The sequence below is a fragment of the Pinus tabuliformis genome, chromosome X (assembly GCF_031772625.1).
Source record: "Pinus tabuliformis cultivar Carrire ecotype Pingquan chromosome X, CPIR1, whole genome shotgun sequence".
Taxonomy (NCBI): Eukaryota; Viridiplantae; Streptophyta; class Pinopsida; order Pinales; family Pinaceae; genus Pinus; species Pinus tabuliformis.
In genome coordinates, this window is record NC_142308.1 from 15,750,585 (window position 1) to 15,822,673 (window position 72,089).

The window sequence follows — 72,089 nt, forward strand, 5'->3', positions numbered from 1 at the left end:
CAACATGTGAATGGAGATTGTTGAAAGAAAGGGTGGATGATAATGAGTTAGAGTTGAAAGTATTAGTTATGTGTATTTTGAATATGGATATTTTGTAAATAATAGTAGTGTGTGGAAAAATAGCAACATGTGAATGGACATTGTTGAAAGCTAGGGTGGATGATAATGAGTTATACTTGAAATGATTAGTTATGTGATACGACATTGTGAACAACATCATGGTCGTCGTTCCATATTTGAAAATGCATGAAAAATTGTTTGAGGCATCATGATAATACTAAAAATTCCAGCATGATTTTGAAAAAATTAGCTAAATTTTTTGAAAATGTGGATTATAGTTGTCACGTTTTAGAATTTTTAGTGCCTTAATTTTGCACAGAAAATGATAGAAATTACAGCATGATTTTGAAAAAATCCAGCTCATTTTTTTGAAAGTGTCAATTATAGCAGTCAAGCTTCAGTGTTTTGGGTACCCAGGCATTCATGACAGATGCTAAATCCATTTCCGCCATCCAAAAACAATTTAAACACTCCCACAGTCAAATTTCAGAATTTGTCGTCCAGACAAAACGAATGCGTACACGCATAGAGGATTATTATGGAAGATTCCTTCTTCAGGGAATCGTAATATAAGCCATGAGGATATTAAATGTCCTTAAAAACTAAAGCACAGAACTTGGGAGCTTCAAGACCCAGGAATGGAATTTGGTATTTGGTAACATTTTACAAGGGAAACATGATTGAACATCAAAGTTTCAAACGAATGCGTACACGCATAGAGGATTATTATGGAAGTTTCCTTCTTCAGGGAATAGTAACATAAGCCATGCAGATATTAAATGTCCTTAAAAACTACAGCACAAAACTTGGGAGCTTCAAGACCCAGGAATGGAATTTGGTAACATTTTTAAATGGAGTTTCCAATACAAACTGACGGGAATCACCCACAAGCTTTCAAGTTCATGGCCCCTAAATTTTTGCATTCTTGATAATGTTTTCTCACTGTTTCAATGTCAATTTCATGATGCTTCCAAAAAAAATTACAAGACAATTTTATAAGTTTTAATTTCTATCTATAAAATAGCTACTCCATCGTGAAGAACAAAGATTATTGCTACTCCATCATGAAGAATAGAGAACTTGCGAGCTTCGAGACCCAGGAATGGAATTTGGTAACATTTTAAATCGAGTTTCCAATACAAGCTTTCTCAATTTGACAGAATCACCTAAAAATATTAAGCAAACGTATGACAAATTTAGATGAATATATTACTGTAAGTGCTAGTATGTGGTTGGGCGCATCATCGTTTAGAAAGAAGAAACAAACGACACAACAAAAAGAGTCATCATCCGTCTTAGTTCCCAAGGTTGAAGTTCAACAAATTAGATGGGAGTACTCTACCCAGGCGAAGGAATTGCCCAGTTTCCGTCGCCGCCCGGAAAAACCTCTGGCTCCGGCCGCTGGCAATTCCTCCGCCCTCCGCCACCCTCCGCGGCCTCCACCCAGCTCCACCACCCTCCGCATTAATGTCGACGACTGACAGGTTCCTGACAGACATTCCGATTTCCATCATGTCTTGTCGTCGGTAAGTTAATTCACCATGGAATTTGAATTCGGAAATAACCCGCAGGCTGCTCCCTCACCAATTCCTCCGCCTGGGTAGACTACTCCCTGCCATTCAACTTCACACAGAAGCCAATCCCATGAATCCAGTGAAAGCTCCTGCCATGGTCGACCAGGCATACTCTTTTACTTATGTCTCTCTCTTGCAGGCCTGCATTCAGAAAAACGATTTGTGGAGAGTAGCCATGCTGGTGTTTACCTCTGGTCTGAACCCCTCTGAGGGCAATGGTAAGGTAATTTGTGTCATGGATGCGTCCAGTTATGTAGGCTTGCAGATTATTCAGGGCCTTCTGCAACGAGGCTATTCAGTGCACGCCACTGTGCAGAGAGACGCTGGTATGTTTATTTATTGAAAAAAGAACAAGATTTTGTAGTTTCTTGATAAATTTCACGTTAAGATGAATCTATGAATTTAATATTTTAACCCAAGTTTGATGCATTACCTTTTTTTTCAAACGCCTAAGAATAAATATAGGAAAATTGCGCCATCCCATCCCTATTTTGAATTCCCAGTCACCTTGAAATTGAGATGAAGGTTTTCACATTTCTTTTTTATTGAACTTATAGTATGTTGGCATTCTTCATTGATGATTTTAAATAGTGGCAGGCGAAGTTGAGTCTCTCAGAAAATTGCATGGGGATCGATTGTAGATCTTCTATGCAGACGTCTTGGATTATCACAACATTACTGATGCGCTCAAGGGCTGTTCTGGTCTATTCTATAGCTTTGAACACCCTCAAAGTGCTGCAGGTTATGATGTAAGTTAGTGAACCTTTGAATTAAATATGTGGGCATTTTGGTATATGTATTGGAAGGGTTGGATATTGATAGATGTGGACTTGTGTAATACAGGAAGTGATGGCAGAACTTGAAGTACAAGCAGCCCACAATGCACTGGAAGCGTGTGCTCAGACCTAGACCATTGAGAAAGTTGTGTTCACTTCTTTTGTGGCTGCAACAATTTGGAGAGAATATGGAGACTGCAAGGTTAATGCCCTTGATGAGAGGCATTGGAGTGATGCAAATCTTTGTAGGAAATTGAAGGTCTGTATATATAATTTTTAAATGACAAAATGTTAAGTTTAGTATACAATCTAATTAAAGTGGACTGATTTATCACTTTTTCCTTTTAACTTGTTAACGATATCTAACTGAATGGTATGTTTGATAGCATTGGTCTGATTAGTTGCTTAATCTAGTAAGTAACTCAGAAGTTTGCATCTAAAGCTTCTTTGATCAGATTAGTTAATCTAATAAATAACTTCAACGTTTGCATCTACAGTTTTTCAAGGCCAGCTACAATAGTAGTTTTCCAAGGTGATGGAATCCATGACAGTAGTATATTTAATATGAGCTAAACATGACATTTGTAACAATTGTATCTGGGTGGGGAAAAGCATAATTTCTCCTTCCAATCTAAAGAAATAAATCCAATTGACTCTTTCATATTTTAGTTCGTCCACCATCATTTTACTGAGCTATACAATGCATCTTGCTTTAGCGTTCTCTCTATCCATGAATCCATATCCAATTAGATTTTGGCTTTTTGAAATTGCTCAAATGATAATACATGCTACATATTCATCTTCCTTCTTTCAGTCCATGAATCCATATCCAATTAGCTTTTGGCTTTTTAAAATTGCTCAAATGATAATACATGCTACATATTGCGGATAACCCTGAAATAATCCATATCCAATTGATCTTTTGCCTCTTAAGATTAATGAAGTGATACCACATCATAGACAACATAGTGCATATATCTTCTCTATATGCAACAATCCATATCCAATTCATTTTTGTCTTTGAAGTTGCCCAGGTTATAAATTCATCAAATAATGAGAAAGTCTAGATATGTAACCTTTGTCTAAATCTTTGGTGCATACTAAATCAGGGCTAAAATGGCTTTGTGCTAAGTATATATATTTTTACAGAGAGAACCTAAATACATTGTGGTGCGGTATTCATCATTTTTTTGAAGAGGTATATGTACAAAATTTGGGTGTTTCTCAAAGATTGTGGAGTTCAAAGCTGTACAGTTTAATAATAGTATTCTGAACCTTGCAGTGATCTGTGGTATTATGTTCTAATTACACAATATTTCCTATTCACAGTTGTGGTACACATTAGCCAAGACACTATCAGAGAAGGCTGCATGGGTGATGGCCATGGACAGGGGGCTGAATATGGTGACAATCAACTCATCTCTAATTGTGGGACTTGGTATCACATACAAAAGCTCAGGATCTACCATTGCATATCTTAAAGGTGAGGGTGAGAGATCTGCATATCAAATAGACTCTACTCTAGAACGTACAAATATGGTATGGTAATCCCTTGGAGAGGATCCAATCTATGGAAGTGCAAAATATTAGCTAGTTTATTTACAGTGGCTAGTCTTTGTGATTGCAGGGGCTGCACAAATGTACGAGAAGGGCACTTTAGCTACTGTATACATAAGGTTTCTAGTGGATGCACATATATGTGCTTATGAAGATCCATCTGCCTATGGGAGATATATATGTTTCAATCAAATAGTCAGTAATGCAGAAGATGCTGTCAATTTAGCACAGAGTTTGCAACACCTGATACCGTTCCCTGATATGTACAGAGCAATTAATTATTCTTCAGATATTAAAATCACTGAAGATTCTGTATCTTCAAGATTTAAATTGGGTTGCTTACCTAATGATATTTTATCTTAGCTATTATGTCACAATGAAATTAATCATACATAGATACTGTGCAAAGATAGTCATGAATTCATTATTTATTTGATTTTTTTCATAATTTGGTAACAGATTTGAAGACTCGACGGTTTGCCAAGAGTGTCTGAGTAATAAGAAGCTGACTAGATTAATGGTTGGATATGGAAACCGTGCAACCCTAAGTAGCGAACTGTAAGGGAAGGGGGGAGCTTTTCCCCATGTTATAGCTTAACAGCAGCCATCAATGAGGGGCACAAGAAAACTTGGGGAGTTTACATGTTCAAACTATATCCATTTTTGTACATAATGTAATGTAATTTTCACTTCAAGGTTTGTTGGATAGTTGGCAATAAGTCGATTTCCTTCACTACGAGCACCAGCCTTCATTTGATAGTTGGCAATAGCCCTAAGTCGATTTCCATAACAACCAGCATTGAAGTTTAAGGATGTGACTAAGGCTCTCTACCATATGCATTTTTTTTTTGGTTAATTTCTGAAGTAAAATCAAATTCATGATTCCTTGCAAGGAAAAGTGAAAGCAAGCTTTGTTGATGGGTTGTTTTGTGTGTGAATAAAAAGTGGATACCTCACACTCTGGAATTGTTTTATCATTATGAAAGTTCCTCCTGTTTGTTTTACCATTATGGGAAGTTACACTTTTTAAGCATCAGTTGTGTTATGAATGGAATGGGAAGTTACACTTTTTCTGTTTTATGGAGTGTGTAATGTTCTCTTATATGTGGCAATTTTGTTACAGAAGGGCTATTTTTTTTGTCTGTCTCTATATTTTCTTATAAATTGATAGCATCTTTATATATTGGGATGGTAAATTCTTCAATTAAAAGATAAAAAATAGAATATTGCTCTACCTTGGAAGATCGAACTTTTATTTTTAATTTTTTATTATTTAAAGTATGGAATGGATTATTTTTAATTTTTTATTATTTAAAGTATGGAATGGATTCAGTTTTTGGAGCTAATGAAAGGTAAATTTCCATTTCTTTTTCTAATATATTTGGGTTTTGGTTCATTAATATATTTTATAACATGAAAGAAAAGCTTCTTAATTAAATAAAAAATAAACTATTTATATATCTTATGAATAATTTTTGTTGGGATTAAAAAAACTCTACAAACATTCTCACTTTTTTTTTATAATTTTAAAGTTATTAATTTTTATTTTATATTTTTCAATATTTTAAATAATTTATTATTATTAAAAATATATTTTTAAATATATAAATAAATTCACTTTTTTAAAAACTAATTGAATCTACTTGCTTTCTGTAAGTAGTTTTTACTTTCAAATATTTCTCCATAAATTTGAACTTTTAAATTTCAAGAATATTAAATTTACATAAAGTAACTAATTCACATTTCACATCTCAACTATATAAGAAAATATCACTTTGTTAAATTTTTTTTATAGGATTGATTAATTTTTTCACATATATCTTGAAAATAAACTAAGGGAAAGATAAGCACTAGTTTTTATTTTTTAGAAGGGTCCCCATTTATTTAGTTTTATTTCTAAAACTAAATAAAAAGGGGGGGCCATAACTCTTACTTCCTTTTACTTGCATCAATTTCCATTCAAAGATAGAGATACCATTGATACAATTTCAACATTTTCCATTTATTAATAGAAATTTAATTTCACTATATCTCTGTGTTTTGGTTATAAATATGTATCGTTCCCTTCATAAATTCGAATCATTACAATCAAGTGAAATCTCTTAATACTCGATGACTAATTTAATCACTCATTCCTAACTTGACCATCATGTGGACATCGTTAACCTTAATTACATGTGAAAACCCTTAAGACAAGATGTATTTCTTAGGATTCTAAATAGGGTGCAAGTGATGATGGTGAATGTGGTACAAGGGAAATGATGTTTCAAGAGCTAGAGATTATTTTTCTTTTTCTCTTTTTATATGCTTAGTTCTTTCTTTCCTTCTTTTTAATCTGAGAATGGGGCTGGGAGAACCTGGGTTTTATAGCAAGGCAGCATGTCTCATGTGCATAATGTGACTTTAGTTGCTTCTACCTCGAGCATTTTTTTTAGCTCTTTGATTTTTATTTAGACATTCTCATACCTAATAATTTTCCTTTTTATTTTGAACCTTGCTACAATACATATGATAACTCAAGCATGGAAGGAGAAGTGATGATAATGCATGAAAATGTTGATGAAGTGATGGGGTGTGCAAAATGAGTAGGGAAAATGATGTAAAACACCTACCTTGGTTTCTAGTAGTTCAACTTGATTCATAAGGTGATACATTATCTAGAGATAACTTATGAACAAACCATGGTACAACATGGTAAAAGACAAGAATTTAAAGTGTTACGAGCCAGTATAGAATATACCAATGATTACCATATATCACAACCCACATCCAAAAAGCAACATCATCATGTGTGAGAGGACGAACATAGAGTGCATCACAGTTTGGTATAATCTCTCTCTCCCAAACACCTGACATCACAAGGGTCAGCTAAGTATGTTAAAAACATCTCTAGAAAATGTCCATGGAAATTCCATAGATCTCATTTATGGAACTGCTGGTTCTGATACAAAACACAAGTGAATTGATTCTCTAGCTACCCCGGCAAGTCAAAGGATAACAGGAACAAAGCAATAAAGAAAAAAAAGATGACTTGGAGAACTTGGGAGTCAGACATGGACAACAATATTAGCAGGACGATACTTGGGAGTCAGACATGGACAACAATATTAGCAGGACGATACTTGGGAGTCAGACATGGACAACAATATTAGCAGGACGATACTTGGGAGTCAAACATGGACAACAATATTAGCAGGATGATAAACATCATTGATGATATTTCAAGATTTGCCAATTATATTCAACAATGCAACCAATCATTGAATCTGGTTATTGCTGAAATGGCAATTTCTTTGAAAGTTACATTTCATTCCTCACTCATCCAAATAGGGAGACTTCTAAGTCCACCAAACAGCATGTTAGCAAGACAAGACTATTGCCAAGATGTAATATCAAGGTCACTCCTTTTCTTGTCATTCTAATCTCATCAAAGACACTAACTTTTGAGGGCTCTCCAAACTATTCAGAATAAACAATTTATTCTAGTATAATCAACAATGTATTTGGTTTAGCTCGTAATGCTAAATGTATCATTGAGCTGGATCTGAAACTCCCCAGCTTGCATGCTGGCCAGTAAATGTATTCATGTAACTTTGCCACTTCCATGATTACCATGGACAATCTTTCAAAGACCAAGGGGAGAAAACGAGTGCTAGGAAACTTCTCCAAGGTTTAATCAACAATGTATTTGGTTTAGCTCGTAATGCTAAATGTATCATTGAGCTGGATCTAAAACTCCCCAGCTTGCATGTTGGGCCAGTAAATGTATTCATGTAACTTTGCCACTTCCATGATTACCATGGACAATATTTTAAAGACCAAGGGGAGAGAACGAGTGCTAGGAAACTTCTCCAAGGTTTAACATATGTTGATTGCAGTATTGATGAATTTCTTGTTGTAGTTACCCTAGAGGAGATTCAAAGCACACTCGTAGCAAGCACCATGTGATTAGATATTTTTGGATCTATATTTATTCCTTTGCCACGACAAGGAATAGACATTTTGTCCCTCATAAGTCGGCCACCTCAGAAGTTGCATGATACAGTTAGGGCATGTAATCTCAGTGATAAGTCTGAGGCGAATTAAATAAAAGAATGGTATTTGAGCCTGGTAGCAATTTAACAAGGTATCCATGACTCGACGTCTTGCAGAGTGAATGAGAAGGTTGTTGACTAGAGTTGAATTATTTGACAGTTATGATAACAATTTCATTGGTTTGATTAAAACACGTTGAGTGAAAATGCTTGCTCCTTGTCTTAAGAATGAAGCTTATCTTTATGTTTTGAACAATGCAAGGTGGGTAGAGGGAATTCATATCTCTAGTTTTGCAGACCACTTGGGCTTTTGATTGAGGGAAGTATGGAAGTCGTTTGCTATATAAATTAAAGTCTGCTCCTCATTTTTGCATACAGCCTTGAAAACTAGATCAGAACATACCCTGTTCACTTCATCTCTGAAAACAATCTCTATAACCTCTTTGGTCATGTATGTCACCTCTCACCCAGAAGGAAGGCATGCACCTGTTTGTTGACCTCAATCCAACTGCATCCAGGAGTTTTTTTGACTCCTCTGACTTTCATTATTTTTCTAACCTTTTCAAAGTCACGCCATCTACCAGCCATAGCATATATGTTTGAGAGAAGCACATAAGGTGAAGCATCTCTCACATCCAACTCAAAAAGGTGTTTTGCCACGGATTCTCCTAACTCTATATTGTTATGTATTCTGCAGGCTCTAAGCAAACACATCCAAACAGATGCATCGGGTTTGATTGGCATTTTATTGATAAAGCCTTCTGCTTCATCTAGCTGCCCAACACGGCTAATCAGGTCAACCATGCAGCAGTAGTGCTCCATCGCAGGTATGATGTGATAATAGTCCCTCATGCAATTGAAGTATTGAAGGCCCTCATAGACTAGGCCTGCATGACAGCAGGCAGACAAAACACAAACCATTGTGATATGGTTTGGTTTTACATCACAGGGTTTCATTTTTTCAAAGAGTGTGATGGCTTCACTTACATAGCCATGCATGGCATATCCTGCAATCATGGCCGTCCAACAGACAACATCTCGATGTCGCATCATGTCAAACAGGTCGCGTGCATTGTCTAAGCTACCACATTTTTCATACATGTCTAATAGGGCAGTGACCACAATGACATCCAGCTGAAATCCATTTCTAATTATTTGTTCATGGATTTCTACACCACATAATGTTTAAGGGAGTACAAATTCTTATGAAATTCCACCAAATACGTAGGGAGAAATTGAATTTTATATGAATACAATAAGGAGTTGTCTAACAAGGTAGAGGAATTGCTTAGACGGCCAAAAGTGATTGGAATTTGGGCAAAAAAATTCAAAAAATCTTGTAAAAGCAGTGTTTGAATTATGTTTTTGATGGTCGAAATGGATTCAGCGCATCAAAAACGTATAGGACACCTAAAATTTTGAAGTTTAACAACCATAACTTGGATTTACAAAAATATTGGCCAGATTTTCTCTAAATATGACCAGAATTTCCAAAAGGTTCCGAACAACTCCTCCGCCTCGTTAAACTATAGGATAATGCTAAACACTGAAATTATACTGGAAAGATATCAACCAATACTGTGTGAGAGCAGTTGAATTTTATATAAATATAATAATAATAAACACAAATAAAATTCTTAAAACTGTAAATCTGGACAAATAGAAAACACTGCTGCCCCCACATTGCAAGTGCCAAAACCAAAACCAGTCTAATCCAATTTCTCCAGGTTCTCCCAAATAAATCAATAACTGCAAATCTGGACAAAGAAAACACTGCTGGCCAACAGCAGATCATGGTTATGCGGATTCTGAGAAACCTCAGAGCAAGAGATGAGTTTCAAGGATGTTTTGAGACAGAACCTAAGTCATCGTACTCCCGGAATATACTCATTGGCAATATTTATCAAATTAGAAGATATAATCAATTAAATGCAAACATCGTTAAAAGATATAATCAATTAAATGCAAATATCATTCGCAGTGCAAAATGGAGTTTGACCATTTTGGAATCTTGGAGAGGAAAACCAATGTTTCTTTCACAGCAATACATAAATTTATTATCAGAATCATGACAGCGATGACTATAAATTATAAATGAATGAATTATCTTACAAGAAAGTACAGTGAAATCTGAACATTCTCTTTATCACACATGTATGTATGCGTTTCTGATAAAATCCCCTATTCTCCTTGGTGCAATCGACAATGGCACCCAACAAAATTACCATAGTCCGTCAAGTAAATGCTTACCTCTGAGGGAGACATCATATTTGCAAGGCTTACGGCGTTGCTCAATCCCTTCTTCTTTGCCCTTAGATTCAATGTCTACGTTACAGGAATAATCTGAGAGAATGGCCGCTGTATTGGGAGAAAATGGTCGCCCAACCGTGATTCCACTACCGGATACCACAACCGAGAAACCCATTCTGGAGCAAGTACCAACACTATGCACCGTATACGCCCTCCAACTCAATCTTTTAACATCTTCACTTTACAGCAGGATCTCAGGAATTTCTCCTCAAAAGCCCTTCGACGCCGGCCATCCATATTCAACAGTGAATTTGGAAGGCCGGGTTCTCTCGTTTTCTGTGGAACGAGGGATCTATGTTGCCGCCTCAGCATGGATGCAGATGATCTAATTTAAAAAACCAAGGAAACCGCCTCAGCATGGATTCAAAGGATTTAATTAAAAAACCAAGAAACATGGATTCAGAGGATTTAATTTTAAAAACCAAGAAACCGCCTCACCATTGATGCAGAGGATCAGATACTCTGGCACAGCGAGGCGCTCTGGCTTGCTGTTCCCGATACTGTCCACGTCCTGGAAGATCTTCTCAATTGCACTAAAGGAGAAGTCCATATTATTGCAGGATCGAACGAACAGTCGCAGTTAGTGCAGGATCGAACGAACAGTCGCAGTTAGTGCAGGATCGAACGAACAGTCAATTCAAATCAACGGATAAGGATTACCTAATCGTCTAACACTAAAATCCAATGGCACATATTTTGACATGAAAGCAATTTGGGGAGTTAATCTCAGAGGGAAACGCCTTACGGCGTAATTAAACTCACACCATACATTTGGAAAAGTTCCACACATACGACCCTAAATGTCAAACCATATAACAATACATACCTCTTTATGTTAGCAGGCTATGTTGTTCGTTTATGCAATGTGTTGGGCTTTACTAACCTTTGAAGCTATGGTTTCGGTATCAATGTGGTATATGTATTTCAACCACCCTTAGAGAAACTTCTTAAACTTGTCATAATCTCCTTATTCCATGTGTTTCGCTAAAATGGATCCCTGGAGATATCTGCAAACCTTAACATAAACGATAGGGATTTGATCATATCTGATCAACAGTTCTCATGTAATTAGGGTTCCTGTGTTCACCAATGACTACTTTCCCATCCATAATTTTCATTGGTTTTTCGTTTATTTCGTTTGGTCGCCGCTAGAGTTTCGTGGCTCTGCAACTTAGTTTCATATCAAAGTTTTTTTTGTTGATTTTGGTATTCGATAGTGCATAAACACTATTATTAAGCTATTTCCTTTTGGTATTTTTAAACCAGTGGTCCACATGTTATAACGATGTACCTATTTCAATTTTCATGTTATAACGATGTAAATTTTCATTCCTTATTACGATTTCATAATTTACAATGATAAATTTGTTTTCTTCATTGTTCTTGCTAATTTAATCGAAACATATTTCATTATATACTCCTGTAACTAAGTTAATTCATGATATTTGGGGTTTTTGCAAGGAAATCCTTCCTATATACTAATGGATATGGAGAATTTGTTTAGTCCTTTCAATTATTAGATGTTGGTTACACGTGGGCAAAGTGAATTCAAGCGATGAGTTGAACTACGCACTGGTAATTACTAATAAACCCTTTGCATCATAACTTATTCTCTCCAATTTAAAAGGTTACAAAGCCCTTCATTATTTTCAAGGGTTGCTCTTTTAATTAGTTTGAATTTCCTATTTTATATGTGTGTGTCTCTGAATCTTTTGTCTCCTAAATCCTTTTGTACGGTGATAAACATATTTTCCCTCTTGGGGTACCTTTCGATAGCAAAAGCCCTACCCTGTGATAAATATTAATGGAAAACTTTTGAGGGTTTTAATTTTAAATTCTATTTAGGTATTATTTGTCAATTTTTTATTCTTATGACCATATACATGTTTCAGTTATTTTTATTGCAATGGGGTGTAATTCTTTTGACATATATGTATATATTGGGTTTGCACGTGTGAAACAAACCCAACCCTTCAAGAAAATAATGATGGGGTGAAAGGATTTCCAATACAAACCCTTTTTTTGTCATTATTTGTTAGGGTTTTATCTTACATTTATTCACATGCCTCGGTCTTGTTCTTTTATAATATATGTATTGTGTTTCAAGTTGTAAAATGAACTCGGTTTGATTTAATGGTCGACCAGACTATTCATATACTCTATCGTGCTTTGGAATACATATCTTTGCATGTAACATATCTTTGTTTGGTTGTATTTGGGGTTTCTCTTCACAGCATGGTCTATATTCAGACTTTTATCACCAATATTATGTGCCTTTACGACTTAGTTGAACTGTTATTCCACTTGTTTTTAAATTGAATAGATAATTTAGCATTCTTTTCCTATAAGGTATTTATTCTCTGCTCCTTTGTTTTATTTTAACAAAGCACCTTCTCTTTCTTTGTTCTTCATTATTCTCCAATGCTTCTTATTTATTTATTTTTCATATCTTTATGATATAAAATTTCTTCCTGAATGGAAGTGATTTATCATGCCTATCAGTGCTTCTTGTAATTATAATGTTCTCTTTGAGGCCATATGTGCCTCTCATCGAGTTTTTTTTCTTTTTAATTTACAATGTTATGAAGATATGAGTAATGTATTATAGACAATGATCTATGTTGTAATTTGAAAAAGAATATATATTTATATAATACTATTTTTATTCTCCATTTATGCTCTTATCATCTTTTGTATCAATTTTAGCTGAACATATGAAGTTGTTTTAATATTTTTCCAATCATGTTTAAAGAAAAAGTACATGTATATGTAGTTGCTTTCCATGCATGCTTTTATGTTATAAATCTAGCAAGCAAGGCAAAATTTGACTTGTGCCTCAGTCAAGTTTAGTAATTCAATTTTCCACATCAACGGGATGACTTGGATTACAGTTAACTTGTGTGACATGGCCCTTGTCTACTAGTTTACTCAGTAAATTCGAGTTATAGGCTAGAAGTAGAGTTGTGCATGTAGTGATTGCTAAAATTTAGCAATCTAGTTCAGTTATTTTCAGTTTGACTCAGTTAACTGAGCTCAAGTAACTAGTTGAGTTAATTGAAGGTTAGTTGAGTAGTAGAACTATTGTTAACTCAGTGATCTCTCAGTTAAACTAGTCAATCAACTAAAAATAGCCCAGACATGCATGGAATTTGAATTTCCTAGTTAGAGTGGAGGAAAAGGAACATTGTAATTATCAATTGTATACCAATTGAGTGTATTGGCTTGGTAATTAAGTAGGTGAATCATTCCTTGGGAATTGTGCAAGAAAATAGGATAAAAATCCTATCTTTTAGGAGCTAATTTCCTCAAGGATTGCGTAAGGAAATAGGAGAAAGTTGGGGCCTTGAATTGGCTAAGTGTTGGTCAGAGCAAGACAGTCAACAGGAGAACATGTTTACAGTGCAGGGTGTGCTTCAGGATCGAAGCAAGACATTGTAATAGTTTCACATTCTCATATGATTAATGAAAAGTAGCAGAGAGGTTTTTCCCAATTGGGTTCCCCAGTAAATTATTGTGTTCTTATGGTGTTTTAATGGTTGCATGTCATTGCATGAATTTCTAAATTGTGATTTCCATTCTATAGAATAGTAGAGGAAAATTTTGATCTCCTGATTTCAGTTTGATTTCATCAATAGTAGAAAATTTCTATTAATTTCTACATGGTTTCAAAGCATAAATCATACTAAAAACTAGTCTATAGAGCCTCTTCTTCAGATATTTCAATTTGTAGATTCAGTGAAGCGGTTTTCTTCTATTCGGGAAAATGTCTTTCAATGGATTGAGATTGGAGTATTCCCTTGAGGGAACCTCAAATTTCATAGCCTAGAAGGATAGGATGGAAACAATGCTTGATGATAATGGTGTGTTGGAGTACACCAAAATTGACATTCCAAAGCCAGCAGTATCAGATGCACAACAATTAGCCCAGTGGAAGAAGGATATCACAAAATCCAGGAGGATCATCCTGGAGGGTGTGAGAGACCACATATTCTCTGATTTATAATGCAAGGAGACTCCATTTGTTATGTGGAATACCTCACTAAGTTATTCAGAAATAGTAGTGATGCCAGGAAATTTGCATTGAGGGACAAGCTCAAAAACATCTACATGCAGAAAGGAGAAACCATTCCACATTACCTCTCCAGGTTCACTCAGTGTCGAGATGAGCTTGGAGGAGTTGGAGAAAATATTCCCTATTTAGAACTAGTGAACCTAGCTCTCCTAGGCCTTCCAAATCCTGGCACAGCTACCAAGACTTTGTAAATGGAAGGGACAAATTACCAAACTAGGAGAGATTATGGTCCAATCTGGTGCAAGAAGAAATTCGACGGAACACTAGATATGGAGTAACATCCAAATCTGAGGAGGAAGATAATTTTTCCTTGGTGGGGAAGGGAAATAAAGGCAAGGGCAAGAAGGCCCAAAGTAAACCAAAGACCACCCAAAACAATGGCAAGAAGAAGGAATTAAGAAGGATAAAATGTTTTCACTGCCATGAGTCTGGGAACTATGCAAAAAAGTGTCTACGCAAGAAGTCTAACAAGAATCCTTCAAAAGGAGCAAGAGGTGAAGCACTTTCCTCACAATTCGAATTAGACTTCACCTTGATTGCATGCATGGTGAGCACTGTAATGGGGAGTGTGTGGTATCTAGATTCAGGTGCCTCATTCCATATGACAGGATGCAAATAATTCTTCAATAGCATAGAAGAGAAGGATCTCCAAATGCACATAGAATGTGGGGATGATGGGTGGTACAATAACAAAGGAATTGCTATCGTAACTTTTAAGAGGGAGTCGAGCTCCCATCTTCATCTATAAGATGTCATGTATGTACCTAGGATGAAAAAGAACCTAATCTGTGTAGTTGTATTGGAGGATTATGGCTATGTTGTTTTTTTCAGTAAGGAGAAAGCCTTTCCAATACATGTAGCTACTGAGTAGCTGAAACAGATTGGAGATTGAGTGACAATATCTACAAACTTGAGGTGGAAGTCTGTACTGCACTGAGTAGCAAGGAAGGAGAAGTGCAGAGTCAAGATGTTGGAGAACTTTGGCATAGGTGAATGGGACACTTATACCATGGGGCCTTAAAAATAATGCAGCAGATTACCATCGGTCTCCCAAAATGTACCCTTGCCATCGTGATGTCTACAAGGGATGAAAAGTGGGGAAATATGTCAAATCCACCTTCCAGCGTTGAGATAGCGGAGCTGGAGAAATCTTGGAGTGAGCCCACTGTGATGTATGTGGAGCATTTTCTACATCCTCTACAACAAAACACAGGTATTATGTTATTTTTGTTGATGATTTTTCAAGAAAATGATGGATTTTCTTCATGTGGAAGAAGGATGAATTTTTCTCAAAATTTGTTGAATTCAAAACATTGGTTGAAAAGGAGACTGGTTAGAAATTGAAAGCCCTTAGAAGTGATAATGGAGGAGAATATGTTTCTAGCACCTTCAAGGAATTTTGTGCCAAAGAGGGTATTAGAAGAGAATTGATAGCACCCCATAACCCACGGTAGAATGGGGTAGCTGAAAGGAAGAACAGATGCATAGTGGGAGCAACAAGAGCTATGTTACATTATTAGGGGATTCCATTACATCTATGGGTAGAATCATGCAACACTGTAGTTTATTTGCAGAATAAGAGCCTTTATATAATACTTGGCATGATCACACCTGAAGAAGCTTTCTCTGGGAGGAAGCCAAATTTATCTCATTTAAAATTTTTGGAGCTATTGTGTATTGTCATGTCTCCAAGGATAGAAGGAAGAAACTTGAGCCTACAACTAAGATGGGAGTCTTTGTAGGGCACACATAGACACCACATAACTATAGGGTGTATTTTCCCTCACTAAGGGTGACAGTAGTGAGGAGATATGTAAAATTTGATGAGGAGAAGACTATGAGATGTTCTTTAGAGCCAGAGCTAAGTATCCCACTGGAGGAGAAGATTTTAGTTCCTAAGGAGGAGCCTCAGACAAAGCTTCAAGAGTTTTTGGAGTAGCCACATGTAGAGGAGCAGATAGGAGGTCGAGTGGAGGCACCCACTCAACCAAAATATTCCAAAGAAGGAAGGAAGAGAACCAGAGAAGTTGATAGATTGGTATAGGATGCACAAGATCATGTAGGAGCTCTGAAATCTCAGCACAGGAAAAGGAGGTCACCATATAGGTACACTAGATATATGGCTCTCATGACAGAACTCATTGAGATAGAGCCTTCTTCATTTGAGGAAGTAGTTTCTCAACCAGTGTGGGTTGATGCCATGGTGAAGGAGTATGACTCCATCATGAAGAATAGTGTATGGGAGGTGGTGTCAACACCAAATAACAAGTCAGTGGTCAATTCCAGATAGATCTACAAAGTGAAGCATGCAGGTGATAGGAGCATCGAGAAGTACAAGGCTAGATTTGTGGCCAAAGGCTTCTCTCAGGTAGAGGGAGTGGACCATAAGGAAACATTTGCACCAGTGGCAATATATTCCTCAATCAAAACCATTTTATCATTAGTTGCATAGATGGGGTGGAAGATCCACCAGATGGATGTGAATATCTCCTTTCTCAAGGGTGTTGTTGAGGAAGAAATTTACATAGAGTGGCTAGAAGGATTTGAGGCTTATGATAGGGAGACACATGTGTGTAGACTCGGGAGAGCCTTGTATGCTCTCAAAAAGGCACCCTGATGGTACACCTTGATCGACACGTATCTTAGTTGATTGGGCTTCACCAAAAGTGAAGCAAATTCCAACCTTTATCACATTGTGGTAGATGGCAAGTTACTTATCTTAGTTTTGTAAGTTGATGCCTTGATACTTACTGGGGATGAGAAGTTGATCTGCTCTTGCAAGGAGGACCTTGTGAGAGAATTTAAGTTAAGATGAAAGACATGGGCTTGATGCATTACTTCCTTGGGATAGAAGTATGGCATGGTGATGGTGATTTGTTTGTGAGTTAGGGGAAGTATGCCTCTAAAATACTTCATAGATTTCACATGGAGAACTGCAAGCCTATGGACACACCTCTAGCTACAAAATGGAGGAATGAGAGTGCTTCTTCAAGAGAGGCAATAGATGCTACCATTTATAGAGAACTTGTGGGAACCTTGTTGTATCTGGTGAACTAAAGTCCGAACATATGCTATGTAGTTAATCAATTGAGTCAAGCCATGTTGAAGCCTACCAAGTTGTATTCGAAGGAAACAAAGCATGTGTTGAGGTACCTCAGAGGCACAACCGAGTATGGATTATGGTACGGGAGGACAGATGGAGTGAAGATCCAAGGCTTCATTAATTCATATTGGGCAAGGAGTCCATCAGACAGGACAAGTACTTCAGGTGTTATCTTCAGTGTTGGGTATACACCTATTTCCTGGTATAGCAAGAAACAGAGGTATGTGGCACTCATCTCAGCAGAGGTTGAATACATGGTTGCAATTCAAGCAGGATGTGAGGCCATTTGGATGAGGAAAATACTTGTGGGTATTTTCAGTCAGGAGATGGATCCGACAATGATTTATTGTGATAATCAGAGTTGTGTCAAAATCTATGAGAATCCAGTATTTCATGACAGGTTCAAGCACATTGATATAAGGTACCATCACTTATGGGATTATGTGTCAATGAGAATTATAATGCTATAGTACATTCCAACTGAGGAGAGGGATGTAAATACCTTGACAAAGGCATTATCAAGAGGAAAATTTGAATTCCACAGGTGTAGGATAAGGGTGGTACAAAATCCATTTCTTGCTAAGAGGGAGAGTTAGAAATGTAGCAAGAAAGGCTAAAATTGACTTGTGCCTTGGTCAAATTTAGTAATTTGATTTTCCACATCAGGAGGATGACTTAGATTGAAGTTAACTTGTGTGACATGGCCCTTGTCTACTAGTTTACTTAGTAAATTTGAGTTATAGGCTAGAAGTAGAGTTGTGCATGTAGTGATTACTAAAATTTAGCAATCTAGTTCAATTATTTTCAGTTTGACTCAGTGAATTGAACTCAAGTAACTAGTTGAGTCAGTTGAAGGTCAATTGAGTAGTAGAATTGTTTTTAACTCTGTGATCTCTTAGTTAAATTAGTCAATCGGCTAAAAATAGCCCAAACATGAATGGAATTTGAATTGCCTAGCTGGAGTGGAGGAAAAGGAACATTGTAATTATTAATTGTATAATAGTTGAGTGCATAGGCTTGGTAATTCAGTAGGTGAATCATTCCTTGGGAATTGTGCAAGCAAATAGAGAAAATTCCTATCTCTTAGGAGCTAATTTCCTCTAGGATTGTGCAAGGAAATGGGAGCAAGTTGGGGCCTTGAATTGGCTAAGGGTTTGCCAAAGCAAGAAAGTCAACAAGAGAACATGTTTACAATGCAGTGTGTGCTTTAGGATCGAAGCAAGTTCTTGTAATAGTTTCTCATTCTCATCTCATTAATGAAAAGCAACAGACGAGTTTTTGTTGTGAAAAATACTGGGGGGGGTGAATCATTATTTTAAAAACTCACTTAAACTTTTCTTTTCTTATTCAGATTTATGTACGTGACTATAATAAAGGAAACTTGTGTATGTACTCGACTGTTATGCAGAAAGCTAGTTTATATCCAGTTAACTAATTTTTCAGTTAAGTCGGCATCTATTTAACTTGAACCAATGTACCAATTTTTCATTAGGAATTAATTAAACAGTAACCATGTGCAGTAAAAATAAAATAAACCATCACACATAAGCAACACATCAACACACATGAACACAAGGATTTTTAGGTGGAAACCCAATGTGGGAGAAAACCATAATTGTTTTCATCTTTGTCTTCATCTTTTATTATAATGAAAAACTTCTTTCAATATTGTACTGGCGCAGACTCATACCAACACGTAGGCACCCACCTGCAGAAGGCTACAACCTTCTCTCATTCTCTAGCACCCACTGGAAGGGAACTCCAACCCCCTTATCTCATTTACCGCCACCCACCGGAAGGGAGCTCCTACCCCTTAATCTAATTTACAAGCTACCACTGTAAGGAAGCTTCAACTCCCTTACTGAAGGATCCAACCCTTAGCACTTTTGTGGACCACGTTTCATAATTTTTATACTGGAACCACCTAACTTAAAACATCACAACCTGTAGGCCACCTTTCATCAAATTTTCAGACTAGACCCACTACCATCATTTAAGCCCAATATCAAATAACAAACTGAAACCAATCACTGTATCAAATCACTGAACCAACTTAATCATCAAATCATTAAATAAACCAATTATCAAATCTCAAACAACCAAAGCAGCTAGATCATCTCAAATCATTGTATACTCTTCATCAAAATGTCAGACTACTTATTGTTCATCACAAGAACCGGATCATATTAGTGCAAACCCTATCTAAACATGTGTCATAATATATACGCTACTATTGTAAGGCATACTTGTGTATATATGTGACTTCTCTGCAGATAACCCGCGTATAGATCTCAAAATACTGAACCCTGAAACTGAATCACTACACTACTGAAATCAATCACTAAAACACATATTGACCTTGTCACAGATCTATAAACCAAATACAGATCATCTTATAGTGGAATATTATTATTCAACATTTCATAACATAATTAGTTCAACTTCAACCAATACTATCAAACACAAATCATCATGAAAGACTTCATCAATAGACATTAACAAACACAACAAGACTGATCATACATCATATACAAAAAAACCTTAGCATATGTACACAACCCTTATAAGACACTTATGTGTATGTATTGGCCTTTCAATAAGCATACTCGCATACAGATCTGTCCATACTGCAAAATTGATATGCGACTACCCATAAGCAGAATCACATATGTACACAATCTTTCTGAAGAAAACATGTGTACATGTATGTAACTATTGAATCATACCTTCGCTACACAACATAACATCAATTAAACCCAAGTCTCGACATACACTGCAGAAGACACACATAATGACATCATCACCACAGATATATCAACCCATAAGTAGATTATTCAATGTGTAGTAATTTCAGATCTATAATATTTGATCCATCATCACACTCCCTGGTACACACTTATTTCAGATCAAACAATTCATCAATAACCCATACCATACATAGCAAAAAACACTTTCATCTCCATCTTCTTATGTAGCTTAGGCCTTAGCCAATACCATGGGTCAAACCCTTAGTTATGTTGATGGTATTCTTTGACAGATCAAATATTCATTGTCGCACTCATTACTATGGTCCAATACCATGGTAAATACCCCTGGTATTTAGAATACCATGGTGCGGAAACTGTACGCAACTTTTCTTCACTATAGCTGCATATGTACATGGGTTTGCTTCACAAAACCTGTGTATACTTCCTCAAACTTCATCTTTATCATTCCTCTATCTCTGAAATGTTATTCCTTTGTCCAATGTTTTTTTCACATCTGTACTGGCATGAATAATCATCCTTCTACCATTATTTTTATATCTTTATTAAGTAGGTTGCCATCAAGGACAACACATTTGTCATAATGCCAACAATCTCCCCCTTTGGACTTGATGGAAACCACTTTGGTGTTTGGTCACCACCACTTGTAGATACATGTAAACACATATGTAGATATACCAAGTTTCTCTCCCAAGTCACCAAGCATTCTCCAAACACCAAGCTTCTCTCCCCCTTTGACATTAAGGGAAAAGGGCTGACCAATGTTGAATGAAGATTTCTCTCCCTTTGTTGACATAAGTGATGTAGATCTGATTTGTTGAGTATGAACACTGAATACTGACCATGCTCCCCCTGAGCACATATTGAATTTTCTGAATATATGCAAAGAAGTACATGAGTTTATGACTCAACTAGACATGACCTTTCCTATCACCAATGACTCATGCTTACATTGATCACCCAATACAATGGGGTTACATCTTTGACTCAACATTATATCACATGCCCAAAATGATGGGATTACATGACTCGACCATAATAGTCCATACATGACTGAATTTTACAATGATTTATAACATATGTCCTTACATGACCTTTACATCAAGAGACAAATATGGCATTTATAACCAAGTCCAAAGACATCAATAAGGCCATGATAGCCATCAACAATCATCATACACCATATAGGATCTGTGAACAAGTATGCAACATCAACAACATAAGATTTTTTATAGAGATCTGTTGTAAACTCATCCTCTTGACCTCATCAAGGTCAACTTGTTATTTCCCTTAGTAGGAAGAGCCTCAATACATGTCCATCAAAGACATATGGATCATTTGTAGCATAGCAACATATCCTTTCATGCATCAATCAACATAACTGAGAACCAAGCATATCACAATAGGGAAAAGTATCATCATTCCTCACCATCATCAATATGTGACTAAATATGCCATGTCTCCAAGTATCATTTAGTAAATGTAGCACTAATATATTAATAACCATGTCTTCATGAAAACTTGAAGTAACATCACTTTATTGGCCCATTTTCTTCATGCAAGAAGAACTATCACACCAATACCACTTCATCAACATGCAACTTAAGTAATCATCCATAAGATCCTTATATGTAATTCACCCATCAATGATATCCCATGACATAGAGATAGTAGTATGTATCTAGCTTCTCATCAATGAGAAGTCATTAATAGCAAACCATGAGCTCACCATCATTTATCAAACTTTGTTAGTAACCCATCTCATTGATACCATCAAGAGAAACAATCCTCAAACAATATACCATGTGCAACATATCATGTGAGAACCAAGCACTATAGAAATCATCATCCATAATTGTACCATATGCAACTTATGCATCTTTGAAGGCATAATGACAACAACATAAAAGTAATGAGTAACACTCATCATCATCAAATAATGAGGTTGTATAATCAAACTCTATTTGTCTCTTTGAACTTATGAATATCAACATGTAAGCAACATAGCATATGTACCATATGCATTATCAAAAGAATCTTCTATCAACATAAATCTAATCAATACCATCATAACAACTATGTGGCTCAAGTCATGATCATAGGAAACCCATGAAGAGTATCTTTAGAGGCATCATTAATATAAGCATCATTATGTAACAAGAAATTATCAAGCAATCATAATGCCAACAATGCACTATTAGAAGCAAATGCTCCCCCTGAACTTGTGCTAACTATTCACTATCAAGTCTGATCATATCAACTCATCCATCAATTATGTCATCAAAGAAACTTCGTCAATCAGTAAATCTATGTCATATTTCCGCAACTTGTAAACCATTATAAGCGATACCATTTCTAAGTAGCATCCACTGACTGTAACCAACCAAAGTTAGATCTAGAAAGCCAAATAATAACTAACTAAAGCATATCAGAACTTCTCCCTGGGACAGTCCTACAGTTTCTTCATCATAGAAAAACATACGTGACTGTCCTTCATAGGATACGCGTACAAAAAGTAATCATGAATATTAAAAAAACCATGGAATCATCATCAAAATATGTATTTCTCCCCCTAAGATCATACATCACTGATCTTGAGGACCCGATAATCATCTTTTGCTCGTCATGAAGTCATGTACCTCACATCACTTCTGCAGCCACTATGAGAATTATTCTCTTAAGAATAATGTATTGCATTAGAGATCATATTCTTTTACTCTGAGTCTGAATCCTCCTCATTTTTGTGATAATTCAATTCTTTAAACATGTATAACTTTTCTATATTTTTGTATCCTCTTTCTATGACCTTCCCAGTTTCTTCATCCATAACCTTGCACTTGGTTGATGTAAACACAATTATATTTCCTTTATCCGCCATCTGGCCTACACTTAGAATATTTTGATTTAGCCCTTGAACTAATAAAGTATCAGTTGCCCCTATATGTTTATTAATTCAGGCTCTACCTTTTCCCAAAACTTTTGTTGGAGCATTATTTCCAAGAATAAACTTACCATATTGATTTTTCTTGAGAGACTCCATCTTACTCTTATCTTCAGACATGTGATGAGAGAATTTCTTACCTATGTACCATTCATCTTCTTATTCAAACGAGCAGAGAGTAAGGCCACACCTTATATGTTCTTCTTCTTTTTGCTTATTATGAGAAATGTTGGTGGATCTATCCTTTTCGGGTCTTCTAACATCAATATTCTTATATGATTGCTTGCCATGTTGTCTAAGGTGATCCATAGATTTGTTCCTGAATTCTTTTGCTACATGCCCAAAATTGTTACAAGCATGACATATTATATGAGCAGAGGAATCATAATATTTTTGTTTCATATCCCTTCTATTGCAATCAATAGCTTTGTGACCAAATATATTGTAAGCAAAACAATATCCCTTAAAGAAGCCTGAGTACCTAGAAGTTGATGATATTTTTGCCAAGTGATTATTTACTTGTGATTGAAATAGTCTACTTTTGCAATTGGTTGCAACGTGTCCATAATTATGACATATAAAGCATTCAACATTATTTTTTAGAGGAGAGAATCAATTAACATTTCTATAGTTAGTAATAAATGATTTTCTTTGAAGATTCACTTTCCTTGGTTGTTGATTAGGTTGACTTCTTATCTCTTTGTTGAGCATTTCAGGTTTTGCATTGTTACCTTTTAAATTCCTTGCATCAACTTGTGAAATAGATTCTCCTTCAACAATTTCATGAAAACCAAGACCAGATTTGATGGTGGGAGACCTTTGACTACTAAGAATATTATCCAAAATCTTAGTACTATCTTGAAATCTCAAATGTTTTATCTTTTTCTTCTAATTTACCTTTTAGAATGTTTACCTCAACCTCCATTCTTTGATATTGATTATCCTTTTCTAGATACTGCTTCTTCATATCTTCTTCAACCCTTCTTCCTTCTTCCACTTACTCATTTAATTTGAGAATCTCTTCTTTTAGCGCATTTTCTTGTTCTTCAAATGCTTGAAGAAATTCTTCATTTCGCTTATCTGATTTTTCAAGATCTTCTCTTAGAGAGATGATCTCAGCTTCAAGACCTTCACAATATTGTTTAGATTCCACAGCAACATTTACCAATTTCATATTATTCTTGTTATCATATGTCTGCAACTTATCTTTAAGATTAACAATCCTTTTCAAAGAAAGATCAAGCTTTGTTCTAAGATCAAAATTTTCTTATAACATGTCTTCTTCTGAATCAGCAACTCAATCTTACAGATTTTTATTGTAGATTCAAACTGCAGATTGTGATATGCTAAAACAATTGACTTGAATCTACTCTACTCATCAGTGGAAACAAAATTGATCAATGAAATCACAAAGCAGAAAAAGGAAGATTTCAATCACACATAACACAATAATTTTATGGGGAAAGCCTCAGCTAAAAACCCCTGATATTTGTAGATTTCATTAAACAGAAGATATAAGAAAAAAATACAATGTTTTTTCAATCCAAACAATCTTTGCACAAGTACAAACTATCTCATTGCTTCACAAACCGGCTCAAGCCAACACTTAGCCAAATTTGTTGCATGCCAAGCCCCTACTTCCTTGCGTTGTTCCCTTGGGAATTAACCCATATTTAATTGGGAAATTCATCTCATAACTGCGCAATCCATCCATAGGCCTTCTTCTGATTACATGCACCATCCATTTAATTTAGATGATTTTACAACTGATAGTACACTGTCCCTGAACTCTAATCTCAACTAGGTTTTCCTCTGAACTAATATGCATGAGTTATTTTTTAGTGAATTATCAATTATCTGATTGATCATTGCATGTGAATTAAATCCAATTTAATTCACCTAACCACTCACTACTTCCTCCAACAGTTAGAACTCGTATAAATGAATTAAATAATTACAACTCAATAAGAACTCAACCTGGGCAACTAAAATTTAGGGATCACTCTACATGACACTAGATAGACTCCTAACTTGAATTTACTAAGCCAACTAAGTCAAGTTAACTTAGTTAATTGTTACAAGTTGCTATGAGAATATAATTACAATTTAATTTCTAATTTAATTCAAGGACAAATTAAATTGGGATTTTTCTTGATGTTATTTTTAACATTTCTTGTTGTTATTTTCAACACTCCCTCTCACATGAAATTAATTCAACTTCGAGCCCAATTTGATACCTTTGGAATGTTCTGCATGCAACACTTGTCACTGTTGATGTTGTTTCTGCAACCAAAAAGCATCGAAACAAAATAAATTGAATCAATTGTGTCTGCAACTGTCTATTAGGAAAATTGTGTTGTTGATGGCTCTGCTACTGAGCCTCTTGCTCTACTATCAACACTGCTCTGCAATCCTCAGTATTTGACTGACACTAATCCTCCTGCTACAGAATATTGTGGGCCCTTGTAACAAGGTAATGATCCATGAGACAAAAACACCTTAATGGATCCTGCCCAATTTCTGAACCCTTGGGACAATTGCTTCACATCGCCCCACCTCTCACCTGGAGGTATGGCTGCATGTGCTCCATCTGCCCACTTGGCTCAAAATCTCCCCTACTCGAGGTCTCTTCTTTAGTGGATGTCTCCACTTGGTCTCCTCTCAGCTTCTCCAATCGTCGTTTCTCCACAACTTCCTGAGGCTTCTTCTGAGGCTGCATGTTGAGAGGTCTAACATGCTCCCTCTCAACCACCAAATCTCTAGTCTCTACCTTTCTCCTCAAGGCTTTTCATGCATGAGATAAATCTGATCTACTCATACTACTATTGTTACTACCATGTTGTTGCTTCTGCACTGTTGTTGCAACTACTGCAATAATGAGTCTGATCTCCACAAATCCTAAAGTACTAGCTTCTATAGGGTTGCTCCCTCTGAAACTAGTCTCCCTCTGAGTCGATCTCCCTATGGGAAATCTCTCTGCTCCCTCCTGTCAACTTGCACCATCCTCCTGTACTGGAAATTGGACTGCAAATCTTTGTGTTGGGAATATCATAGATGGAATTGCACCTGCGTATTGCAACTGGGCAATTCGCATTGCTTGTGTCTACAAGGACAACTTCAAATTCTTCTCTTCTATCGTGATTTCACCTGTGATAGCATGTAGATATTTCTAAAAAACTAGCTCTGATACCATGTGGAAATTTCTACAAATCTAGCTCTAATACCATGCATATTTTTATTGTAGATTCAAACTGCATATTGTGATATGTTAAAACAATTGACTTGAATCTACTCTACTCATCAGCGGAAACAAAAATTGATCGATGAAATCACGAAGTAGAAAAAGGAAGAATTTCAATCACACATAACACAATAATTTTATGGGGAAAGCTTCAGCTGAAAACCCCTGCTCTCTGTATATTGCATTAACCAGAAGATCTAAGAAGAAAATATAATGTTTGTTCAATCCGAACAATCTTTGCACAAGTACAAACTATATCACTGCTTCACAAACCAGCTCAAGCCAATACTTAGCCAAATTTGCTACCTATCAAGCCTCTACTTCCTTACGTTGTTCCCTCAGGAATTAGCCCATATTTAATCGGGAAATTCCTCACTCATAACTACGTAATCCATCCATATGCCTTCCTTTGATTGCATGCACCATCAGTTTAATTTAGATGATTTTACAACTGATAGTACACTATCCTTGAACTCTAATCTCAAATAGGTCTTCCTCTGAACTGACATGCATGAGTTATTTTTGAGTGAATTATTAGTTATCTGATTGATCACTGCATGTGAATTAAATCCATTTTAATTCACTCGACCACTCACTAGTTCCTCCGACAGTTAGAACTAGTTTAATTGAATTAAATAATTACAACCCAATAAGAACTCAACTTGGGCCCCTAAAATTTAGGGATCACTCTATATGACTCTAGATAGACTTCCAACTCGAATTTACTGAGCCAACTAAGTCAACATAACTTAGTTAACTATTACGAGTTGCTATGAGAATAGAATTACAATTTAATTTCTAATTTAATTCAAGGACAATTAAATTAGGATTTTTCTTGATGTTATTTTTAACATTTCTTGTTGCTATTTTCAACACATCTGATATAACAAAGGTTGTTTTGTTATCATGTTCATTTTTTGACACATTGTTAGGGATAGGATTACCTGGTATTTCCTCTTATGAGAAACCTTCCTTTGGGTTTTCTTCATGGATTACTTGTAGCTTATCCCATACTTACTTTGGAGTTGCATAATGCATAACCCTATTTAATGCTTAATTAGGTATGTTATTAATGATGTCATTTAATGCCTTACTGTTGTTTTGCACTTCCTCATCTGATGGAGGAATTTTTGTGTAGCCATTGCATACTAAATACCAAGCATCATGGTTCATTAGATTAGACTTCATATTTTCTTTCCATTGGTGATCATTGTCATTACTTATCATAGGTATGCCTTCATTGTCCATTGTTTCTTAATTGCCTTGCTCTTCTGCTTCTAAGGCCAACATTTTTGAATATGTTTTCTCTTTAGAGAGCTTACTTTCACTTTTATCCATGAGTGTTAGTTCAGTTGTTTCACTGTCATCATCACTATCATTATTGCTTAGAAAATGAAATGGACCACAGTTAGAATAAAAACCCATACCTGATAATTCTTCGTTACCGTTTTCTTCATTCTTGATCAATAGAAAGCAGGGTGCTCCCAAACCTGAATATTTGCTGGCATCTGTAACTGTTACTACATTTTATATATCACTGTCACAGTTTTCTGCATCCCTCCTTCAAGTTATCTTCTTCTTTCCCATCATCTTGATGGATCTCCTTCAAGCAATCAAGGTTCTTCTGAAGGACTTGCTTTGATACCACTTGTTGGGAATCACAATCGTCGTTAGACCAAAACCTGTAGGTGTTAGTAAATGATCACATCGCCATAGATAAGGATCCACGAGAGGCGGTTAGTCCATGTCGCAAAACACATGGGGAATGTGTATTTATCCAATGTCCCGCAATTTTTCCCAGTTGGGTTCCCTTGTGAATCATTATGTACTGTGGTGTTTTAATGGTTGCATGTCATTGCATGTGTTTCTAAATTGTGATTTTAATTCCACAGAATAGTAGAGGAAATTTTTAATCTCTTGATTTCAATTTGATTTCATTAGTAGTAGCAAATTTTTATTAATTTCTACATTTTACTTGGAACTTAAATATTTTTCTTTTTGAAAGCAATATTGTTCTCTCATATGCCTTCTCTTATGTAGTTGTTTGTATATTTTTCATTGAAACGATATCTATATATATATATATATACACTTTTCTATTAAATATATATTTATTTGTGTGTTCATAGATGTTACTTTAGACCAATATTAGTTTGATTTGACTTCTTAGATTTACCTTTATAGATATATGTTTGAACTCTTTCATTATGAATAAACACTTTTATTCACTCCAATATATATATATAGATATATATCTATGTATGTAGGTATGTATGTATATCATCCATATTGGATCATTATATTGTTTGTCATCCATCTCGATGCATTTAAAATGGAAAAAGTGGAGGAATCGACCCGGGGGACCGTTTTTACCGGTGGGACCCAGTTTGGAAAAACAAGGTCTGAAATCTTCGAGGAGCATTTTGAGACATTAAACAACGTTTTTTAGGGGTAAAAACTTGTCTCTTTAATACCACACCTTTTTCATGTTATTCTACACACAAATACATTTCCAACGACACAAGAAGTGAATCAATCGGCCTTTGTATGCGAAATTTATGCCACTTAGAAGTTGATATTCTTGTTTTCACCACCATAATTCAAGAGGATGTTGTGTCAACCCTCATTATTCATGGAAAAGGGGCTAGCCATGTGATGATGATGTAAAATAATTTAGAAGAGTCTATATTTAGGCCGATAGGCCTTTCTTTTGCATCAGTCAACCCTCTACACTTCTCATGTTTGTTTGACATCTGTGCACATATTTTTAAGCCACCTTTCTGCTCTCCACTTCACATCTGTGCACGCTGGAGTCTTTTACGCCAGAATTTCAGGAAAATGTGTTTGAATTTTTCAGGGAGTTTATGGCACTGAACATGGAGGACACTAGAATGCTCACAAGAAAGACATTTGTGCGGGTCGGAGAGCCCAGGGTCCTATAATCATGTCTTCGAGGTTTCAGATCCAATTCCAGGTTTCACGTCACTCCAATTCCATTGCCTGCTATGAATATGGATTCTTCTGCTGCCATGGAGGCTCTTCTGAGGTAGTCTCAAATACTTAAGGGACCCATTGATCTTGTGTAGACACTCCATGAAAGGAAAATGAAGGAAGTCCATGCACAGTACATCCTTCCATCTGATCTGAGGCCAATTCGTCCTCTTCAAGTCCAGCACTCTCTTCCTGTCATCGACCTAGCAGGCCTGGAAGACATCGACCAACGCTTCAAGACTGTGAGCCAATTAGCTCAGGCATCCCAGGAATGGGGTTTCTTTCAGGTTTGTATGGGATCACAGTTTTGGCATTTTCTTTTTTCCCTTTCCTCTGTCGATCATCCAACCAATTTCATTATTGTTTAGATTTGTAATTTCATTGGTTTTCAATTATTTTGAAGATAATAAATCATGGCATACCTTTGTCATTGATAGAGACTGTGAAACGAGTTTCACAAGACTTTTTTTTATCTTTCCCCTGAAGAGAAACGGGAACAATGTCCTGTGAGGCCTGGAACTCATATGCTTGAAGGCTATGGCCGGTTCTTTGACATTTCTGATGACACAGTCTTGGATTGGGTTGATGCCCTTGTTCATTATATTTCTCCAGAGTGGGCCAAAGTCATTGAGCAATGGCCCAAAACACCCTCCACATATAGGTACAACTCTATACACATATACGCTGTGTGATAATTGAAACCCTGATATGAGATTACATCCATTCTGATACACTATTGTACACACTATGAAGGGAAACACATGAAAAATATGAGGAAGAGATCATGAGGCTTATAGAGAAGTTGTCGAGTCTTCTGTCAGAGGGTTTAGGGCTGGACCTAAATTATATCGAAACCCTAATCAAAGAACCCCTGCTCCAACTCAGAATCAATTATTACTTTCCTTGCCCTCAACTAGATCTGGTGAATGTCCTTAGACCGCATTCAGATGGAGATATATTGATTGTTTTGCTTGACGATGGGGTGGAGGGTCTCTAGGTCCGAAAAGATGAGCAATGGTTTACTGTGGCCCGTGTTCGTGGAGCTCTTATTGTCAACATCGAGGATTTGTTAACATCCAAATCCAAAAAATGCACAACACTACCTAAAATGCCAAGGTCAGGGAACTTTCCAATGGATATGTTAAAACGAATTCGCTCCTTTAGCGCATTTTCACATCCTGACAGGCATTTTCACGTCCTGACAGGCCTGAATTCCAGTAATTTGGTGAGTTCCATGATTTCACTAAACACAAAGATAAAGCTAATTTATATAACGGATCGCTTGGAATAATATCATGGAATACAGGTGGATGGATTGATAAATTTCCATTTCCACATCTAGTAGAATTCGAGCCATTAACGTGTGTGCCCCGGGAGCCAATCCCTTTCATCATGCACGTGGCGCAGACACACAGGCTACGAATCAGAACTGCTACGGTCATACTGGCACATGTTGTTGCCATGGTACTAATACCTACTACTATTGCACGCTCCAGTTGGCAGCACCAATTATTTTTACTGGTTCCGATAAATTAGAGCCACCGCCACCATAGTGACAGAGGTGACGAAGCCGTTAGTTTGACTGATCGCACTTCCATTGAGGTTTGGATGTGGCTAGTCATCTCAAGCTAGGCCTTGGTGTTACTGGTTTTAACCAAGTCTGAAAGTCCTAAGGGGCAGGGTCTACGTTTACTGTTTTAAAAGGTACACCCTAGTCTTACAGTCCTAAAACGTTAGGTTCTGAAAGGTTGTAAGGTCCTGCCCTACTTTGGAAGGGAAAATTCTTATCTTAACTCTTACAACGTCTTGAAAGATCGACCTAGATATTGTCTTGATCCTCCAAAAGTTGAGGAATCAGTAACAGTCTATAAAACATTCAGGGTATCAAATTTTGTAAATTTTATACCACTTTTTCTAAATAGATTTGTTTCTTCGTTCTTTGTGATAGTTCATTTACTTGGGCAGATGGAACCTTTTGTTTCAATCCACTACCAATTCCAGAGCAATAGGATTTTGCACTACAACTTCACTACTTTCCATGGGGATTAGAGTTTGTCATTGAGGTTATTTGAACTTTGATGTTGATGTTGTTCCCTTTTTAAAAAGACAACTTTGGTTGAGTTCAGTTCTTGTTGAACAAGCCTTTTTTATGTTACAATGTTTGTAAAGGCTAAACTATTAAATTTGCGGTTTTTCCAATGTAAGAAGGGAATTACATAAGAAGTATGAGAGTTTTTTTATATATCTCAAAAATGAATTCTTTAATTGCCCAAATATGAAAATGAATGCCCTTCCATGTCTTAGAACTATTACTTGGATATGTCTCTTTGGTTGATATGGAAACCTTCAATCTCAAAATGAATCATCTCATTCTTATATGTGTATGGACTGTTATATGGACATGGGTGTTCTTTTGTTTTAAACTAAATTCATTTATAGTTTTCTTTCATATTTATGCCCATGTCATGTTCCTGCAATGGGAAATTCTTGTTTTTCATTCTTATTTTCTTTCAGTTATTAGAAATTGTTATTTGTTCTGGTTTGATACGCATTTCCAATTCTTGCATAAAAGGCATTGTTTAGTGGTGTTTTTTCACTCCTAGGGACAGGAAGTATCCAAATGGTTCTCACCCCAACAAGGTTGTTGGCTCAAGATACTGGAAAGCCACCAGATAAACCCATCACTGCTAAGGGCAACAAAAGGCATGATGGCATCAAGAAGGCTTTGGTTTTCTATGACAGAAAATCACCTCAAGGAAACAAGGCTAATTGGATTATGCATGAATATCGCCTTGCTAATGTCAATAGATCTACAAAAAAGAAGGGCAACTTAAGGGTATGTGACTGTTCCTATGGATTTTCTTTTCTGTATATTCCTATGTGTCAATAGACATTGTAGGTGTTGTTTGGTTTTGTTTGGTTTAAAACACTTGTCAGGTTGGATGACATTATGGCCTAGTCATGACAGGGCCCAGACCAGGTAGACTCTAGAGGATGAATCTATCTGGGAAAAATCAATAACATGGGTTTGTTTTCTATATTATAGAAATCAAGGGTTTTCTAATTTAATCCAAAGACTTTCAATAAGGAAAACTATAAATATCAAATATTGTTTTTGTTCCTCAGTCCAATTTAAAAATGAGGGCTTGTGATGGGGTTCAGTGATGTAAATTTAGCTCAAAATCCTTTATTTTCTCTTTTGGGTTATCCATATTTCTGATGATGAAATTGCTTCTTGTTGCAGTTGGATGATTGGGTACTTTTTCGAATATACAACAAGAAGAGCAGTGCGGAGAAGTTAGCTAAGGAGCAAGAGTGGTCCTCGGAAGAAGCAATGGAACAATTCCACGAAGAAATTGATGAAAAGGTGCCAGGAATACTGCCCACTGGGAATACTATAATGAACTCGAACATTGAGCATTCAGAAAGAACTTCACAAGATTCAATGAAATATGCCCGCTCTCCGAATTGCAAAACAATCTCTAACCATGATTCAAGAACTTCTGCCATTACTTCCATGAGCTACAACTCAAACCCCATTTTTGAGCAGAATTTGAACATTTCAAATGCCAGTAGTGCTCCAATGGACCTTCCATAACTTGTCCCATTTTTCAACTCTCTGACTTGTTATCACTCAGATTTTCCTTGAAGTTGTTGGGAAGAGGAAAGGGGTCTGAGGTAACCACAAACCAACTTTTAGGTACAAAATCTAGCCAATCTATATCCAGAGAGGGCTCTCTCTTTAAGGTTTAGCTTTGTTTTGAAAGATATTAGGCTAGTTATTAAAGCTTGGGGTTTTGATTGTGTTTGGTGGTGAAATTCAGTAGCAGGGGGGTAGGACTGAATATTTTAGGCCATTTGGGTTAACGGAGTCAAAAGAAGATGGCTCAACTGGGTTTGGTTTTTCAACAAAGGATGGCTTCACAGGACAAGATAGCTAGACAGGGAACAAATAAAGACTTAAAAAGATGGAACGGACTCAAAAGGGATGAAGGGAAATTAAGAATCCTTCATCATATTTGAAGAGAGGGAACTTGGATGATTACCAATAAAGAGCAGTTAAGAATTCTTTACTAAATAATCAAAGTGAATAAACTAGGAAACAGGAGCAACTAAAAATTCATTGTTTATCCCAGTTTAGAGAAAAACATTAAGAACAAAACAATTGAAAACAGATTGCACTCAAGCACTTTCTGAATTATTCTTTTTCGTTTAGCATTCAGATATGAAACACAGTTGATATAATAAACAAAAAAAACTTTAAAACATGAGATATAGAAGACTTATTGATTCGGTGTCTGACTCATGAATCCTGTGAAAAGTCCTTTGCATCAATTCTTCATCCAGCTAGCCATACAAAATTTTATCCAACAGCACTTAATTCCAAGATAATCAGTATTACAGCAATGTCTAAGAATCCCCACAAAATACTTCAAATGAAGAAGTATTTATACTAATTGTAAACTGAAATATCTTGAAAAAATATCAAGATTAGTTTCACAAATATCTCCAACTGTTTACATTAATAGAACTTAAATAAAGGACATTCAAAACTAATGAATCTATTTGGAACTATTTCTATTGATTAATGGTGACAAAGAAGAGAAATTTTAATTTGATAGTAACTCTTAGTTGATGATGAGGCATCCCAGTCACTAACTGCATCCTTCCTTTGTGCATTATGCCCCAGAAATTCTGCAAACTTAGGGTCCAATTATACGCTTGTATATCTCAATCCGTAATATATATGTAAAAAGTGAAAGAGGTTTTTGTAGATAGGAATGTTTTTGAGATAAACCTCTCTCAGTTTCCCAAAATTCATCTCCAGCTGTTCACAATATTCTCTGAAAAAAGATGTCAAAAATAGGACTTTGCACAAACTGAAAAATAGGTTGTGAAGACATGCACTTATCTCCCCCTTGGTAATACCTGTGTAAAAAGTGAGAGAGGCTTTTGTAGACGAGCCCTTTAGGAACCAAAAATTCCTCCCGTTTCTCAAAATACTTCTTGGATTGGCCACAATAGTTTCTGCAAAACTATAACTTAAACGGGAAGTTTCTGAAGAATGTACCATTTCTGTTCTGATTTCATCTTTTAACCTTAAATTCCTTTCAACTGTTTTTCACTTTTACTTTGGATAAAATTCATTGTAGCTGGTGAAAGTGTTTTCATCTTTGTTTAACCCTTAATGTCTTCATGTTTACTTTTACTGTTTACTGTTTACTTTTTACTTTTACCGCTCTGTTTTTCATCTGTCTTCACTTTGACATGAATTTGTATGCTAAGCTTTGTATCTGTCTTCCCTGTTGTTTATCTTCATGCTAGTTGATTTACCTCACTTGGTCTTCAATATGATACTCTTTAATCCTAATACACTTTGACTGTTCTTTACTGTGTCCTTTTTACCTTCCATGTGTAGTTTAGGTTTTTACTGTCCGTTTCAACAGAAAATCATTTAATTTTATGTTTCCTTTACTTGCCTTTTAACTGTGTTTTATTTTCCATCTCTCTTTGAATATACTTGATAACAATATTGGAGTAAATAGGTCTTATGACTAGTATTAAGACTATTTATCCAAGGTTGTGGTCTTCTGATCACCTGTAAAACAAAACAAATTGTTAAGAAAGCATTGGTTTGCAGGGGAGGTCAAAAGGTTTCATTTGAGCTTGAGAGGTCTGTGGAGTGAGTCCAGAATGCTTTTCGGGAAGTAAACTAGGCTCGAACCAGTTAACAGAGGCTTCAGGTGGTGCAGATGGGTTACATAGGGTTTTGCTGCACAATCAAGTGAAAAGGAGCAAAACTGGGTTTTTGTGTTTAAACGGGTAAATGGTTGATATTGGCGGGTGAATGAAAATGAAAATTGGCGGCAACTGAATGAAGAGACATTTTGACATTTAGTAGAAGGTGGTAAGCGGTTTTTATCGCACTGCTTATGGAGGGGGGGCGGTATTCGGGCTTGATCGAGCGATTCCATAGGATGGGCGACGCGTGGCGCGGGTACAGTTCACAAAACCACTCCGCGATCGCACGCTAACGTTTGATCGCAGAGGATTGTGCGATATGCACAACAGTAGTCGGATCTCGGAGGCTTGATCGGACCGCTATCGAGAAGGCAAGGTGACGGGGGTTTAATGAGGGCGTGCCCGATGTAATTAAAGATTTTTTAGTCATATCGAGAGCAACGAGAGTCGTTGGGAAGGTTATTAATTAACCGTGAGGGTTAATTAATCCCTTTTTAATGTGGCGGGGGGTTAAGGGCTATTAATTAGTTATTTCTTAACTAATTAATCCTGATTAAGGATGCATTATGGTTATATCTAACCAAAGGGGCGGGATATATAATATTTTGGGGTTTTTATATAATTACAATAATACGGGAGAGGGTAAACTTTATAAGGGATTTATAAATTAATACGTTAATAGTTAATATGACATTGAAACAAAAAGCGCTAAGTATAAAACATTGAAGTGTGTATTTAACTTAGGCTAAGGTGAAAAAGGGTTTTTGTGGGAATATTTTAGTTTTCCTAAGTAAAATGGGATTTTACTTAGGAAACAATCTTATCAAGGGAATGAATGATTTTTATGAAGGGGTATGATGATTAATGAATGGTCTTAAGTACTTTAGGCTTTATAAATTATTGGGTCGAGGGTCCGGTCCCTCCAGTAGTCAGAGAAATGCTCTGAGCCCCTCTAATTTAATAGACACCTTGGTACTTAGGGGAAATTAGTGAAAATTTAGGGAAAATGAATAGGGGAGTTAATTATTCTTACTTTGCTTTGCTTGAGATGTTTTCACTATAATACATGCCTTGGCCTTGTGATGAAAGTAAAAGATTGACACATTTAGAGTCATCATCCATCACATGTAATTCTGCAACATCATTTACCTACCCTACCTACTTTAACCTAACATTTTTTCTTCTTTATTTGGGTGCACTTAAACTGGCAAACCCTTATCAAACTTTTCTTTTCTTTTACATGTACAAATCTATCTAAATCTAGCCTTATTACATCCAAGGGCTTAGGTCAAACTGTTGAGCTCCTTTTATTCACTCTACCTATCGACTTATCTGCCAAGATTAAACTGTTTGGTCAGATTGTATTCTCTATCTCTAAAACATAAAATTCAAATATGAACTAGCCAAGCTTAAGTTGTTTGATTGTTCATCAATTGTGGCATAAGTTAACAAGTTGCACACAATTGTTTATTTGTACAAGAGTAAAAAGTAGTGGCATTTAGACTTGCACACTTTCCTTGGTCTTTCTTTTGGTGGGGTTCATTTTCTTTTACTTTTTTGACCATCTTATTCTTTTCACCCTTTGATTTTTTTTGAGGGTATACCCTCTTTACATTTTTTTTTTTTTTTTTTTTTTGAAAATATGGAAAACCTTTGCAACAAGAAAAGGTATGAACATATTCATAGCTCATCAATTCGATCATGAAATATGACACCTATTGGTATAGGAGCATAACATGACTAATCACAAGAAAAATTATGATTCAACATATTTAATTTCTCCTATTATGCTCATTGATTCGAGTTGTTCCATGCAATCGTTGCATGATCTTAAATCCGGTAAAAAAGAAGTGTAGAGAAGTTGTAGGTTGGAAGAATTGATGTTGCAGCAACAACAACAATAGGAGAATGCTGGTTTGAACCAATCAATGTTCACCTTTGGCTTCGAGAGTCTGAAAAACCCATTCCCACAGTTATACCAAATACAACCCCCCTCCAGCAATGATCCTTTCCAAGATTACTTAGCCAGCCTCACAAATCCAGGCTACTTACCGAGGTCTTCTTATTAGAGGGATTGGAAGTCGAGTCTAAGTTACAGGTCGTCATACAAGAAAAGTAAAAATTAGAAGTTAGCGTGTATAGATGTAGCAGAATTTGTTGAATCGAAGCAAAATTCATTCATTCTTTCTCTGATAGAGAAATTGAGTGTATGTGCAAGCCTCCTTTTTTTTTATTGCAATTCATGCAATATACTCCCTTGAGCATATTTTACTTTTGTTTTATATTTGAATTCACTAAAATTGTTTCACATCTCATAATTCACTTATATGATTGCATATTTTAGAGCCTAACACCATGGTCTCATGTAGCTTGATTACTATTTTTCCTCAGTGATAGCTACTAAGTAAAAGGGGCAGCAGGTGGCTCCATGCAAATGGGGTAGGTAGTCTCATGAATACCCTCTCTGAATGTTATTATAGTCATATTGACATGAAACAAAATTATCAATAAGGGATTTCACTTTGGATTTTTTAAGTAAGGTTGCAATTTAGAAGATTAACTTGTATACAATTTGGCAGGAACGATGAAGAGTGAGTCAGTTTTATTTTGGGAAAAGAAAAACAGTGAACAACTGGACCATTTAGTGGCTAAACACAAATGTCGATTGTGAAAGAAACCAACCACAACAGCCAACTAAATAGATACAAACTAAAAACCCACACAACAATCAGTTAAACAGATACAAAGGGAAATCCCATCAAATTGAGAAAGGATAAAAGATTACATTTGCACGACTAAAATTAGAGGGCCATGCACTGACTTGGTGGGAGAGCCACATAGAGACCCTGAGGTTGGAGGGAAAGACTCTAGTGACTAAGTGGGAGGACTTCAAAACCCTCATTAAGTCATAGTTTTACCCTATTGCGTAAATAGAGGAGCAGTGAATGTGGTGGCACTACTTTAGGCAAAAGTCGGGCCAAAGCATGCATAACTACACCACTCAGTTCAGAAAGATGGCCATAATGTTGGGTATATCTCCAAATAACCCAGATTTACTCCTCAAGTATTTGGTTGGTCTTCACTTCCATCTGTATGAGCAAGTGATGTTATTTAAGCCCAAATAGATGGACAAGGCTTGTGTACAAACATAATACATAGAGAACATAGACCTAAAGAGAGCGCAATCAAGCGGGTCGTAGTAGAATGAGAAACAAGATGATTCTAAGTAGGCGAAGAAGAAGAAAAAAGGAGGAAAAGATAAAAAGATAGTAACCACAACACACCAATGCAAAGATCCCAACAAGCATTGCAACCACTGCAACATTGACGACCATACAAAAGAGAAGTGTTAGAAGTTGCATCCAGAGTTATACCTGAAGAGCAAAAACAAAGATAATAAGAAGAAGAATCTCATGGTCATTGATCCAAGTAACCAAGTTGAAAGCATCTCGGATGTGGATGAGAAGATCATTTGTATGTCAGTCCAAAAGGAGGTGAATCTAAGTATCCTTCAGTAATGGGAAGAGACAGAAATGACCAAACTATTCCATATAAAGACATAGGTCAAGAAGACCAAGATTGATGCTTTGTTGACTCAGAATCTGACTGTAACAAAGTTGGTCAAGAAGTTGGGGTTGGAAGTTTGTGATCATCCAAACCCGTATCGACTAGAATGGGTAAATAAGGATGCAGAGCTGAAAGTAACAAAACGGTGCAAGATTAGATTTGCCATCAGTGTTGATTTTATTGATGAAGTGGAACTAGATGTGGTTCCCCTTAATGTATGTGGAGTCATGTTTGGGAGTCCCTACATGTACATGTGAGATATTATATTCATGCAGAGATCCAACCAGTACCAATTCCTCGAGGATGGAAAGTCGTTCATCATCAACGTGCACAAAGGCAAGCCGAAAATTTCACTTGTAAGTGCCAACCAAGCCAGGAAATTGATCAATTCCAACAAGAAATATTTTTTTGTTATTTTTAAGAGAAACTCAATCTATAGAGGAGTCAATAAGAGGCAAGTCATCCTAGGAGGTGTGTACTAATAAACAAAAAAAACAACTATAGGAGTTGTTGTAGGCATATAGGGATGTGTTCTAAGAGCCTAAAGGGTTACCACCTAAGAGGGAAGTGGAGCATGAGCTCCAGCTATTATCAAACTCCCCATTGCCAAACATTGGGTTGTACGGGCAGTCTGTTATAAAAGAAAAGGAGGTGAAGAAACAATTGCAATAGCTACTAGAACAGGGTGTCATTTGACCAAGTACATACACCATGTAGGTCACCCATCATCATTGTGTCAAAGAAGGATGGGACTTGGCAGATGTGTATAGATTACAGGGTGTTGAACAAAATCACGCTCAAGAATAAATAACCCCTACCCATAATAGATTATCTATTAGATAAGCTATAGCAAGCAAAATACTTCACCAAGCTGGACTTAAAGTTCAGATATCACCAAGTTCAAGTCAAAGAAGAAGATACCTAGAAAGCTACCTTCCAAACCAAGCAAGGTTTGTATGAGTGGTTAGTCATGCCATTTGGCGTATGTAATGCACCAGCTATGTTTAAGATTGATGAATCATGTATTGCGCCCTCTTACAGATTCATTTGTTATTGTCTATTTGGATGATATATTGGTATACAATGTTATTTAGGAGGAGTACATCTCACATTTTATGTAGGTACTAGAGACATTAAAGAAACACCAGCTGCTAGCGAATCTCAAGAAGTGTGAGTTTTTCCAACAGTTTTTGGTATATCTAGGGCATGTGATAGGTGGAGAAGAGTTGAAGATAGATCCTTCCAACATGGAGGTCATGATGAAATGGTCAGTGCCTATTAATGTATAAGGTCAGAAGTTTCATTGGGGCAGCATAGTACCTGAGGAAATTCATTGCCTCATTTTCAACAATAGCAGCACCACTCCATGTCATAATGTTATGCTCTTGACCTGCAAGAAATTCCAGAATTCCAAATATGCGAAGAAATACAACCCAGAACACAGAATAAAATGAGAAAAACAACAAGTATTTTATTATTCAGAGAGAAAAGCAATGTTCACTTGCCTCTTTGAGGAGTTAACCTCTAGCAGAGCAGAGCTCAATTACAAAATAAGACTCAATGATCTTTCCCTTCTATCTACGATTATTTATAGCTAAATGACCTTCAACAACCTAACGACTAGTGGTCCTTTGCATAACATGGGTTAACCACTTTATTTATTAATTATGGCCCATTGCACTAATTGTGATCCCTTTCTTAAATGCGGTTCAACCACTTACAATTATTAATACGGGCTTTATTGACTCTCTATCTAACTATAACTATGACTCAGCCCTATTACATAAATAAAGGGGTTAGGGTTGGACCCTAACATGCCCTCCCCCATGAAAAGCAACCTTGTCCTCAAGGCTGAAGCTATGGAAACTGTTGAAGAATAGTGGTTGGTTCCCAGGTCGGATCTTCTAGAGAGGTGTCTTTCCAATTTACGAGGACTTCCTTGATCGTGCGACCGTGCAGATGTCATTCTCGCGTATGGAGGACCTGTTCAGGTTAGAGCCAGAGTGAACCTTCTTCATCCAATTCAGGTAGACTAGTTTGAATTCTGCAATTGTTCCCCACCACTTTCTTGAGGCATGATACATGGAAGACTAGATGGATTTTTGAAGTTGGTGGCAAGGCCAGCTTGTAGGCTACTGCTCCAATGCGCTGAAGTATTTGATAAGGTCTGTAGAATTTTGGAGCTAATTTCTGGCAGCCCTTTTCTTTGAGCAATGTTTGCTTATATGGTTGCAGCCGTAGGAATACCTTATCCCCTTCTTGAAATGTGTGCTCTGAACGATGTTGGTATGCATGTTGCTTCATTCGATTCTGAGCTTGATGGAGATTATCTTTGAGATGAGCTAGCATGGCAGCACAGTTCTGTAGGAGTTGATCAACTACTTGCACCTTAGAGCATCCAGGGATATAAGAAATAGGTGAAGGTGGGAGTTGACCATACACTGCTTCATATGGAGTCATCTTGGTGGCTTCATGATAGTTAGTATTATACCACCATTCAGCTAAAGGTAGTCACTGCACCCATTGATGTTTCTTTTCTGAAGTGAAGCACCTTAGGTATGTCTCCAAACATTTGTTGACTGCTTCAGTTTGACCATCAGTTTGGGGATGATAGGAAGTACTTAGTTGGAGTTGGGTGACTTGTACCTTGAAAATCTCTTGCCAAAAGTCACTGGTGAAATTCGGGTCACAATCAAACACAATGGAAGTGGGCATGCCATGCAGTTTGAAAATCTGGTCCATGAAAGATTGAGCCACAAAAGTGGGGGTAAATGGGTGGTGTAGAGCACAAAAATGAGCATATTTAGAAAGTTTGTCCACGACCACCATGATGACTGATTTGTTTCCTGAATTCAGGAGACCAGTAATGAAATCCATAGAAACATCCGTCCAGATGGAGGCAGGGATTGGCAATGGTTGTAAGGTGCCTGATAACTTGATTGTTTCTCCTTTATGGCGTTGACACACATCACATTCAGCTACAAAAGTAAGAATGTCATTTTTCATGCCTGTCCAAAAGAAAGAATGATGAGTGCAAACATAAGTCTTCTGAAAGCCTACATGGGTTGTAGTGGGAGATGAGTGCAACTCTACCAAAATGCGCTTTTTGAGGGTGGATGTCGATGATATAACTACTCTATATTGGTAGTGAAGAATCTTATCCTTCCAAGAGTAGCCAATTGAGGAATTAGGATCTGCTCTCAAGTTATTAATGAGTTGGGAGAGACGGGTGTGAAAACCATTCCTTGCGGGCTTCTTCAATCCAATCTAGTATGCGAAGAGAGATTGATAGTAGGGTTCTTTCATCCTCAAATTGGCTTGATGAAGCATCCGCTACTACATTATCATGCCCTTTTTGGTAAATTATCTCATAATCATATCCCAACAATTTGGCCAACCACTTATTTTGTTGTGGCAAGGATAGACATTGCTCCAAAAAATATATGAGGCTTTGATGGTCTGTGCGGATTTGGAAATGCCGCCCCAATAAGTATGGTTGCCAGGTATCCACTACATGTAAGATGGCCATCATCTCTTTCTCATAGGTAGATTGTCCCAGATGTTTCCCACTCAATTGTTGGCTGGTGAAATCCAAGAGTCGACCTTCCTGCATTAAGACAACACCAATACCAGTACCTGAAGCACCACATTCAATCACAAAAGATTTGGTGAAGTCGAGTAGTGCCAATACTGGAGTGGAACACATGGCATGTTTGAGATCCATAAACGCCTATTGTGCTGCATCAGTCCAGAGGAATGAATTTTTCTTGAGAAGGTTAGTGAGGGGTCTAGTGCCAATGCGACCATAATTGCGAACAAATTTGCAATAGTAGCCAGTCAGACCCAGGAATCCCCTCAAAATATTCAAGGCTTTTGGTTGGGGCCAATCTTACATTTCCTGTATCTTTTTTGGATCAACCCTGACACCTTCATGACCCACAATGCGTCCCAAATACTCGACTTCTTCCACGCCAAAAGAGAACTTGGACAATTTGACAAATAATTTGTGATTACGAAGCAATTGCAAGAGCAGGTCTACATGTTGAAGATGTTTTACCCAGGTTAGGTTGTAGATGAGAATGTCATCAAAGAAAACGAGGATAAACTTTCGAAGATATGGTTTTAGCAGGTGATTCATGAGGCTTTGAAAAGTGGATGAGGCATTACAGAGACCAAATGGCATGACGCATTATAGAGACCAAATGGCGTGACCAAGAATTCATAATGGCCTTCATGAGTTCGGAAAGCAGTCTTGGGAATGTCTACTTATTTCATGCGTATTTGGTGATAGCCAGAGCGAAGATCTAACCTAGTAAATAATTGAGCACCATGTAGTTCATCAAGCAGATCATCAACAACCGAGATAGGGAATTTGTCTTTGACAGTGAGCTTGTTGAGGGCCCGAAAGTCTTCACACATGCGCCATTCCCCATCTTTCTTGAGAACCATGACCACTAGTGATGAATAAGGATTGATGCTAGGACGAATAACACTGGCTTCAAGGAGTTCCTTGATGATTTTTTTCAATTTCATTCTTTTGGGCAAAAAGATATCGATATGGGCACACATTCGGCAGTTGTGCCCCTGGGACCAAAGTGATGCTACGATCATGTTCCCCTCTAGAGGGTGGAAGCTCTTTAGGTTTGTCAAATACCTGTTGGTGGCAGTTTAAGACTTGTTGAATCTCAGAATGAATATGAAGAGTAGTGAGTTCTATGGCCTGGATGGCATTAAACTGGGCGATAACTCCATGATGGCCCTTTTTCAACAACTTTTCCATTTTATGTGAGTTGATGATAGAAGGAGCACCTGCCTGGAGTCCACGGAGTGTATACATGTGATCATTATGCTTAAATCTCATATATAACTCCTTGAAATCCATTATGATTGGGCCTAGTGTGCGAAGCCATTCAGCACCCAAGACAATGTCACAACCAGCCATGTTAATAGCAAACATGTGGGTCTTTAGGTGGTAGTCTCCCATCTGAAGTTTAATATTTTCGCAGCAGCCTTCACATTTCATTGTCACCCCATCAGCAATAAGGACCTAGAAATTAGAGACTACCCTTACAAAGCAATGAACAGCTTCAGCAACTCGCTGATGGATAAAGTTATGAGTGTTGCCACTATCAATCAATACTAATATAGGGCGATGTCTAATAAAGCCTCTGATTTTGAGAGTTTTGGGTGCAGAAATGCCCGCCAAAGCATGTAGCGAGATAATTAGTTCCTCTGACGTAGCTGTGAGCTCATTGTCCTGTTGGGTTTGCTCAACTTCATCCTCTGGTCCCCCAAGGGGTGGGGCTTTCTCAAATGAGTTGTGATCAGTAACATCAATTTGAAAGAATTTTGGTTCCTTGCATCTATGCCCTGGGGAGTATTTGTCATCATAGTAGTCGCACAATCCTTGTTTTCTTCTTTCAGCCATTTATGTTGGGGACACCTTTTGAACCTTAAGTGTTTGGGTAGGGCCCTGAGAATGGGTGGGGTGTCCCTTGGCTATGAAATTTGGATGAGTAGACTGGGTAGTTAAAGCACGTTCCATTTTGATAGCCTTTGTGCAAGCGTCTATCCATGTAGGTGGGTGGTGCATCCGGACATGTGCTTGGATAGCTTCTTTGAGACCACTTATAAAACATTCCAAGTCGAATTCATCTCCTAGACCTTCTGTTCGGATGGTCAATGTCTCGAAGGCTGCAATGTAGTCTTTTACTGTGCCTGTCTATCGGAGCTTAGTAAGACGACCCAAAAAATTAGATTATCTGTCAAAGTCGTCACAAAGGGATTTTGAGAACACCTGCCAAGTTATTTTCCCGGGATAGCATTTCTGATGCCACTGCCACCATTACCATCTCTCTTGGTCCAAGTAAAGGGCTCCCACGTGTAGTTTAGTTTGATAATCACAGATATCGTTTAAAATAAAATATTGTTCCATTTGTGCTACCCATACTGCCAGATTAGAGCCATCAAATTTATACATGTCCAGCTTGGGTGGTCGAGGGTGGAAGTGTTGGTGATTTCCATGGAAGTGAATATGATGGCTAGATTCTCCTTCAAGGTCTTCATTAATATCATGTGCCTCCGAATGCAATCCCGACGTGCTCATATTGAATTGTGCCATGAATTTCTGCATCTATTCCTAGAAATAATCCAACTTTTGTTCAAGGTGCTCGATCTTCTCGTTGGCCATGACTTGAGCTCTAGTTTCTACCATACACAGATCGCGATCACTAAACGTCACTTTGAAAAAAATTGGGACCACCCGAAAATTGAAGCTGACAAGTGAATGGTACCACTGCGACCAGCTTGTCATCCTGAATCTTATGGGCTAAGTCTCTTGTAAGCGTCCCGGGAAGGCCTTAGACTTCTTTTTTTCTTACTCCCCACTGATCAATATTGTAGTGGCCAAATTCCAGAAAACTTGATACTGCCCAATGTTCTGTGAAAATTAGGCCACTGTGGTCTCAAAGAAGTGCCAGGTGCTACAGATCGCAATATACATAAGGGTCCAACAATAGTACGCCCAATCTTTCAGGGCACTAACTAAGGAGGATCAACCATACCTTTAGTCATACTACCCAACTACCCTATCGTACGTGTGAGTAATCTCCTCGAGTGTTGTTCTCAATGTACTGTAGCAGCAAGTCGGTCGACGGCTTATCTAAGGCGAGGTTTGAGGTGAGCCTAGGGGGCTTCCGATATACCCAGAGGGTACGCGGAAGGTAGTCAGTGCGCGCATCTGTCTAATGTGCTACTACTCGAAGGGGTACCCACAGGGGTTACAAAGGATTCCAACAAGTGTGACCACCTCTTGTATTTCCTGCGTGCATGCCTCCCCAAATCCACAGGTTTATGCGCTCAATGACAAATCCCGTGGTTTAAAGACGCCGGAACATTTCTCTAGCCTAAAAAAAAATCTATCAAAAATGGAGGTACCACCGTCCCTGGAAAGTGCTCTGATACCACTTGTTATGCTCTTAACCTGCGAGAAATTCCAGAATGCCAAATATGCGAAGAAATACAATCCAAAACACAAAATAAAATGAGAAAAACAGCAAGTATTTTATTATTCAAAGAGAAAAGCAATGTTCACTTGCCTCTTCAAGGGGGCAACCTCCAGCAGAGCAGAGCTCGATTACAAAATAAGACTCGATGATCTTTCCCTTATATGTACGACTATTTATAGCTAAATGACCTTCAACAACCTATCAACTAGTGGTCCTTTGCATAATATGGGTTAACCACTTTATTTATTAATTATGGCCTGTTGAAACTAATTGTGGTCCCTTTCTTAAATGCGGGTCAACCACTTACAATTATTAATACGAGCTTTATTGACACTTTAACTAACTATAACTATGACTCGACCCTATTACGTAAATAAAGGGTTTAGGGTTGGACCCTAACACATAATAGCAAGTGGCAAGAATTTGTTGTGGGGAAAGGGTCAGTAAAGGTATTTCGAGGATCTAAAGAAGAAAACTAGTCAAGCACTAGTTCTAACATTACCAAACTTGAAGCAGCCCTTTGAAGTGGATATAGATGTGAGTGGGTATGTTATATGAGCGGTCTTGATGCGAGGAGGGAGGCCTATATGCTACCACTCTGAAGTATTTCATTGGGAATTAATTAACTGCCCCACCTATGTCAAGGAGCTCTATGCCCTAGTGAAAGATATGAAGAAGTGTAAGCACTATCTGATGGGAAAGGAGACAGTAATCCACATAGATCACCAACAACTACTGTACTTGCAGGCCCAGAGTAAGCTACGGCAAACCAAACATAACAAGTGGATGGGGTTCCTACAACAATTGCATTTGGTGATCAAGTACAAGAAGAGCAGTACAACTAGGTTGGTTGACATGCTTTCAAGGCCATCCACATCAAAGATCACAACTTTGGGGACGCTTATGCACATGGAGCCATTCATGCATGATGCATACAAAGAGGCATATTCAAAGGATGAGGACTTCAAGGAGGTATATCAACAGTTGCAAAGTCAGAGTCATGTGCACAACGACAAAACCGTTGACTACCATCTCCAGGATGGGTTACTCTACAAGTTGGATAAGCTATGTGTTCCTAAAGGTGAGTGATTGCAACTAATTAGAGAGCCTATCTGATTGTTGCATTGGTGACAGAACCCCAACTGCTAGATCTGAATCGTACTGCGGCAGTAGAACCCCAACTGGTGGATCTGATCTGGAAAATAAGATAATGGACGATCTTCAGAGGGTCGAGGGAACTATGGTCTCAAAGGAGTGTCAGGTGCTACAGATTGCAATATACATAAGGGTCCAACAATAGTGTCGACCCAATCTTTTAGGGCACTAACTAAGGAGGATCAACCATACCCTTAGCCGTACTACTTGACTACCCTATTGTACGCCCGAGTTATCTCCCTGACTGTTGTTCTCAGTGTACTGTAGCAGCAAGACGGCCGACGACTTATCTAAGGTGAGGTTTCAGGTGAGCCTAGGGGGCTTCCGATATACCTAGAGGGTATGTGGAAGGCAGTCCGTGCGCGGTTCTGTCTAATGCGCTACTACTCAAAGTGGTACCCACAAGGGTTATAAGGGAGTCCAACAAGCGTGACCACCTCTTGTATTTCTTGCGTGCATGCCTCCCCAAATCCGCAAGTTTATGCAGTTAATGACAGATCTTGTGGTTTAAAGAGGCCGGAACACGTCTCTAGCCTAATTTTTTTTTCCCAAAAATGGAGGTACCACCGTCCCTGGAAAGTGCTTTGATACCAATTTTTATGCTCTTGACCTGCGAGAAATTCCAGAATGCCAAATATGTGAAGAAATACAACCCAGAACACAGAATAAAATGAGAAAAACAGCAAGTATTTTATTATTCAGAGAGAAAAGCAATGCACTTGCCTCTTCGAGGGGGCAACCTCCAGTAGAGCAGAGCTCAGTTACAAAATAAGACTTGATGATCTTTCCCTTCTATCTGTGACTATTTATAGCTAAATGACCTTCAACAACCTAACGACTAGTGGTCCTTTCCATAACATGGGTAAACCACTTTATTTATTAATTATGTCTCGTTGAAACTAACTGTGGTCCCTTTCTTAAATGCGGGTCAGCCACTTACAATTATTAATACAGGGTTTATTGACTCTTTAACTAACTATAACTATGACTCGACCCTATTACATAAATAAAGGGGTTAGGGTTGGACCCTAACACATAATAGCAAGTGGCAAGATTTTGCAGTGGGGAAAGGGTCAGCAAAGGTATTTCGAGGATCTAAAGAAGAAAACCAGTCAAGCACCAGTTCTAGCATTACCAAACTTGAAGCAGCCCTTTGAAGTGGATAAAGACGTGAGTGGGTATGTTATCTGAGCGGTATTGATGCAAGGAGGGAGGTCTATATGCTGCCATTCTTAAGTTTTTCATTGGGAATTAATTAACTACCCCACCTATGTCAAGGAGCTCTATGCCCTAGTGAAAGATGTGAAGAAGTGGAAGCACTATCTGATGATAATAATCCACACAGATCACCAAACACTACTGTACTTGTAGGCCCAGAGTAAGCTACGGAAAACCAAACATAACAAGTGGATGGGGTTCCTACAACAATTTCATTTGGTGATCAAGTACAAGAAGAGCAATACAACTAGGTTGGTTGACATGCTTTCAAGGCCATCCACATCAAAGATCACAACTTTGGGGACTCTTATGCACATGGAGCCATTCATACATAATGCATACAAAGAGGCGTATTCAAAGGATGAGGACTTCAAGGAGGTGTATCAACAGTTGCAAAGTCAGAGTCATGTGCATAATGGCGACAAAACTGTTGACTACCATCTCCAAGATGGGTTACTCCATAGGTTGGATAAGTTATGTGTTCCTAAAGGTGAGTGATTACAGCTGATTAGAGAGCCTCACACCTCCAAGATTGTAGGGCACTTTGGTGTAGGGAAGATTGTGGCCAACTTGCAGAGGTATGCATATTCGCATAAGATGCAAGAGCAGGTAGTTAGGTTCATAAGAGGATGCAATCTTTGTTGTACCAGCAAGTCTAGAAACAGGAAACAGGGTATATATCATCCCTTATTTGTACGCACTTGTCCCTGGGAAAGCATTTCCATGGACTTTGTGGGAGGTTTACCAACAACTAGGAAGGGACATGACTACCTGTTCATGGTAGTTTATAGGTTCAGCAAGATGTGTGTTCTATTGCCTTGTAAAAAGACCATCAACAGGCAAGAAGCAACGAACTTACTCTTTAGACAAGTTTGGGTGCACTTTGGGATATTAAGGAGCATTGTTGCATAAAGGAATACAATATTTCTCAATGCATTATGGACTACATTATCCGAGAAGATGGACACGAAGTTGAAGAGATCTACAACATTCCATCCATTGATGTATGGACAGATAGAAGTAGTCAACAGGACTTTGGTGCAACTTCTAAGGGGATAAAACCAAAAGAATTTGAATGCCTGTGATGAAAATTTGGTACATATACAACATTCTGACAATAGTGCAGTCCACACTTCTATAGGGAAGTCCCCATTTGAGACATGTTTTGGGAATTTGTCGCCTTCACCTTTGGATGTTGCATATGCGAAGAAAGGAGGAGCAAGGCAATATTTTATAGGAGACACCTTGAGGGCTGAAAATTTTATAGAGAAGATCAAGCAGATCCATCTACAGGTACAAGAGACATTGAAAAAGTCGCAAGATAAGTATAAGGCCAAGCATTATCAGCATAGAAAAAAGAAATAGTTCAAGGTGGGAGACAAAGTATGGCTACAGCTGAACAAGGAGAGGCTACAGGGGCCTAGAAAGAAAATAAAGGCACTAAGGTATGGTCCCTTTGAGATACTAGAAAAGGTGGGTGAAAATGCCTATCGACTCATTTCACCACATATATGCACATTTACTCAGTTGTGAATGTAGAGAATATGAAACTCTATGAGCCTTCCATGATAGATCAGCAAGAGGAATAAGTCCTACCTTCTATGGAGGATTTGGAACCATATGCTCTCAAAGAGTTAACAGAAGATACAATTTTATAGAAGAGGTCAAAACTACAAGATAGAGGCAACATGACCTTTGGAAAATTGGGTTGAAAGGACAACTTTCAGCCAAGGCTAAATGGTACACCAAAGACAAGTTGGAGGGAAATTTTCCTCACCTCATTTAGTAGAAGCTTTTGGGGATCAAAAGCCTCCAAAAATGGGGAGGTGTGATCCATATTGGATCATTATATTTTTTTTCATGCATCTCGATGTATTCAGAGTGGAAAAAGTGGAGGAATCAGCTCACATGACTGTTTTTATCAGCAGGACCCAATTTGGCAAAACAGGGTCTAAAACCTTCCGCGAGTGTTTTGAGGCATTAAACAACATTTTTGGGGGGTAAAACTTTGCCACTTAAGGGTTGCACCTTCTCATGTTAATCTACACACATAGACCTGTAAGTTTTAACCCTATACAAAAATTACCTGCAAACGAATTCTTAAAGCAAAAAAAAAATTAAACAATGGAAAGAACATAAAACATAAAACAAATATACACAAGGATTTTCCCCTAAATCCCAAAATTGGGACTACCATATTAATTTTTCATTATATTCCTTTCAATGTTACAATAAATATATATACATGTTGAAGCGTTCATAAACCCCAATCCACTAACCATGGTATTTTGTAGTTCCCTTGATCGGATCTACAAAATACCATGGGCAAAAAACCGAGAAAAAACCATCATGCCCAAAACGATGTACAAAATCCATGCACAAAACCATGGATAGGTCCACCCACCGTCTTTGGGTAGTCGTGGAAAGAATATAACACACACCCAACATTCTCCCACTTGTTGTTTTCTTTCTACATAGGGGATCACATGAGATCTTAGTCATTAGTTCAAGCCTACAACACCCATTGTTTCTCTACAACGAAAAAACTTCTCAGTGCTCGCAGACTTCATCAATGCATCTGCAACATTCTTCAAAGTGTCAACCATATCCCTCATAAAGTGATATTGAACATCAATGTGCTTTGTCTTTGAATGATAAGCAGGGTTCTTTACCAAGAAAATTGCACTTTGGTTGTCATAGTATATCCTTATAGCTCATTGTACCAACCCCATACTTGAACAATATCTCTGCAACCAAACTGCTTCCTTGCTTACATGAGTGGATGCCATGCATTCAACCTCTGTAGTTGAAACAGCCACTACAGATTGTCTTTTGCTCATCCAAATGACTTCTCCTCCAAATAGGTTAAACACATACTCACTTTTTTATCTTCTCTAATCTAGATCTCCAACCCAGCCTACATCAACAAAGCTATGGATGTCGAAAACTCTGTCCAATCCTAGTCTTCCTTGGTAGCACAGACCTTAATCACTAGTGCCACGCAAATACCTAAAAACCTGCTTCACTGTTGTCAAATGCTCCTTCCTTGGTTTTGACATAAACCTGCTCAATACTTCCATTGCATGTGCAATGTCTAGTCTAGTACATACCATTGCATACATCAAGCTATCGACTACACTTGCGTATGGAACAAAGGACATGTCCTCTTCCTCTTCTTGCATCTTGGGACACTGTTCAGCAAATAACTTTACACCTACAGGAATTGGAACCTTCACTGGTTTACTATCCTACATATTAAACCTCTGTAAAATTGTCTCAACATACTTCCTCTAGTTTAACCAAAGCTTCCTCTTTGCCCAAAATATAGATTGCAGCACCAAGATCCTTCATGTCGAATTTGGAGGACAATTGGGTCTTCAAGTCTTGGATAATTTCTTTCTCATTCCCAATCAACAACATATTGTCCACATAGAAGACCAAATAAATAACATGGTCACCAATTAATTAAAATACACACAGTGATCTGCTTTTCTTCTTCTGAAGCCAAGTCCCTATATATGTATGTATCAAATTTTTGATACCACATCCTTGGTGACTATTTTCACCTATACACAGACTTTTTTTAACCGGCATACCAATTCTTTATTATCCTTCACCACAAATCCTTATGGTTGCTTCATGTAGATCTCTTATTCCAGATCCCCGTGAATAAATGTTGTATTCACATCCATCTATTCTACCTCAAAATCAAAAGCAACAACAACAGATAAAAGTAATCTAATAGAAGCTAACTTGGTAACCGAAGAAAAAATATTTCTGAAATCAATTCTTGGCTACCTTTTGCTACCAACCGAGCTTTTTATTTCTCTGCCTTGCCTTCTACATTCATCTTCTTCTTAAACACCCATTTGTTTCCAATGGGTTTCCTTCTAGCCGACAACTCCACCAAATCCCAAGCTTCATTTTTGTCCAAAGATGCCATTTCATCAACCATGGCCTCTTTCCAGAGTTTTCCATCCTCTGAATTCACTACCTCCTTTACAGTTTTTGGATCATCATCAATAATATATAAAGAAAATTTTGAATAGAAAGCAGGTGGACTATACCTCTCTAGCTTCCTTCTCTCTCAAATTGATCTCTTAAAAATGGATTTTGTGGCTCTTCTTCTTTTGGTTCTTGTTTTGTTGTAGAGTCTGATTCTTCCTCCTTCAGTTCAAACTCTATCTTTTCAGGTTCCTTTAGTAGGACTTCTTGTTTAATAACATTCTTCATCCCTCTAAACACCACATCTCAGTTGTACACAACCTTCCTTTTTTCTTAGTTCTAAAGCTTATAACCTTTTAAACCATCATTATATCCAATAAAAATTCACCTTTAAGATTTACTATCTAACTTGGTTCTTTTCTCCTTTGGAACGCATACATATGCATCACAGCAAATACCCTCAAATGTGAAAAAGAGGGTTTCTTACCAATCCATACCTCATGTGGAGTCTTATCCTCCAACGTTGATTAAGTTGATATGTTAACCATGTAACATGCAATATCTACTACCTCTACCCATAATTCTTATCCTAACCCAGCACCACTGAGCATGTTTCTTACCTTTTCCATCAACGTCATGTTCATTCTTTTTTCAACTCCATTTTGTTGAGGTGTGACTGGAGTAGACTTCTGTCATGTTATACCACACTTCTTACAGAAGTCTTCAAATTCCTTCTTGTAGAACTCTCCACCATTATCTATCATCAACACCTTGATCTTCTTCTCTGTCTGATTTTCCACCAACCCTTAAATTCTTTAAACCCGTCAAAGACTTCAGATTTCTTCCTAAAGAAATATATCCATGTATTCCTTGAGAAGTCATCTAGAAATGAGTCATAGTACATAGACTCACCCATTGATGGAACTGACACAAGTCCAAACACATCATTTTGCACAAGCTCTAGTATCCCTTTCGCGCTCTTAGCACCATGGGGGAAACTCACTCGATTTTTCTTCCCATATACAAATGCTCACAAAAATGGAAATCCATAGAGAAATTAGACATACCTTCTACCATACCATTACCATGCAGTATTCGAAGGCCCTTCTCTCTAATATTTCCAAGCCTTTGATGCCATAGCATGGTCTTTTCTCCATAGACCGCTAGGTTTTCTGCTCCACTCTCAGGAACCACAGAACTATTGCAGCCATCAATAACAATGCTACCTAGAAGATTGTATAGAGTTCCAATACGAACTCCCTGCATCAATACTAGTGCTCCCTGAACCATCTTGCAGGTATCTTTCTCGAACACTATTTTTACACCTGCATCATCCATCTTGCTTACAGAAATCAGATTTATGACCAATGCAGGGCTATGCAGAACACCAGGAAGTGTTCTAATCCTTTTTCTTGACTTTTCCACGTCTAATGATTCTGGCCTTCTTGTCATCCCCTAAGAAGACATCACCACCATCATATTTCTCATACTCGCAGAACCACTCCCTATGGGGAGTGAAGTGATATGATGCACCTGAGTCAATCAACCATGCTTCATAATCTACATGTGTACTTGAAGAAGAATCCAAGTACACATCCTCACCTTCATCTGAGGTGGTTTTTGTCTTTGTAGAAGGATAATAATTAGATCCCTTTCCTTTCTCAGGAGATTTAGATCTATATTCCTTTTTGTAGTTCCCTTCCTTTCCGCATTTCCACCACACCTTTACGGGTTTTCCTAGAGATTTAGATCTCCCACTTGAGGACTTATTTTTGTTTCTTCTCTAGGACTGTCCTTGTACAGATAAGGCATATCCATTCTAGCTCCCCATATTTTTCCATCTCATCTCCTCCAACATCAAGGATAAGACTATTTCATCAAACTTCAAGGTAGTTGTATTACTACCTATTGCAAGAGTAAGACTATCCCACAAATATGGTACAAAACATAGCAAACTGATGCACTTATATTCATCTAAAATTTGTATATCAACAGACAACAATTGACTTACCACAATATTAAAGGAATTTATATACTCTATCATCGAGTCTCCATCCTTCATCCTCAGGTTATACAACTATTTCTGCAGGAATAGTTTGTTCACCAGAGACTTAGATTGGTACAAAGTCCTTAACTTGACCCACAAATCATTCATCGTAGCTTCCCTTGATACATTCAACAATATTGAATCTGAGATACACAACTATATTGTTTTATTTGCCTTCCGATCCAACTTTTCCCAGTCTTCTGCTGACATTGTCGTTGGTTTAGTAATTGGATCTATCGTGATCCACTGATCTTTATCCTCCATCTTGAGCTTCCACAACTCAAAACTTTTTCCATTGAATTTCTCGATCTTTATCTTTCCATTGTTCACCATCTTCTTTCACCGCAAGAATCGATCCCATAGATCTCCCACTAAACAGGGTCTACCACAGGCTCGAGAAAAACCCCTCAACAAGAAAGGCGCCCCCTTAAAGTTGAAACCTAGCTCTGATACCAAATGTAGGTTTTAACCCTATATAGCAATTACTTGCAAACAAATTCTTAAAATAGAAAAATTAACAATGGCGAAAACATAAAACATAAACAAATATACATGGAGATTTCCCCCTGGATCCCAAAACTGGGACTACCATATTGATTTTTCATTATATTCCTTTCAATGTTACAATTCATATATATACATGTCGAAGAATTCATAAAACCTTATCCACTAACCATGGATTAGGAGATAATTGTAGTTCCCTTGACCTGATCTACAAAATACCATGGGCAGGAAACCATCATGCCCAAAACCATGTGCAAAACCCATGCACAAAACCATAGGTAGCTCCACCAACCGTTACACTAGAAGTATGGTTATACTTAGTCAATTTTTCATTCATGTAGTTAGGATAGGAGTATAATTAGTGTAGTTAGTTTTCTTTCTGTTCGTTTCTCCTTTAATATTATAGATAGAAGAATAAAGCGAGCAGCCAACCCTTTCCAGACCATAAACATGTTCAAGGGAGTATCTACTTTCTCATCAGAATTACTTCTGATTTTTGTACTCTATATTGGTGCTTCTCTTCATATTTCCTTTCTTTGCAAATTTGTGAGATGAGTCAATAATCATATTCCACTTTTCGTTGATGCAAATGAAATAGAGTGTTGCACTCTTTCTTGTTCAGATTTTCTTCTTGCATTTTAAATGTTAAAATTAAAGAAGGTCTGCAAGCAAAGGAAAATTGAAAAATCTTGCAGCAAGTACTCATGTCCATGATTCTACCTCTGTCTGTTCTGAATCTTACACCATCCAAGTTGAATTGAACCTTTGCATTGTAGATGTTCATCATATATCTACTTTAGTCACATTTCCTTCTTTCGAGATGGGTTAAAGCCTTCATCTTGTAAATATTTGAATCTTGGGCTTCTCCTTTTGCGTATTTCATTCATAAAAGATCCCAAGATCTTTCCCTCGAGACTCCAGACCTTAAGGCTTATCAGACTCTCGAGTCTGTATTATATTGGATGCATTTTAAAATATGTTCTCAGATTTCTAGCGCGAGATCCACGTGACTATTTTCTTGACCATTGCAATTTCCTTATTTGCTCAATAAAATGCTTAGTAAAGAAAAGGCCCCCCACTTCATTGTCTTCGATTGGACCTTGTGATCTCAGAGTCTCGTAAGTTTATTTAAATTTCAAATGGTTTATGAGATTTCCCATATCGAACTTATTTCCCTTCACTCATATTTAATGAATATTGAACCCCTTTTCTCGGAAGCTTATTTTTACATACAATATGATATTTCTTTCTGAGATTCCTATTTCCCTCTATACTGAGTTTCTTAATATCTCGGACTAGTGAGATATCATAATAATGTAATCTCATTGGCCTCTGGTCAATTCATCCATTTTTCATGGTGTGTACATGTAGATCTTATCGTTGTACCTTCATTGGATATACATCCTCACATATATAGTTGGGCCTCTTTTAACTCTACACGACAATCCTCCTGGCTAATGAAAGGTTCACCACCTGTGGCTCACTTACATTTTTGTCTTTGTCTCACTATTGGATGCTCATCTCATCATCCCGATCATCTTTTAGTGTGCATCCTTGTTTTCTTTTCAAGGCACTCTTGAGAAACCACTATAACAATAAAACTAGCTAGTAAGGAAATACATAACACACAAATTTAAAGGATCATGCTCAATTTATGTTTGAATTCTCCTATGGTTTTCTTATTTTTGATATATCGCTCCATATTTATCATACAAAATTCAAGTCCTCTCAATATACACATAAGTGCCACATAGGTTGGGGCTTGGTCTTGATTTATGAGAGTTTATGAAAACCTTGGAGTTTATATGAAATATGAAAAACAAAGAGAACAATTGTTGCTGCAATTAATAGAGAATCACATCTTAATTTTCTTTTCTAATGGATATTGTTTGCTTCTGATTCCTTAAACATGAAATATTGTTTTTCTAGCCTTACTGCTCACTCTAGTTTAGACTTAATAAGTTATGACTTTGGGCCAATAAAACTTCATAGAAAGCCACTTCTTCATAGTTTTAATTCCAATTAAAAGAAGAAGTTATCTTTTGTTGAAGAAAATTGATATCCCTCAGGTAAAATTTTAATGAAATTATTCAATGGTAAGTTTTGTATGCCCATTTTCATCTATTTTTGTTTCAATTTTGTTTCTTATCTTTGTTGATATAAAACTTTGTTTTGTGGGTCTTCAAGAATTTTTTACACTCCTGTCTGCTCAGATATGCACTCATTCTCCTTGTTTGCTTCTCAGTTTTGGAGAAGCAGTAATGATCTTCATCAAACCAGCTAAATTGGGGAGTCCCTAAACCTTCAATATGTTTCTCCAGCCTTGTTTTTTTTAGAAAATGGTTAAGATGTTCTCAGGCAGGATTTGTTTTGAAACCAAAAACTTGCCAAGGGTAGAAACTTCTCTTTTGGCTTAATTTAACCTCATGACTGTTATTCACTTTATGGTTTGAGAGCCTAATTTCTTATAACCCAACAACATAGAATTTATTAAAATCTCAACATAAGACAGACACACATGCTTGTCTTATTTTACTCTTTTGTTGAGACACTTTTAATATTTAGTCTTGTTGAGGTTGTCTTTTTAATTTGGACTTTTCTTTCATTTTTCCTTTCCTTATTTGACATTTTTGAAGTATGTTGATTTCTTTCACTTTAGTTTGTATTATGTTGTTTGGGTTACTAGGCCATGTGTTATTTTATTCAGGGATCCACCTCACTCAGCTTTGAATCCATCCGACAATCCAGCTCGACCAAAACATGAGAACCCCATCACACCATGGCTATTCGGAAATGGCAAGGCTAGGCTGAAAACACTATCACACCTGGAAAAATCCATGTCATAACAACAAATAACCACATTCAATACCATGCATGCCAAATCTAGCAAGGAAAACACACATGCAAATCGATACCTACAAAGAATCTTGCTATAGATGCTTGATCCTGCTCTTCCTTGCTTATTCATTCCTTCCTCTTGCTTTTTCCTTTCTTGATCCAATGCCAATGCGCTCCAAGAAAACTCTAAGTGTCCAAGAGTGAGAGAGAGAGAGAGAGAATAATGAGAGAGCTCCAAAATTGAACTGACAAAAGGTACCAACTAATCCTCAGAAGCCCTTTTATCAATTATGCCTCTATTTTCTTCATATTCCATTATTTTCCTTCATTTTCCTCCTCGCATGCAACATGTGACCTTTCACCTTCCTTTTCTCCTAATTTCCATTATTTTCATTAATTATTGTGCCAAAAATGCCATTTTTCCTTTCCAAACCCTTAGCCATTGCCTTTTCCAATTTTCTTAGCCATAATAAACCAATGAACACCCACACTAGGATGTTTTGCCCAACATTTAGCTTGGAATAAGTGTCTCATCCACTGTGGTTACTATTTTGCCTTTATTAGCTTTTATTACATGGAATTTTCACAGGGTTGTTACAGAACCCTCCCTCTTGGGGGACATTGTCCTCAATGTTCAACCACACCTATACCTCAACAAAACCACTGAAAATAAAACTCACTACCCATGGAGCTTTATAACATAGCTCGATGCATTATTTATAATGATAACCCTACTGAAAAGCAAACCAACATGACAATTGTAATGACATGACACCCGTACCACTTATTGGAGCTTCATAACATAGCTCATGGTGGTATTTACATCCATATACATATCTATATATATCAAAACATCACCCAAACATATGCCAAAACATATACCAAACATCGTACCAAAATTGCTTTGCCTCAACCGGCAAACAATGAAGGATACATAGCCCGCATCTGGTCCACCATCTCCCATGTAGCTTCATTAAGCCCAAAGTGCTTCCACTGCACTTTAACCTTCTCGATTGCTCAGTTCTGGAGCATGAGCACATTTTTTCTGCAATATACACTGAGGCTCCAGCTGGAATTCTCCATCTGGCTCCACCTGCAATACAAACCAATCAATCACATGATTAACATCTTTAACATACTTATTAAGCAATGATACATGAAAAACATCATGGACTTTTACTATCAAAGGCAGTGCAAGTCGATAGGCTACTAACCCAATACTCTCAATAATCCTTAAAGGTCCACAAAACCAGGGTGTCATCTTGACACATGATCCAATCCACAAGGAGCTCTTCTTCGGTTTGATGCGCAAGTACACATGATCCCCAACCTGGAACTTCTTAAACAACCTATTCCAATATGCATAACTTTTATGCCTATCTTATGTTGTCTTTAAATTCTTCTTGATTACCTGCATTTCCTATTCCATTTCCTCTAACACGTTTGGTCCAATCAACACCCTGTTAACCAGATCACTCCAACTAATGGGAGTATTGCAACTCCACCCATACAATGCCTGAAAATGACTCATCATCAAAGATTATTGATACCCATTGTTGTAAGCGAACTCTACCAGTGGAAGATACTCTTCTAACTTTCATTGTTGAAGCATCACGTACATCCTCAACATGTCCTCCAATATCCTGTTGACCCTCTCAGTCTTTCCATCTATCTGCGGATCATTAGTTGTACTGAAGGCCAGCTCTGTGCCCAAACCTACAAACAACTCCTTCCAAAACTTGGAAGTGAACTTTGCATCTTTGTTTGACACAATCTTCTTTGGAACACCATGTAATATAACAACATCTCTAATGAATACCCATGTTACATCGCTAACTGAGAATGTAAACTTCACTAGAATGAAGTGTGCAACCTTTGTCAACATGTCCACAACAACCATAATGGAATAATGTTGTCTCAATGTTCTCATCAAACATGTGATAAAGTCCATGGAAATGACCTCCCATTTCCATTCTTGAATCACAATCAGTTGTAGTAATCCACCTGGATTCTTACACTCTACCTTTACCTTCTAACAATCCAAACATCTAGCCACAAGCTATGCTACTTCTCTCTTCAAATTCAGCCAATAATAGAATTTCTTCATTGTTGTCAATGTCTTTTGATAGCTGAGGTGACCTGAATATGGTTTCGCATGAAACTCCCTCAATATCACCTGCCTGAACTCACTCTTGTCTGGCACATATATCCTATCTCTAAACCTAACCAATCCAACTGTCATGAGATGATAGTCCACATCATGTACACCTACACCTGTATTTGTACTCTGTTGCAACCTGTGAACAATCTCCATATACCTGTCATCTTGCAAGATCTTATCCTGTACATCTGTCCCATAGGAACTCATAGTTGTTATATGATTTACCTGTATTCACTTGCTAAGAGCATCTACAACCCTGTTCTCTTTCCCTTTGATGTATTTGATCCCAAAATCAAACTCATTGATCATGGCCAACAATATAGCTTGCTTGATATTCAAATTCGGTTGGTCAAATAGATACCTCGATCCACTGTGGTCACTCATCAATACAAACCTCGTGCCAAGAAGATGGTGCCTCCACAGCTTCAATGCATGTATGATCGCTACTAGCTCAAGATCATGTGTCGGATAGTTCTGCTTGTGCGCATTCAGTTTCTGTGACTCATAGCACACTACCTGTCCTTCTTGCATAAAGACTCCACCGAGTCCTCTCTTGAAAGCATATGTACATACAACAAATTCTTTGTTCAGATCTGCGATCTTTAACACTAGAGCATGTGTCAATAATTGTTTAAGTTGCTCAAAACTGGCCTCACACTCCTCTGTCCCTTCAAACTTATTACCTTTCATTTGCAATGATGTAATAGGATAAACAATCTGTGAGAAATCCATGATGAACTTCCTATAATAACCTACCAATCCCATGAAGAATCTCACCTCATTTACATTCTAGGAGCTACCCACTTCGTGATAGCTCTTACATTTTCTGGATCTATTGTTATGCCCTCCTTGGAGACAACATGTCCCAAGTAATGTACCTCAGTCTGAAAGAAATTGCACTTGTTGAGCTTAGCATATAACTAATGCTCTCTCAACAATCTCAACAGTGCTTCCAAATGCTTGGCATGCTCTTCCTCATATTTAAAATATACCAATATGTCATCAATGAACACAATAAGAAACTTGTCCAAATAGGGAAGCAACACACTATTCATAAAAAACATAAAGGTAGCTAGAGCATTAGTCAAACCGAATGGAACTACAACAAACTCATAATGGTCATACTTGGTCCGGAAAGTTGTCTTGTAAATGTCCTCCTCCTAAATGCATACCTGATGATATCCGGATCTCAGGTCAATCTTCGATAACATTGTTGTTCCCTTCAGCTGATCAAACAAGTCATCAATCCTCGGCAACAGATGCATAATCGAAGAGTACGTTGAGGTGAAAACTCAACACCCCCATTTTTAACTTATTTATTTTAAAAAATGGGGACCCTTTTTAGTAAAATTTGGCTAAATCGTCTTTTAATGTTTTATTTTGGTTAAGTATCCTAAAATTTTGCCAAATTTTTATTTTCTTTTGATTTCCCTATTGATTGCTTCATTGTGTCAATTTTCTGCTAGCTTTCCATCGGTTCTCATTTCATCTCATTTGGTTGCACGGTTTGCAAATGGTACTTCGTCGAAGTTTGATAATTTTACCGCCAGGGCTAAAAAATGTGTAAAATGTATATTATGTTAATTTTTGTAAATATTGTTTTTTAGTTAATTTTTTACTAATTAATTCATTTTTCACTAACGATCCGACAAAATCATTGCACCTAAATTGTAGAGCAATTAAAATTATGTGTTAGCGGGATCTTGAAAGTCTATTCCAATTCCCAATTTAAAAAATTATGAGAATCTGAAATCCTAAAATTACCAAGTGACTGTAGTTCTCGGAAAGGAGCCACTCCACGTAAGCTCCACTCCACTTTACCTCACCTCTCCCTCATTCCATCGAGACCTCAGAGCTTTTAAATATCAAAACTTTTGTTTATCGTAACTTCTGATCCCTTATAACTCCCCTTCTCTCTCCTTTGATATCCCCTTCCGCACATATGTTTATCGAACCTTGGAACTTTGGCATGGCATCAGAACTTTTAATATCGAAACATCATTTTATAAGGACCTCCAATATATTTTTCCTGATATCATAAAATCTCTAAAATCCAAAATTCTTATGGCTCATGAAAACAAGTCTCGACATATTTCATATCGGAACATAGTTTATATCATAGCTTATTTTAAAAACCTTTGATATCCTATTTAAAAAACCCCGATATGTGAACTTTCGATACTCTACATTAAAATTATGGTACATTTTACAATCATCATATCATAACACATAACAAAAAGTCTTGATATAGTATACTCACAAATCCATATCGTAACGTCAGGGTTGTTGGATATCGGAAGGCACATGACAAAATGTTACGATATGGGAGATCTTCGATATTTCAAACTCTCGATATATATTTAGTCTTATAGCTTTAACTTTGGATTTATATTAAAACATCAGAACCTCGGGACCTTTCGGGTATCACAGCATTTGTTTATAAACTTACGATATTTCTAACCTCTGATATTCCAATGGCTTATTCGTTTGGGGCTTTAAACATTGATTTGTGAAATCGTTTGATTCTTTTGATTCATTGGTTTGAAATGGTTTATGAAATAATTTTTATTGGTTTTATTAAGATTTAATATTTTAATATTAATTAATTAATTTTAAATTAAATTTTTAATTTAGTTTTTATAAATAATTTAATTCATTTAGTAATTAGATTGTATTTAATTAATTAATTAAATTAATTTGTATGTTTATAATTAAATTTAATGTTTTTACCTAGAATATAATTGTAATTAACTAGTAATTAATTAGTTTTAGTTGTACATTCGATTAGAATTAGATTTTTTAATTAAATTTTTTGAATTTTAGCCCATGGAGATATTTTTCCAGAATTCAGATTATTTTGGCACCTCATCTTTGGAGAGGCATATCTGGAGATTTACTCAACCAAATGAAACCAACAATAGTTGAAAGATGAGATAATTTGGGATGGTTAATTTTAGAAAATTTCATTATTTAATGACCCATAAATCCATTGGAAGGAAAAGTGACAGAATCTAAAACAACCTTTTTTTTTAATGTTGATTTGAGCAAATTTTATTAGCTTTGGAAAATTGTTATTACTAATTCCTCCTCCAACATTACTCAAAAGCCAATCAAACACAACAAAAACAATCACATCTTGAAAATTATTTGGATTTTAATTTATTGTTTTATTTTTAACGATTTGTTGAGAATGGAATTTTGTTTTCTAATTGTTCATCGAATCTGTTTTAATTTCTGAATTTCAATTGAATGGTAGGAGAGCAATTGAGGAGATGAGGAAGAAAAGATTTTGATCAATAGAATTTCTCTAGCAAGAGAGAAAATAATATTTTGGCCATTCAATTTATTGGAGCACATTTATTCTCCAGCAGTTCTCTCATTTTAATTCTCTTTTGTAATTATAAATTGGGTTTTTGTTGAATGGAGTAAGTGGTTCCAAATCTGAAACTTGGGGAGAAAATTCTCTGCAAAGAGAGGGCTTTTTGCACTACCGTAAGGAGCAATATTTTTGTAGAGAATTAAGTAGTTTGGGTCAGACTTGAGGAGATTAAATGATATGTATTTGAGCTCTGAAAATTTCATGCTATCATGAAATTTTCTGAGAATTTAATGTACTCAAAGCCTATAATCAAATATTTAATTCTTGTACACTATTGTCAGAGATAGAGGCTGATTGGTGGCTTGCAATTAATAAAATTTATGGCAATTCTTGATTCCAGATAAGTATGTGCTTTTGAGCTTTTGCATTATTGTGAATTCATTAAATACATGCTTGTTTTAATCATTTGAAAACTATCTTTTAATGATGGAGCTAATTGTTGTCAAGTTAAATTCTGAATTCAAAGAGATAAAAAGAGCATACTTGTTAACTATTTAGCAAATTCATGTCAAGTTTATCTTGGTTTTAATAACGATTGTTTTATGAGAACTATTTCCTTAATGCAATCATATCCTTTTAGTTTGAATTCATTTTAATTGAATTTGCATACATGTGCACCAGAGATCTGGTGACTATTCATCATATAGTTGAATACATATACTTGCTTGAAGTAGTAATAAGTATTGGATCTATTTCCTTGGCTTATTGACCTCATCTTTATTCCAAATTCAGAGCTGGTTCAAATCCCTTTTTACCTTGCTCTTGGTTGAGAAGGGGACTAATCCTTCTTTCAATCGAAATAGATTTAGAATTTACTTTCTGTTATTTAGAATAGATTTTCATCTAGCTTTAATTATTTCATTCTAGAAGTCCTCTTACACAAGGGGCAGACTTTAGAGTGGTTTGGTTGAGCCATTAATTCAACTTAAGGATCACTTTCTTGTATGAGCTCTGCAAAAGGGTAGATTTGATGTCTCTTCTCTATTGAAAAGTAATAGACATACTATAGGCTAGTAGAGATAGAGAGAAGGTAATTGGACCTAGTTTAACCAGTTGAAACCACCATTCCAAATGAAAAAGGAGTTGTTTTAAGTTTCTAGCGGGGTGGTCTCCCTTATAATATTGACATGGTCATTTTGGGCCATCAAGATTTTTGGCACTAGAAGGAGGGCATGACGACTTGTTGTCTTTTGGAGTTTTTGTATTTTAAAATTTTATTTTAATCACAATGGCTACTCTCAAACTTCTCGTTTGGAGTTGTATCTCTAAACATGCATATGCTAATACTCCACCAGAAATAGTAAGACACTTGTCAAAGGTAAAATTTAACTGTAAGATGAACGTTTCTGCATTTGATCATGCCTTATAGTTTATTCAAAATTCTATAAACTCTACTTTTCATGATATTTTTTTTTTTTGTAAGCTGAGGTGGGTCTCTTTCTATTACTTTATAGAAAATAAAACAGAACATAGTTTCAAAACATAATAACTCGCCCTCATGGGGAAACCGAGTATTTTAGCCATCTAAAGTTTTTAATGGCCGAACAAAAATAGAAAGCCCAAAGTCTGATTATCTTTGCAAGATGAACTAAACAGTCCTGAGTACTCCTAATCCTACTGGTCTGCATAAAGTATATTCCCTTATCTAGAACATGCAAAAAACTATATTTAACTAGATTATGTACTTTCATATACATATCTTTCCTCAGACATCTTCAGTTGCAGGTTGCTGGTTTGCTCCTCCATCTGCTCCCTGATGTTCTCCCTTCAATAGCTGTTGTAATTCATCCAGTTTCTTCTCTTGCCTCTCTAAAGCAATGTGTATGAACCTCAGTTCCCTACGCAATTCAGGGCCTCCCTGCGCTATTTCCACCATCTCAATAGCAACTTGCTCTAATGCTTTTGCCAATAACCTTTTCATTACCCAGTAAATGTGGAGAGATTGCTTGAACAGAGACATTCTGCCCCTGGTGTTGCCTGGGTCATGCAGTAAGAATTCCCAGTCCTCCATTTCTGCGTCAGATTGGCCTTGTAAAGACTCCTCCTCCAAATGCTGCATAATTCTTCTGACCTCTGGATTTGTATTCTGCTGATAGGCCCTCTCAGCCCGGTGAATTCTCTGCTCCATCGATCTCCTTGTTTTTTTGGCTGGTCCCGCTTCCTGCTTGGGATTCTCTCCTTTGTCACCTTCATTCCTGCTCTGCCCCCGACCTCTCTTGCCACCCGTATCCGTCCTGCTTCCCGCTCCCCTATCATTTCTTCTCCTGCCATATCTTCTTACGCGTTCCACCTGCGGTGCTGGCTGATCCTCTTTCGACTGCTGGTTCCAACCACCTGTTGATCTGCCCTGGGCTTTATTCTTCCTGTAAGCTTCGCGACGGGGTTCTTCATCCTCAGAATCGTCCTCAATCTCAAAAATTTCTGCCGGGAGCTCCTCTTTCGCAGCAACCTTGCCTTTCCTGTCCCTACTCTTGTCAGCTGCAATATTCAGCTCCTCCGCCACCCTAGACTTCATCCTGGTTTCCATGCTATCTCCAATTATGCCACAGGGTATGTTCTGGTGCCGGCTAAAAATTTTCCTGTCTCGCTACTGTCCTGACCTCTGCGCGCTGAATTGGAAAGAAACTAATCTGCTGCCTTCCCTTACCCGTCTGGGTACTTATAACCTTTCTGTCATCAAAGTATGCCACTATATCGGCGATGCATTGCCGCCAATTATTATCCGGGATGTTGCCTCTCCTGGCCATCATTCCTTGTTTATCATTTACCGTCTGAAGTTCTGACATGCCGCTCCACCATCCTCTCCGATCGCATGCATTAATTATTTCGCGGTGGGAGTGATCCTGAGATGCCTTCCACACACGCCGTCGGTGTACTGCACTGTGCATTTCCATCATATCATTCCTCTGTCCAAACTGACCTGCATTCATTAACCGAGATCTCCAGTCCCACTCACCTATCCAGCTCATTAATCCTGACGTTCTCGCTCGTTGCCTGATCATGATCCTCATTTATAATCGTTGCCAAGTCTACCCAATCTCTGCTGGCACACACCGCTTTCCATTGGCTGTCTACAATGCTGCCTCGTCCTTTACAACCCCAGTTCGCCAGGAAGTCGGCCGCGCGGTTCCCATTCCACCTTACATGGTTAAATAATTTGTATTCAATCCTTTTTAGCAGACCTGCTATCTCTTGGACAATTCCGGCAGTTCTCCAACTGCTTGTAATTCGTTCCCAATCTCTTCCATTGCTAAGTTTCTTCAATATTTCAATCGCGATCTGAGAGTCACCAACTATTTCCAAGTTTGTATAACCATTTTTGATTGCGATTCTCAGCCCCTGGTGGATCACCCAAAGTTCAGCCTCATTATTCGTCATTTCCCCGCCCCATTCAGCATAAATCCACCTTACCTGCTTCTGACTATCGCGAAAAATGCCTCCGAAACCAGCATTGCCAGGATTCCCTTTCGATGCTCCATCAAAGTTTAATTTGATGAAGTTATCTCTGGGGTAAATAAAGTTATCTGAGTTTTGGGCTCGCGCACTATCCCTGATGTCCTGCTTATGATATACCATTTCATACTTTAAGTTTAAACTGTTCAGGATCATCTCTTCTGTTTGATTAGCCTTCCAATCCTCCACGTCCCATTTCTCCACCAAGATTGTTTCCCTCATTAGACTGACCGCTCGTCTCCATATAGTTTCCGAATCTTTTAGTTTGTCCTGGAATATCCGACGGTTCCTTTCTTTCCATATCATCCATAGCACGAAGCCTGCAATAAGATCCCAAGCTCTGCTAACAACTTTACATTGGAATTTCTCCTTACTCCATTGGAAAATTATTGCGTTAATGTCTCTGGGAACTATCTCATATTTGCCGAATATCTTTCTTGTATCCATCCATAATTTCTTAGTGAACGAACAATTAAGTAGGAGGTGATTACGGGTCTCTTCTTCGTTTTTACAGAGACAACATCTTGAAGGTCCACTGAAGCCTTTTTTTTTAATTCTGTCCCAAGTTAGGATCTTGTTCTTAGCTGCAAGCCATATGAATAGGGATATAGTATGCCTCTTTGACGGTGAAAGATCCTTTCATGGAGTTCCCCCATCTAAGAATGTCCCTTCCTGTACGAGCTTTAATTTTCCTGGATTCCACCTCTTTCATATAAGCTTCTTGTTGCTCTTGATTTAGCTCGCAGTCCCATTCAGTTGGATCTATCCATTTTCTCCAGATTCCATCCAATTCATTAACTTTCCAATAGTCTTTGACACATTTTCGATTTCCCCCTATTCTTTCCTGTAACTGTTGGACCGTCTGAATTCTGTTCATTTTTTCCTTCTGCTGCCATTTTTCATCCCAGAAATTGGCTTCCCCTCCGCCTCGAATTTCCCAGAATGTATGGTTTTCTACTATATCTCTGTTCTGTCGAGCTAGATCCCAGATTGTTGAACCCTTGGGGGTTTCTCTCTGTCTTAAAATGTCAACTATTGTGTCTGGCATATTGTATTTGAGTCTCCAAATGGCTTTCCACAGGTCATTACCCTCTCTTAGCCATCGCCACCAGAGCTTCGCTCCTAACACTTTGTTGAGTTTTTCCGGGTCGCGTAAACCCAATCCTCCTTTTTCCTTCCTCTCTGTAAGGTGTTTCCAAGAAACTAGGGCCTATTTTTCTGATGATTCGCCCCTCCCCAGATAAACTTTCTCATGATCTCTCTAATCTTTGAACAGACTCCTAAAGGGGCCGCCATTATCGACAGAGGATATATGGGAATAGCTTGGAGGACTGATTTCACCAGCACTACCCTTCCTGCCATGTTTAAAGTTCTAAAAGCCCAGTTTGCTACTCTGTTTCTCAATTTGTCCAAGACTCCTTGCCAATTTTTCAATTTTTTGGATGTGAAGTCCAGTAAATTCCCCAGGTGTTTCGTAGGCAGCTCTCCTCGTTTAAAGCCCAATAGTCTTGTAAGATGAGATTTAATCTGATCCATAGTGTTAAATATAAATACACAGGATTTGTCCCTATTAATTTCCAGTCCGGAGGCTTCAGCAAATAAGTCCAAAATCCTCTTCAGTTGTCTCACTTCTTTTACAGTTGGTTCCCCAAATAGCATAATATCGTCAACGAATTGCTGATGGGTTAAGGGCAAATCATTACCCCATAGCTTCAAGCCCTTGATTTTGTTCGCTGCCCGTTCTTTTTTAATATATCTACCAAGGCCTTCTGCTGCCAATATGAAAAGAAACGGAGATAATGGGTCTCCTTGTCTAATTCCTCTAGATGCATTAAAAGTTTTTGAGGGGGTTCCATTAACAAGTATGGAGAAGTTCGGAGTTGAAATTAGACTATGAATCCATTTTACCCATCTCTTACTGAAGCCAAAACTTTCCAGGACTTCTTCCAAGTATTTCCAATTCAGTCTATCATAAGCTTTCGACAGATCTAATTTAATCATCATGCCCTTTTGTTTTTTCAATTTTAATGAGTGGATAACCTCTTGGGTTACTACTAGGCCATCTAGGATTTGTCTACCTTCTACAAAACCCGTTTGTTCAGTAGATATTAACTTGTCCAACAGGGGTTTCAATCTTTTGGCGATCAAGGTTGTTATTATCTTGTAAATAACATTACACAATGCTATGGGTCTAAAACCGTTGGCATCTTCTAAATTATCATTCTTAGGAATCAGAGCATAGAAGGTGGAGTTTATGGCAGGCCATACCTTCTGGTTCATCCGAGATTCTTGTATCAATTCTAGGATTTCTCTTCCCAGAAAATGCCATCCCGCTTGGTAGAATTCAATCGTGAAGCCATCTGGACCTGGAGCTGTACCTTTTTTCATGGATTTAACTATTTCTTCTATCTCCTCTAAGTTGGCAGCTCTCATTAGAGCGTTATTTTGGTCTTCTGTAACTAATTGTGGAATGGCTGAGCATATTTCCTTTATTGCTTCCGATCTGTCTACTAGAGGCTCAGCTAGGATATCTTTGGGATGTTCCACTAGCACTTGTTCGATTCCTTCTTGCTCAACTACTCTTTCGCCATTCTGGTCTTTGATGGATAATATCTGTTTCTTTGTCTGTGTTGAATCAGTGCCTGATGGAAAAATTTTGTGTTCCTTTCCCCTTCCCTTAACCATTTTATTCTTGACTTCTGCCTCCATAGAATTTCTTCTTGCTTTCGCCTTTCCTCGAGTTTTCCAAGAATTATCCCTTCTTCTCTAATGCTCTCCTCTGTCCTGCCTTCTGTTATTATCTTTTGTTGCAGTGATTCCATTTCTCCCTCTAGTTTTTGTTTGTCCTCCATAATGTTACCAAATTCCTCCTTATTCCATTTCTTGATTCTCCCTTTCAACTCTTTAAGTTTCAGTTGGAATGTATGCATCTTTCCTTTACCCTGAACTGTACTTTGCGTCCACCATTCTTCCATTTTCTTTATGAATCCCGGGTCCCTTAACCAAAAGGTTTCAAATCTGAAGGGTCTCCTTCCACGATTCCTTTTAATATCCGCCTCCAATCTGATAGGCCAATGGTCAGATCCAAGAGATGGCATGATCTTCGCTTCAACGAAAACATCCTTGTTCATAATAGTTTCTGATACTAGGAAGCGATCAAGTCTCGATGCTATCTGATTCTTGCCCCCCCTCCTATTGTTCCAGGTGCAGATTCCATTGATAGTTTGAATGTCTACAAGTCTTAAATCATCTATCATATCATTGAACATTTCCATGTATTGATCTGACTTTCTTATCCCTCCCTTTTTCTCCTCTAGGGATCGGATTAAGTTAAAATCGCCTCCTATAACCCATGCAGACTCTGGATAAATTCTACGAATTGCTTTCATGTTTTGTATAAAGCTTTCTTTTTCTCCTGGGGTATGTGGGCTGTAAACCCCTGAAATGACTACCTTTTCTTTCGTTCCTACTATTCTACCAATGTCTGTAAGGATTCTGGTCATACTGGTCCAGCCTTCTAGGATTATGTCGTTTGGGTTCCACAAAATTGCAATTCCTCCCGCATATCCAATAGCATATTGCCCCATAACTTCGTATTGAAGCTTATTTTTGTTAATTATTTCTTCCAACTGCTGTACTGTAATTTTCGTTTCCTGAAGAATCATAATACTCGGTTTGTCCTTTTTCAATTTCTCTTTCATGTACCTCTGTTTTCCTTTACTATTCAGACCCCTAATATTCCAGCTGATGATAATCATTTAAAACTTTTGATAGGAGGGGAAGAATACCTCTGACAGAGGTATCACTTTACCTGAATTTATCAGCGTTTCTCCCACAGTCTGAATGGCTTCACTCAACGTTTTCCGTCCTCTTTTCCTGCTGTTTTTGCCAGAGCCGTCCATTCCCATCTGACCATTCTCCTGTTCGCTTGCTATGGTTATCTGTTTGTCCATGTTTTCCCCTTTTTTTTCCTTGTACTTTTGAAATGCTTCTTTGTACAGTTGTTTCTGTTTCTCTGGTATGAATCTGTTATCCAGGTTTTTCCATTCCTGAATTAACTGTTTCATGATTTTTTCCTCCTCCACCTCATTTTCCTTCTGGCTTTCCACTTCCATCTGGGTTTGGTTTGTTACTGTTTCTGACTTTCCCACAGCCCTTTCTTCAGCTGCTTTCCCCGTATCTGTTTCTTTTCCCTTTATTTCTTTAACTATTTCCATTGGCGTATTTCCAAGATCTTCATCATCCTCCAGGTTCACTTCATAATCCTCGTTTTCGTCTTGGAGGATTTGAAACTTGTTTTGACTCGCTGTATTAAGGGGCTTTTCTTGTGTCTGAGTTTTGGAGCCATCTTTGCCTTGTTTCTTCCTTCTTGTAACCTGTTGAAAATCCCTATCTGCCTCTTCCATTTTTTCTGATTCTCTTTGATGTTCTTCTTGATTTCTATCAAACCCTTCCTCCTTATTCAGCGGACATTGTCTATATAGATGGCCGTATTCATGGCACTTTCGGCACCTGAACGGAATATGTTCATAGTCTATTGGCTGTTGCCAGATTTCATCGTGATATTCTAGTTCAATATATTCTGGAAGGGGCTCTGCTATATTCATATATACACAGAGCCTTGCATATGATGTATACTTGCCTCGCTTTGTTGCCTCTGCTATTTTGACAAAGCCCCCGATTGTTTTCCCAATCCCCTCTAGGATTTCAGGATCCCAAAATTCCACTGGTAAACCAAACAATCTAACCCAGATTGGGGCGGCCAGCATTCTTTCTTTTTCAGGGTTATATCTTTCTTCCCAGTATTTCATAAACAGACCCGCATTATTCATAAAATATGGTCCTTCCTCAAAAACCCTTTCTTTGTCCTCCAGATTCGCGAAGATGGCTGTAAAAAATCCTTTTGCTCCCAGTTTCAGATCTATATGTCCTTTTGGTCTCCACCTTTGATAAATCCACCTGTACAGTTCTTTCTCAGTTGGCCAATACCCTACAAACTTGCAAATCAGAGCATGGTCCTTCATGTAGCAGTTATATTCCTCAAGTTTGTTGCAGGGAATGACATATCTAGGTTGTTTTTGTGCCCTCGGAAGGCATTTCCCACCCATCCTCTTTTGCCATAGGTTACCCATCACTGGTGCATTATTCTCCTTCAGATTACGCTGCGTTCCAATTGCACTAGTTTCTCCTGCTACAACATTTTTATAGGAGGGGATCTCTCCCCTCCCCTGCCGATTTTCCATTTTCTCCTCAGCTCTAATGCTTTTAATGTTTATCCTCGTTTCTCTGCTGAATACTTATCACTTAATTCGTTTATGCTTCGAGATTACCTTGCTCAATTCGCCTGTCGTGCCTCTCCTCGACTTCTACCCCACGATTTCCGCCTACAGCTCTAGATTGCTGCTCCGTCCGCTTACCCTAGCCTGCAAACGCGCCCGTCGGCTAGGGTTTCACCCGCTATTCATTTTCTCATGTTCGACCCTACTTTTCATGATATTGATGAAGGTATTTATGTAGAATTTTTACTCTTACATTCTCAGGAAAATCCAAAAGATGGTGTTAATCGCTTCTAGTTGCCTCTATTCACAGTTGGGATCAATTTATCACAAAGTTCCTTTTTGAATTTGACGGTTATGATTATGAACAGGT

At 37.5% G+C, this 72,089-nt stretch overlaps 2 protein-coding genes and 3 pseudogenes across 2 annotated transcripts; 3 read left to right on the plus strand and 2 right to left on the minus strand.

Annotated features, from left to right (window-relative positions):
- The first annotated feature begins 1,704 nt into the window (after positions 1 to 1,704).
- Positions 1,705 to 4,748, plus strand: LOC149138073 (cinnamoyl-CoA reductase-like SNL6; annotated as a pseudogene).
- A 3,709-nt stretch (positions 4,749 to 8,457) lies between these two features.
- LOC149138074 (pentatricopeptide repeat-containing protein At2g03880, mitochondrial pseudogene) lies at positions 8,458 to 9,102 on the minus strand (annotated as a pseudogene).
- A 20,421-nt stretch (positions 9,103 to 29,523) lies between these two features.
- LOC149138075 (fe(II)/2-oxoglutarate-dependent dioxygenase 4-like) lies at positions 29,524 to 30,064 on the plus strand. The gene is made up of 2 exons (XM_089447302.1): positions 29,524 to 29,711; positions 29,828 to 30,064. The coding sequence occupies exons 1-2, from the start codon at positions 29,538 to 29,540 to the stop codon at positions 29,906 to 29,908; spliced, it is 255 nt and encodes an 84-aa protein (XP_089303428.1). The 5' UTR covers positions 29,524 to 29,537; the 3' UTR covers positions 29,909 to 30,064.
- Positions 30,065 to 30,532: 468 nt separating this feature from the next.
- LOC149138076 (NAC domain-containing protein 1-like) lies at positions 30,533 to 37,235 on the plus strand (annotated as a pseudogene).
- Positions 37,236 to 69,016: 31,781 nt separating this feature from the next.
- On the minus strand, positions 69,017 to 71,572 carry LOC149138077 (uncharacterized). Its single transcript, XM_089450235.1, has 3 exons — positions 70,584 to 71,572; positions 70,252 to 70,466; positions 69,017 to 70,077 (listed from the first exon to the last, which is right to left on the minus strand). Exons 1-3 carry the CDS (start codon positions 71,570 to 71,572, stop codon positions 69,017 to 69,019), a joined length of 2,265 nt encoding a protein of 754 aa, XP_089306361.1.
- Positions 71,573 to 72,089: the final 517 nt, after the last annotated feature.

Coding starts and splice junctions, on each gene's coding strand:
- LOC149138075 (XM_089447302.1), top strand. CDS start 29,538: ATGAAGGAAGTCCATGCACAGTACATCCTTCCATCTGATCTGAGGCCA. Junction 29,712..29,827: donor AGGAATGGGGTTTCTTTCAG/GTTTGTATGGGA, acceptor ATTATTTTGAAG/ATAATAAATCATGGCATACC.
- LOC149138077 (XM_089450235.1), bottom strand. CDS start 71,572: ATGGGTAACCTATGGCAAAAGAGGATGGGTGGGAAATGCCTTCCGAGG. Junction 70,467..70,583: donor GAAGAAAGGGCTGTGGGAAA/GTCAGAAACAGT, acceptor CCTGGATAACAG/ATTCATACCAGAGAAACAGA. Junction 70,078..70,251: donor AGAAACGCTGATAAATTCAG/GTAAAGTGATAC, acceptor CGAAAATTACAG/TACAGCAGTTGGAAGAAATA.